Genomic DNA, 69,115 nt, shown 5'->3' with positions numbered 1-69,115 from the left:
CTAGAACGACCAAGTCTCCCTTTGCTATAAATTGGGTTTAATAAGAACAATCAGTGGGAGGGAATAAGCAGGGTTGACCCACAGGTCCTGCTGTCACTGTAAGAAGAAGGAATGGACCCCCTCACACTGGTGAGCCCAGTACCTGGCATTCCAACGCATGGGAAACAAAGGAACCATGAGCTCCTGTAGGTAGCATACAAGTGAAGTGTAAGTGAACTAGCCTTAATTATTGTATTATAAATAATTTTCTATTACTTGCTTTGCATTGTATTAATTGCTTTAGATTTTAAACCTTAGATACTGTATTTTAAATTGTATAGTAATTGTCAGTACCTTTTTTTGTTCTCCTGGTTTGTTTGTTTTTTGCTCCACCAGGTTTTTTTCCTGCCATGTTTGGGATTTTTGGTGAAAGCTTCTGGCAAGCCTAGACACTTGACTGCCTTTGCTACCACCACATGTTTTCACTGTGAGAGACTGCAGGACAGGTAAAATAAATTTTGTTAGGTGCCCCGAGGCATGTGCAGATGTGCACCACCAGTAGAAACACATGCTGCACTTGTGGGCAGCTGTGGATGCTCTGCTGTGCGCTTGGGCAGCCACCCAGGAGAGATTCAAATGCTACCCAGCTCTTTAGCAGATTGCCCGCAGTGCCCACAGCTGGCAGCATGTATTTCTATTGGTGGTGCACATCCGCACATGCCTAGGTGCACACAACAAAATTTATTCTGCACACAGCTGGAAGAAATTAGAGGGAACACTGCTGGTTTCCTTCTTGTTAGAGTGTTCCGGATTGAGAGCCCCAGTGACCAAAATCCTCCCTTTAGCGCCCATGAAAAGTTCTAGATTGAGAGGCCCAGAGAGCAAAAATTTCCCCTTTTGTGTCCATGAAAAGTTTTAGAGTCCCACCACCTTTCATTCCAGCACCTTGTATTCCCCCTCCCCACTGCCACCTACCATGCAGCAAAGCCGCTTTTTGGTGGAACTCTAAAGCAAAGCCAAAGTTCTCCAAGGTGTTGTGGGCTGCACCCAGGTTTTGCAGCACCACAGCTTCCTTGCGCCGGTCTGTCTGGTCAGCTTGGCAGAGCGGGAGGGCTTTTTCGAAGCTTTCGGCTGCCAGGGAAAAGATCTTGAGCTGGGCATAGCTGAGGCCGATATCGTTGTAGAGCTTGCCTGCGGGGAGAGAGAGAGAGAGAGAGAGAACTGGGTTGTGGTCTCGGGTTCCAGATGTACATTTGGAAGATATAAGAAAGAGGCACAAGCTACAACTTCAAATGCAGAACTCACAGAGCAGTATAAATCCAATGACCTTACATAATGGGGCTACTCCCTAAGACCAAAAAGGCCAATGAGAAGTCCTCCCGACAGGCTAGAGTGGCTGTGGAGGAACCAGCCAATCAGGAGCCAGGCAGGACTATATAAGAAGCTGCAGGACTAGCAGCTAGGCTTAGTTGCAGCCCAGCCCTGGAAGGGAGACAGTTAAGGGGGCGGGCAGGCAGGCAGGCAGGCAGGCAGGCAGAACTAGGGACTGCTCTAGTGGAGAACTGTGGAGAGACTCATGGGCTTGAAGGTAAAAGCTCTGAGGAAAGGACAAAGGAGGGGAAGCCCTGGAGGCACCACCCTTGTTCAGAGTGAGGCAATGTAGGAAGGGAACAGCATTGAATTGAGACACATTCTGCGGAGGGCACCAGGGAAGGGCCTCTGTTAGAGGAGCGTATCCCGGAAGGGGCTGTGATTTCACACAAGACTGTGTGACTCAGCTGGAGGGTTGAGTAGCCAAAAAGGCTGAAGACTGAGGGCAGTTCAGGCCCGCGTGCTTGGCCAAATGGGGGCACTCGCGGGAGATGTGTGCCACCCTGTTACACCTCATCTGAGAAGTTAGATTAAGGAACAATGGACTAGTCCATCCCCGTCCAGTGCCCACCAATGGACCTACTCTACCCACGGCCCACTGGGTCCTCTGCTGAAAGGAGACCACTAAGGTCAACTTTGTTGGGGGCTTGTGTGATGTGGTGAGTGGCCTATGGGGCACTCAGACCCACCAAACCCTGGTGTGTTAGAGGCCACCAAGCAGTTATTCTCTTCTGGTCCATATACTGCTGATTGGACTGAAGTGCTGTCCGCTCCTTACCAACCTGGTTACTCTTTCCATATGAAATGAACAAGCATGTACTTTTGGCCTAAACAACTCTGATTTTAAGCAAAGGAAAAAAGCAATCTAATCAGAAGTGAAGTCGAGAGAGAGAGAGTGTGTGTGCGCGCGCCTGCATGCGCACACAGATTCGTCCTTAAGATTTATGGGGCCTATGCAGTACTATTAAACTTGTATCCCTCTACCCAACAGCAGCTCAGGGTGGGAAAATGATTTTTTTTTTTAAGAGCTGTGATTTTATAAGTGTCAGCAACACACCAATGAAATATTTTAAAGCAAATTTTAAAACTCAGGAACTGTTGACTAACACAGTAAATTCAGAGACTGACAGTCTATCCCTGGGGTTGGCAAATGCCTCTGACATGGCTTCATTACCACTTTGAATGGCCCTCACTGGTTCACTGTGCTGCTAATCGCTCTGGCAGGATTTCCCACTGTTACGTTAACTACATCCCCTCTGGAGGAAGCAGAGTTACAGGAGAGGGATAGAAAGAGGGAGGTGGGTGGACATTAAGACCCAGTGTTGCCCTATATTTTCAGGTGCCTTACGTATGGTAAGGATGGCTTTGTGTGTGCAAGGCACAGTGTGTGTGTCTCCTTCTCAACAAACTGCCTCTGGACAGGACACAAAATGGCAGCAAAGGGCTTGTAGGAATTTACAGGTGCAGCACAAAGGAAACTGCATCCATGCCAGCTGCACACGTCTGGACTAGGTTTGATCTGTAGCCTGTGTTCTCTGAGGGAGAGCATTGTGTGTGTGCAAGGGACATAAAATGGCTGCCGCCTCCAGACAGGTTGTTAGGAATTTAAAAGCAAAGGGGAAGCACCATGTGTAATGCCAGCAGGCAGAATCAAACCCATGACCTCTGGAGCCTAATGCATGCACCTGCACTTCATGAGTTAAAAGGCAGCTGGCTCGTGGCTAAGCCTATAGAGTGGACTCATTAGTCTCTTTGTCTCATGGCCACTAGATGGGACTGTCCACCTCACCCAGGAGGTGTGTAGGTCACACATGCACGGCAGGCCTATATTGACAGCTTGCATAGGTCAGTAGCCTCACACCCCCACCCGGCCTGGCCTCTTACCCAACAAGGCTTTGTTTGGGATGTTCTCACATAGCAGCTGGCATTCATTCAGCACTTCGATGATCTCCCCTGCCCCGTACCACTGGCTCTGCAACATGTAGTTACTGGCCTCAGCCAGGGCCACCGCGGCACCGTCTAGCCTCTCAGCCTCGATGTAGGCCCGCCCAGCGTCCTGGAAACACTGAGCCGCTCGCGAAGGGTCCTGCATCCCCAAGTAGCAGTAGCCCATCTTCATGTAGGCCCCGGCCTGGTTGCCAGCCTGGGCCGGACAGTAGTGACCCAATGCCTTGCGGAAATGCTCTAGAGCCTTCGGGAAGTCCCCTAGTCCCTCGTGGGCCACCCCCACATTAAAATAAAGGTCCCCCAAGTGCTCTCCAGCCTCCCCCTCCTTGGGCTGGGACTTGAGTAGGAATTCCAGGCCCTTTTCCGGCTTCCCGGTCTCCACGTAGACCGCCCCCAGGTTGAAAGCACAGGCCTTCTGGACCTGCGTGCTGGGGGTTTCCAGTGACAGGAGAAAGGCCTTCTTGAAGCAGGCCAAGGCCTCCTGAGCCTCCCCGAGCAACAGGGCCTGGTGGCCTGCATTGGTGAGGCCTTTGATCTCAGCTTGGCTCTTCAGAGGCTCATCTCCTGCGTCCCTGGCTTCTCCTGGGGCTTTGGCTTTCTCCTTCCATTTCTTCTTCTTCTTCTTGGAGACCAGAGGCACAGCAGGATCCGGCGCCACAGGATGAGCTTCTGACCCAGTGGATTCTACCAAAGCCATTGACAGTTCTTCTGGTGCTGACGGGACATTGAGGGCCTACAAAAGACAAGAGGCGGGTGGGCGTCACACAAAAGGGTCCATAGAGGACTGAGCCACCATGAGCATCTTCTCACCATCACCAGCATTTCCTTGCACGCAATCGCTCCCACGAGCAGCGTGGGAGCAGGGAAAGGTCTCATGAAATCCATAAGGCCGGATGTTGAAATGAGACAATCACCTTAGAAAGCAGGTGTATATTTTTGACAGTGATTAGCCACTGGGACAAGTTACCAAAGGTCACAGCGGATTCCCCATTGCTGACCATTTTAAAATCAAGATGGGGTGTTTTTCTAAAAGATCAGCTCTAGCAATCATGTTGGGGAAGTTCTCTGCCCTGTGTAGTGCAGGAAGGCAGAAGCCGGTCACATTCCTTCTGGGCTTGAAATCTATAAATCTACATAGACAGGGAACAGATTTAACTAGGGATGTTAAACATCCTGTAATGGGTAGAGATGTTAAAGACTAGTCAACTATCCAATAAGCAAATGTTTATCGGATAGTCAGTCGACTAGTTGACTAGTCGACCCCTCTCACCCCACCGCTATTAGATAGAGGCAGCAAAAGGAGAGCAGAGGGGATACTTGAAAGCGTCAGCCCCGCACAGCTGAGCCCATAGAGGACTGAGCCAACATGAGCATCTTCCCACCATCACCAGCATTTCCTTGCAGGCAATCGCTCCCACAAGCAGTTCCCAACCCTGCCAGGCACCCTGCTGGGGCACACCCGGCTTCTCTAGGCCAGTGGTCTCCAACCTTTTTAATCATAAGATCACTTTTTGAATTTAAGTGCAATCCAGGATCTCTCTCAAACCCAAACCCCCTTGCCCCGCCTCCTTCCCATCCCTACTCTGAGGCCCCACCCTTGCTCACTGCATCTTCCCTCCCCCGTCTCACTCACTTTTTTCAGTCTGGGGGCAGGGATTTGGGGTACAGGGAGGGTTCAGGACTGGGGCAGAGGTTCAGAATGCGAGTTCCAGCTGGGCACCGCTTACCACAGGTGGCTTCTGGGTGGTGGTGCAGGGGGCTGAGGCAGGCTCACCCCTACCCTGGCCCTGCACAACTTCCAAAGCAGCCAGCAAACTCTCCATCCTTGCCCCCCTCTGCTCTGTGAAGATGGGGTACATGGTGGAGGGAGGGGCATCCTGACATCAGCACCCCCTCCTTTTCCTTCCTGTGCCCTGCACAGCAAACAGAAGGCTCCCAGGGATGAAGGGCACCTCCAAGGCAGAGGGTAGGAGCAGCACGGTAGTGCTGAGAGGGGCAGATGAAGTGCCAGTACTTGACAGCCCCCAGGCCAAACTTCTCAGGATCACCTGTCAAAGGTTCCAAAATCTACCAATAGATCTCGATCGACTGTTTGGTGACCACTGCTCTAGGCTCTTGGCCCTGCTCGCAGCTTTCTGCCAGCAGTCCACAGTCCTGCCAGCCCACAGGCACTAATGCTCCATTGGGATTCTCTGGTTTTGGAACATCGTGTTGCCGGACCAGATAGCCCCGGTTTACAAAGGTTCAACCTGTATACGTAGTTTGGCACTCTAGGGATCTGACTGGTGCCAAACCTGAGAATTTGCCAAACCACAGGAGGTCAATATTGTCTAGCAGCATGACCAACACTTCCACGGCATACTGGGCTCTTAGAAGACATTTTGGGGTCCATTAGAGCTAAATCACAGCACAGAACACTGAGAGCCAGGACTGGTGGCCATAAACAAACTTTATGGGACAGCAGGAAACTTGGCCACACCCATGATAAGTGGACATCTGACTAACTAAAACCATGTCTAACCACAGATGTAGCCAACCAGAGAGTGTTGGACTAGAGAGGTTCAACCTGTACTTTGGATTCTGTAATTTCCACTCTATCTCATCCGATAAAGAGGGTTTTACCCACAAAATTCATGACCTAATTTATTGCTTAGTTTCTAAGGGGGCACAGGACAGCTCCTTGTTTTTAAAGTTACTGATTACTCCTCTGAGATTAAATACCCCTAAGTTTGCATTACAGCCCCGTTGCTCTGCTCTGGCAGCTAGAAGAGGCTTTCTGTGCATGCAATCCTTTACATTGCCAAAGTGAAGCGATGTCAAGGGGCCTTAGTTTAAATGAGAGCCAGAGCCCTAATTATAGCGATTAGCGTTCTGAGTTTCTTGATCTTTCTGCTCCCTCCTCATAACTGCAGATTCATAACTTGAATCGGTATGGAGGGAGGGGCACTGCACAATAGTGAGGAAATATAGTCAGCTGGTTAGATTCCTGTCTCTGCCAGTGGCTTCCTAGATGCCATTGGGTGAGTCACTTAATGTCTCTGAGGTAGGCTTTCAATCACACACTTAGGGGCCTCACTCCCATTGGACTGAGTTGCCTACATGCTATAAAACAATCTCCTCTAGGCCTCAGTTGTCCCAGCTGCAAACCGGGAGTAATAAATTGCTTTACTTACCTAATGCTTCATCACTGTTCGCGGAGCGCATCGCGGTCTTAGATGGCGGAAGCAGATCATGGTTCTTATGCCCAAATGCCAACGGTCTCAAAGAAGCAAGCAGGAGTGGCTCCTAGGAATCGTCCTTAGACCAGGCTGCTCCCAGGCCCAAACTTGCAGCAGGACAGGAAATTGGAGAGGCCTGTCCTTATCATTCCAGCGCCCTGTGAATGTCACTCCAGTCTGCAACAGGCGGCTTGTGCCCCTGATTGTTAAGATAGTGCTACAGCAACGAGCGAAACCCAGGCAGGTTTTAGTGAGCTCTGGGGTTCTTCCTCTGCTGGATGTTTTCCCATGATGGCCCGTAAGGGTCCGGTTTCTTCTTACTGGCCTTCCGGTTGCTTGAGACAGGTTGGGCCGCGCACCATGGCAACAGGCTTCAACAATGCTGGGCCCTCCCTCATTCAGCCAGCCTGACGGATGGTTAAATCTGCCTCTCGCAGCTCTGGGTTGGAGTGGGGTGTTTGAGCCAGGCTGTTCGTTTAGGACTCAGCCTTTCTGGGAGGGGCCCTGTTAAATTCACCCTCTGTTATGGCCAATGTCACGGCCATAGGATTAGAAAATTGGTACATTTCATGTTTTCAGCCATTGCAACCTGAAATGGCCTGGTGGTGTAATCATGGGGTCCTGACCCAAAAGGAGAGTGGGGGGAGGAGGCAGTTCCACAAACCTCTTGTGGGGATTTCATGGGATTGCCACCTTCACTTCTGGAAGGTAGCCACCACAGAGTTTCCTGCAACGGGGAGCACCCCAGCGAGGGGCTCCTCACTACTAGTCCTGCCTGGCTGGGGAGTGACAAAACTTGCTCAGTTTGTCCCCTCTCCTCTTGCTCTGTCCCTACAGAGCTGCTGAAAGTGCTGCACAACTACCCGCTCAGCTGCAGGACTCTGAGGCTGTTGCCCAGTTCCTGACAGCATCCTGCAGCAGGGGGAGGCACCCGGAGGCGCGTCTGTCTGTTCCCCGCGCCCCCAGCAGCTATGCAGAAAATGGACAAGTCCTGTCCTGCCCAGTGGGAGCTAGGAAACACCCTTTGATGGGGTGCTCCTAAGAACAAGGAGATATGAGGTTTCAGTGGGATAGGTTTATTTCTTATGTTCCGGACGCATTTTATACGGCTGTGAAATTATTAAGGCCCATGTATGGGTTCTAAAGGAATAAAAATTGGGTGAATGGAGCACAGGTGGAAGTCCTGGAAACTGGACCCCTCTTCCACAGAATGGGGACAGCCCTGGTATTGCTTCCCCCACAGTTAGCGCTTCGTGACTCACTTTGTGTCTTGGAGCCTTGCGTAAAGCAGCTAACAAAGGAGCCTGTTAGTAATGATGAGGCGGCTGGTTTGGCAGCTGGCTGAGACCCATCAAACTCGCTGCACATAAAGAACCGATGCTGCCCCTCCCCTCCATTTTCACGGAGTGTTAGCCAAGCCCAGCAGCTCTTGTTTTGGTGCCACCAGAAGGGAGCTGGTAGCTCCTCTCCTGAGATACCCGCTGCTGCATATCACTGTCTCCTGCCCCCCGTCAAAAGGCACTAAGAGGTTCACACGACAGCTGAGCTCTGCAATCTATAACCTAAAGACTCTCACTGAAATCAGGGCCCCATCGGGCAAGGCGCAGTGCTGTGTGTAAATACAGTGAGAGACAGGTTCCTGACCCAAACAGCTTACATTCTACAGGACAAGACAAAGGGTTGTTGGGGAAACTGAGGCACAGGGCTGCATGATTTGGCCAAGGTCACCTGGCAGGTCTGTAGCAGAGTCAGGAACAGACCCCCAACTCTCCACTGGACCATACTGCCTGTCAGTCTAAGTATAGGGTTGTTCTCGTTTTCTTCCGTAGGTTTGGCACCCTGACTTCCAGCTCTGGATAGAGTGTCTGGGAGTTAGGGATACACCTCCAGCTCTGGCAGCTGTTGGGTAATTAGTGTGCAGGCCAACAGAGTTAGCATGGGTCATGTAAGCTGTGGCTTTTGCACAGTGCTTTGTAAAACAAAGGAGGCCAACTCCTTGCTCAAGCTCATTCAAATGGGGACATGATGCATGACAGATACTAAGGAAATGTCCTTTCCCAGCTAGCTGCAAAGAATCACAGGCCACATTTAGCCCTGGTGTAACTCACTGGGCTTCAGTGGAATTGACCCCAGGGATGGATCTGGCCCTGCATTCCTCATTGTTCCAGGTCAACCCAAAACAACCAGACAGAGCAGCACAAACACCTGCTTTTATTATTACAATATAATCAGCGCCCTTTAGGGTGCATTAAGAGAATGAGAATAACACCTTGCAGTTCTCACTTCAGCTCCTGACAATCATTCATGAATTAACCCTCACAACCTCTTGGGAGGTAAGTAAAGAATGCAAGGAATTGGCTAGTGTGTGCACACTCTGTTGCCCTCTAGTGGCTGGAATCAGAATGGCTCACGTGTGTGTCTCAGGCCCTACACTGCTAGCAGTGAATGAAGATTCTCTCACCATTCAAGAGGCAGGGTCTGTGCGCTTAGAGCAGTGGGGGAGCACGTGTTGGTATCATCCCTGCAAGTTTCTGAGTGGCCCCACGGGGCACAGCATTAGGGACAGATTTGAAATGTTAAGTTGGGTGTGGCTTTGATACCCTCCTCTCTGTCCCATGTCACAAATGGGGAAACTGAGGCAAAGAAAAGGGGAGGAGAACTGCCCAAAGTCACATGATGGAATCAGTCTCAGAACCCTGAAGAGCTGATTCTCAGCTCCTCTGCTCTAGCTCCTAGACCCGGGGTCACCAACCAGTAGCTCGCGATCTACCGGTAGATCTCGGAGGCTCTAAGAGTAGCTCTTGAGCCCTCTCTGAACTGTGCACCTGCGCAGTACATTTACATTCGATTTCCTCATTTGAGGAGCAGCTACTCACCGAGCAACAGCACAGGTGAGTAGCTGCGAGGAATGGTGGGAATTTTTTTTTTAAAGTAGCAGTATACGGATTGGGGATAGCAAGTGATGGAGAGGAGGAGAATAGAGAGGGCGGGGCTTCAAGGAAGGGGCGGGGCGGTAGAGCTTGGCTTGGTCTGTCTTTTAAAAAGTGATCTTGGGTGTAAAAAGGTTGGAGACCACTGCCCTAGACCCTGCTCTTCTCCCACAAGGGAACAAAACCCAGGAGTCCGCTGCCCATTCTTCCTGTGCTAGCCACTGGACCTTTTTCTTTTCTATGGGTTTATATTAGTGGTGCTGATGTCAGCGGCTGGGGGAAGAGAGAGAGGTCTGCATGTCCTACTCCCTGCTAATGTAAGGGCACTTTTGCAGGAGACTCCAGGGCATTATGCAAGCCTGCCCTGGAGAGAGAGCCCTCCCCGCCCCCTTCCTTGCACAAGGCTGCTAAGAGCAGAGGGTTACTTTGCCCCTTCCCTCTAGGCTAGGGCACCCTGGCTGCTGTGCATGGGGCAGGGAAGTTCAGAGGGGGGAGAGACAGTGTCTCTGTGCGTGTGTGTCCCGTGCACTGTCCAGGTGAACTCCCTGCCCCCCCCCCCCGTCCATAGAACCCCCCTAGGTTGTGCTGAGGGAAACCCCGTGTCCAGGGGATTCCCCTCCAGCTGGGCCCTGCCCTGAGGACTCCCCGCCCCCACCCGCGGACTACATTCCCCAGCCTGCCCCGCGGCGCCGCCACGTGTCCCGGAGCAGCTGGGGAGGAGGCGGCGGGAGATTCAAATCCCGACTCCCGAGCCGGGCGGAGCCGAGCGGGATGGAGCCGGCGGCGGGGTCCGGGCTTGCCCGGGCGGGCTGTGAGTGAGACCGGCCGGGGGCGTGGCTGGGGAGACAGGACGGACGGACAGACAGACAGACAGACAGACAGACAGACAGGAGTTATGGGGAGTTGCTGGGGGATGGACAGACCGGGCAGGGGCGTGGCTGGGGAGAGGACAGACAGACAGACAGACGGGGCAGGGGGACAGACAGACAAGGCAGGGGCATGGCTGGGGAGAGAGGACGGACAGACAGACGAACAGCCAGGGTTGTGGAAAGCTGCTGCTGTGGGGGATGGACAGACAGACAGACAGACAGTTGTGGGGGATGGACAGACAAGGCAGGGGCATGGCTGGGGAGAGAGGACGGACAGACAGACTGACGAACAGCCTGGGTTGTGGAAAGCTGCTGTGGTGGGGGACGGACAGACAGACAGACATTGGTGTGGGGCTGGGCAGGAGAAGGGACAAACTGATAGGAGTGGTGGAAGGGGACAGACAGAAGGAAGTGGCTGGCAGGCTGCAGACAGGTGGGGGACAGAGAAGGGGCTGGAGTTTGGGGTAGGTGTGTGATGGGAAGATGGAGATGTGGTCCCTGAGGTAGATGGGGGACAGATCTGGGTGTGCAGGAGGGCAGAGACATAGAGGGGTGTCGTGGCTGTAAGTGGGGCAGGAGATAGGGTGCTGCAGAGATTGGTGCCAGGAGTGGATAGACAGGCAGGCTGGGATCAGACAGAGATGGGTTTGGACCAGCCTGTGGTGTGTGGACAGGGCTTGAGGGGGCAGAGATGATAAACAACATCCAGGGTGGACAATCAGAAAGGGATGGGGTGGGAGAGTGCTGGCCCTGATGTGGACAGGTGGGCTGACTCTTTGCCAAATGAGGGTATAGTTTGTGGGTCTTGTTGGGTGATTCTTGTCTCACCTTCGAGTCCGGTGATGATCCAGTGGTCAGTCTAGAACTTGAGACACCTCGCTCCCCTGCTACAGCCCCCTCTTGCTCCCTGGTGTGATATTAAGCAAGTCACTTAGTTGCTCTGTGCCTCCGTTCTCCCAGCTATAAAATGGAGACAATAGCACTCCACAGGGATGTGTGAGAGAGGATGAGTATTGTGAGGTTGTTGGATACTATGGTAACAGGGCCAAAAAGTACCATACAGTCTAGAGGAGCAAAGGAGTAGGGATAACATTTTGTGGGTAGGAAGCCAATGAGGGCTGAGCCCTTTCAGCCCCTTTATGCAGCAGGAGATGGGAGGGAAGGATGGGTAAGATTTCTAGAGCATCTGGCAAAACTTTGCTACAAATCCTGTGTGTTTGTGTCTTATTTTGTCACTGGGAAGGGTTGAGTGCACAAGAGGTGTATATCTGAGTACAAAAAATACAAATCTAGCTGGAGGCATTTTAAATAGGATCTAGGGATTGAATACAATAGAGACTTGTTCACTCGGTGCTCTACCTCTGTTGGCTGGCCAAGCAGAGAGGGAGGGGGAAACCAGGCCTGTTTACAGCTAAAAAAGAAAGTAGGCAGCCAGAGCAGAAAAGCCGTTAGATGGAAAAGGGCTAGTAAGTCATGTGATAGTCCATCCCCTCTCTCTCAATGCACAGCTGGACTCTGCAACCTGAGCACAGCCTCACCCAGCCTGCGATTCATCACCCTTGATGAAGTCACTTCAGTTGGTGTTTTCCATGGTGGGGATAAAAGTTAGTTGCTTTTCATTTCAGCAAATGCTCAGCTACTCAGGACGTGACACATTCTGCCACTGTGGCTGTGGAAACGTAACGATGTTGTTGATGTTAAAAAAGTGATTTTTTTTTTTACATACAGAGCTCAATTAGGAGAATGTGGTTAGAAATACATATTTAAAAACTCTTGCAGCAGATCATTTTCCTTGTGGTTCGTTCAGTATAGTCAATGAGAAGAAAGAGACCGGGTAATGTCAGTTTCCCGTTTTTGTGCATTGGCCCAGGGATGCAACATTTGTGCTGCAGGAGGCTTTGGAGATCGAGGGAGTGTGTATAACTAGAAGATTTTTACTAAGTGTTACGAAATATTTACATTTTTTAAAAACAAACTGTAAACTCACATGCATCTGACGAAGTGGGTCTTTGCCCACGAAAGCTTATGCTCCTACACTTCAGTTAGTCTATAAGGTGCCACAGGACTCCTCGCCGCTTTTGTAAACTCTTGTCCATGCTTGACCTACCCTCATCTCTCTTAAATTGTCCCAGATGAGCGTCTCACGGCTGACGAGATGGATGAGCAGAGGAGACAAAACGTGGCCTATCAGTATCTTTGTCGCTTGGAGGAAGCCAAACGGTGAGAGAGGATTCCAGTGTGAAGGATGACTGATTTATTAGCGGAGCTCTGTGGGTAGAACCCTGCAAATCTGCGGCTGTCTGCTTTATATCCGTGGGTATCCACATCTGTGGCTGTGGATAACCGTGGCTCACTTATAGATGCGGATACACATTTTGCATCTAGAACCCTGCAAATGTGTGGATATCTGTGGGTATCCGTGACTCCTTTTTCATCTACCAATTGGGGTTATGTTGACCTATTTTAACTGTCTTCTGTAGGACAGGTTTTGCTTTTTAATCAAACAGCATGTGGGACTTCTAAAGTCACTCCTTGAGGAATCTGGATTTTACAACACCGCCGTCTACACTGGCGGCTTCTTGTGCAAGAACATCTTGCGCAAGGGTTCACACTGCCATATGCGAGCTGTGCTTTTGTGCAAGAGCGACCATGGCAGTGTGGATGCTCTCTTGTGCAAGAAAGCTCTGATGGCCATTTTAGCCATAGGGCTTTCTTGCACAAGAAATCCCTCCTGAGCGTCCACACTGCTCTCTTGCGCAAGAGCTCCTGCGCAAGAGGGCTTACACCTGTTAAAAAAGAATGTAGCTCTTGTGCAAGCCCTCCCTTACCACGCTGTACTGTAAATTTCCTTGCGCAAGAGCGGGCGGGCAGTGTGGATGCTCTGCGGATTCTTGTGCGAGAACGGCCATACTTGCACAAGAAGCCGCGAGTGATGTAGCCCCAGTGTTGGTCTGAATGGGCTGATCTGTTAGAACAGTGTTTCTTGACAAGTGGGTGGTGGCTTCTAGGGGAGGAGGAAGGATCACGCAAGGCAACAGGGAAGGGAGAGAAACTGAAAATGACTTACAATGCTTCCCAGGCAGCCTGACCCTTCAAGGTGGCCTTTGCTGTCGGTCTCTCCAAATGCACATGCCTCAACTAGATAGCTTTAGAGCAGGGGCAGGGAATCTTTTCTAGGTTGGGGGTCGCTGACCCTTAGAAAAATCAGTCAGGGGCTGCACACAAGTGAGAAGCAAAAAGGGGGGGAAAAACCCCACCAAACCCTCACTGATGTGGCCCCTGACTGAGAAGGAGAAAGACGCTCCCCTCATTCCCCTCACACACCAGAACCTAGGGGGCCCAGGGTAGTAGAACTTGTGTGCTCCAGCCCTGCAAAGTGATAGCATGCGGGGGAGAGGAGGACGACACGGAGGGTGCTAAAGTACCAGCATGGGCTCCACATTGCTGGAGGGGCCCTGAGCCTGGATGGCTGGATCCAGGCAAGCCTGGGGCTGCAGGCAAGCCTGGGGCTGCATCCAGCCTCCGGACCTTAGGTTCCCACCCCTGCTTCATCGTTATCAACAACGCCTTTTTCCTAGCTCTTACTTTTATGATAAATGCAAAGGGGAGGGGAGGGCACTTTTTCACTTTTTTCAGGTTTAAAAGAAAAAAAAGGGTGGCCACTGAAGGATGTTAAGAGGCGGGTAATTGACTAATCTGTAGTCGATACTATTTGCATTGGCTACGTACACAATTAGTCGAGAAGGGGAGGTGCTCTGTCCCGGCTTGCGCCCGTTCAGGCGCTATCCTCCCTGCAGCTCTGCAGTTTAAATGTAGTAGGAGCTGGGCGCGCAGGCAGCACTGAGCCAGCCTTATTTTGTCCTGGCTTGCCCCGGGTTCAGCAGCCCCTGTCCGTGGGGAGCCCAGGCCACAGGGAATAGGGGCTGCTGCTGGAGCACCCTCTGTGAGCCTGGGCCTGCCAGGGGCAGAGGCTGCTTTGCGGCAGTCTCCCCTACCCCCTCCGTTGTTGCCCCTAATAGAGACGGTGGCAGGGGAGGCAGCACTGTGCAGACAGTGCTTGGGAGAACCGGCTTTTAAGCTGGCTCTCCTCAGTACCGGCTCCTGTTCACCCCTCCCCCCTGCATTGCTGCCTCTGTATCAGAGGCAGCAAGGCGGGTGGGGGAAGCGAGCGCAGGTTGAACTTCTGAGGCCAAGCAACACAGATGTTGCTGGACCAGAGTGCCCCAGACACAGAGGTTGCCAGTGGCTGGGAACTCAGCTGGCAGGGAGCTTGGAGGGCCAGTGGCCTGGGGGTAGGGAGCCCTGCCAGGCGAGAGCAGCTCCCCTGCCAGCTGGGGGTGCGCAGCCACCGCTGGCTGGGGGCAGGGAAGCCCCAGTAGTTAAGAGTGCGGAGATGCTGCTGGACAGGGGAAGGGAGCCCCACTGGCGGAGGACAGGGAGCCTGACCAGCCAGAGCAGGGCGACAGCCAAGAGTGGAGCAGCTGGGAGCCATGCACTGGCTAGACTGGTGGTCAGGTGGGGACTGCTGGGAGAGCCCGAGGCCTGACCTCCTCTGGTCTGGCAGCCTCCTTTGGGCCCACTCAGGTCCCAAGGGTGCTGGACTAGGGTGGTCCAACCTGTACCAGCAAACAATAAGTGGAAGCAAAGGAATCTGTGCACAGGTGCCCTTTCCCCTTACCTCGGGCAGGCCATTTCACCCCCCTGTGCCTGGCCAATTCCTGAGTGAATGCAGAAACCCAGAGAGGAAAAGCACTGTACAAACAGATACGAAATGTTGCCTTCGTTCTACATCTGTGTAATCCGAGGCCCTGCCTTGTGGCTGTGCTGTGTCTGCAGTGCTGTATCTGCAATGCCCCGTCAGGTAAGTGGGAGACCCACACTGGGTGTGGTGACGGCATCTGGTCTTGTAAAAACAGATTTTTTTTTTTCCTTTTCTTGTGGTAGCTGGATGGAAGCTTGTTTGAACGAGGAGCTGGCCTCCCCTACGGAGCTGGAGGAGAGCTTACGGAACGGGGTCATCCTGGCCAAGCTGGCCCACTGTTTTGCACCAGACCTCGTCCCTCTGAAAAAGATCTATGACTGCGAGCAGGCACGCTACAAGGTAAAGGAGCCGGGGATTTGTTGGGTTAAAGGGAATGAGTTAGAGATGGGGACTTTGCAGACCTGGGGTCTAATCATGGCTCGTTGTGGGACTTTGGGTAAATGATTTCCAGTGCTGGCGCCCGCAGCTCCAGTCGGAGCTGCAGTTGCTTCACTTCTGTGCAAACCGGACTGCCCTCTGAAGGAAATGCTGGCAGTGAAACTGAGGGGAGGCATGAGTGAAACTGACCAGCCTTTTCTACTGAATAATCTGGATAAAAACCCTCTCCCGAAATGAAAGGAGGGTTTGTCCAGCTCTATAACGCACTGGATAGTGTGATCAGCCTATGGAGAAGGGATACAGCTCAGTCGAGAACCACTTCTCTACAGATCAAGAGATGTCTGGTTGAAATGTTGCCCTCAAAAAAAATTTTAGACCCTCAAATCCTAGGGAGAGGGGTGGCAGAATAAAATCTTTAGAGATCCGCGTTGGTTTTGGATGACTTTGTGTGGCGTCCTAGATCCGTGAAGGGCGGGCCCGCAGGTCGCATGCAACCCATTGGGGTTCTATGTGCTGCCTGCGAGACATTTTGTTTATTGTCCATGTGCTGGGTTCTCAGATTCTGCTGGTTTCCGTCCGTGTAGCTTTTTTCCCTACTGGTGTTAGTAAAATGACACACACAGAGCCAGGGCACGTGAAGGGAGGGGCGGGCTGATTGCACACGGCACTGACTGGGAATGCCAGTGTTGGCGAGTCATCTGGCAGCCTCCTGTTGGTTGTCTGACCTATTCATGATGACTCCAGCGCCCCCTTTCTCCGCCTCTTGGATCATGGTGTCAGAGTTGGCTTTGAGGCTGTGGATAGCGTTGAAAAGCAAAACCTTTAAAATGAAAACGAACTTAACCAACCCCTTATCACGTTAGTCTCTGATCCTATAATCCAGGGGTGAGGAACCTCCAGCTTGGGGACTGGATGCAGCCCCCAGCTTGCCTGGATCTGGCTCCTGAGGCTCACAGCCCTCCCCCCCCCCAGCATTGGGGAGCCTGTGCTGGTGCGCCAGCCCCCGCACTGACCTACCCTGGGGCGGGAGCACACACAATCTTCTGGTGTAGGCTCTGGTGTGCGAGGGGAATGTGGGGAGTGTCTTTCTCCTTCTCCATTGGGGAGCCATGTCAGTGAGGCTTTTTTTGGGGGGGGGTGTTTGCTTCTCACTTGTGTGCAGCCCCTGAATGATTTTTCTGTGGGTCAGTGGCCTGCACCCCTGCATAATGTAACCGGTCCATTGATTGCAATAGGCTATTTGCTGTGCTTAAAGTTAAGCTCTTTGGGGGTAAGGTCTGGCTATCTTTTTTGTTCTATGTTTGTACTGGGGATGTTGAAACGTGTTTTTGTGTAAATGTGTGTCCACTGAAATTTTCAGCGTTACATGTTTGCATGCTGTGCGCGAGCGGAGGAAGGAGCCAGTGCTCATAGGAAGCCGGTTTTAAAGCCAGCTCTCTCTGAGCACAATGGCTCCTGTTTCTCCCTCTTTCCTTCCTTCCCCTCCTCCCGCTGCCTCTGTATCAGAGGTATATGGTGGGGGCAGGCAGTTGACTTGGCAGGAGCTGGTATGTGCGGGGAGCCAGCTTGAAAGACGGCTTCCTGCACGTACTGGCTCCCACCTTGCTTCCTCTCTATCAGAGGCAGCAGCACAAAGTGGCGAGGAGAAGGCGACTTCCCCGCTCCCCCGAGCACCAACTTCACTTGCCCCTTTGGGAGGCAGTGGGGGAGAGGGTGTCTCTGAGGGAGACAGCATATATGGGGAGCCAGCTTAAAAGATGGCTTCCCATGGGCACTAGCTTCCCCTCCCCCTGCTGCCTCTGATCCAGAGGCAGCAAGGGGAATGTGTGTTTGTGCGTGCAGTTGTTGGGATTAACCGATAGGCCCAGGCTTACTGGTTAATCTTGTAAGCAATGACACATTAACATCCCTAGTTTGTACAGTGCCTAGCGTAAGGGGTCTCAAGCCCTGGACGGAAGCTCCTATGTGCTCCTTCAAAACATACAACCAACCAACAGTCTTTCTGGGATTGGGGCCTTCGATCGGTTATTGCCTTTTGGCACCAATTAAAACACCTTTGCGGTTCTAGGTGGTGAACATTGGTGGGTGCCGCATGATCTGTCTGATTCCCTCGGGCCTTTCAAACAGCTCACATGCCAAACCTTTGCCAGGCTTGGCATGGGGGTGAGCTGAGTGCCGCATGATACGGGCATTGCGTCAGCCTTCCCTGCCTCAGAGGCAGATGGTGGGTTTTTTGGTATCTGCTATATCTGGTACAGTTCACTCCAGACCCCTTCCCAGCAGGGATGACTGTCAGTCAGGCTCACCCCGTGTTGTTCCTGGCCTGTGCTGACTTAAACGGGTTTGGAAGAACTAGCCGGAGCTGGCACGTCCCGTCCAGTGCCCAGAACCAGCTGTGTCAGGCAGGCACAAGAAACCCTGTTGTGAGCAACAATGCAACACCCATGAGGGGAAGCTTCATTCTCCACCCTCCGTTTAATCTCTCCTCTGTTTCTCCAGGCAACTGGACTTCATTTTCGACACACGGATAACATCAACCATTGGCGCGACGCCATAACATGCTTGGGGCTTCCTTCGGTAATGTACTAGCGGCGGTGTGTCCGGGCCAAAAGCGGAGCCCGGAGAAGTAAAGTGCTTGGATTAAAAACTTTACTGAAGTCAGAGCCACTTGCGTGGCTGCACCCAGCCAGGTGTATCACAAACCCTTGTGGAGTCAAAGGCGGCTGGTCCGGCTAATACAATTGTCATCTGACACCCTGGGGGTATAAAGGAACCTTCCTTTGTCTCCTGTACGGGTGGGGCGTAGGGTTTTCTAGGGCACAGTCAGGTCTGAGTCTGCGTGAGAGCCCGTCTCCATCTAAAAATGGAAGTGACCCGTGAGTGAGGGTGGGGATATTAAGGGGGTTGCCACGTCAGCAGTAAAGCCTAGCCAGCTGTACAGATGCTTCCAGATGCTCAACAGAGCAGTCTTTTGAATTGCATTCTCCCCCTGGGGCCACGCTCCCAGCCTGGGCACTTAGCATCAGCAAAGATAATCCCTAATGTGTTTCGACTTCGTAGGGCTTTACAAAGAAGGTCTGTATCCCTGCCCCCATTTTACAGATAGGAAAACTGAGAGGCAGGTCAAGGTCATCCAGCAGGTCGGGGTAGAACTGGGAGTTGAACCCTGGTCTTGAGTTGCCTGCCCATGCCTCCGCCACTGTGCAGCTAAATAGCGAAAGCTTATCGGTTACCATTAGCGGTTACACGCAGGGTCCCACCCTGCTCTCAGGGATCCCTAATGCTGTGGGTGCATGTAACCATGTAACACGTGGTTACCTGGTTACCCAAGTACCCACTTTTTAACATCCCTACTGTTTGTCATTGACACACTGACGCTGTCTCCATTGTCAACAGATCTTTCACCCGGAGACAACGGACATCTACGACAAGAAGAACATGCCCCGGGTGGTCTATTGCATTCATGCTCTGAGGTAGGCAAGAAATCCAGGCTGTAAGGTGTAAAAGGGCCGGATGAGAATGGAGGAGGTTTTTAGAAATGATTCTTGCACCCTCTGGTGGTCGCTGTTTATCAAGGGCTGCCAATCGTTCTCCAATGTGGGTCCCTACCCCGTAAATTCCCATGCATGCGTTTAACTCCATGTCTGACTCCTATGCATGTCGAGCGCGTGTGGCTTTGCGAGATCACTGGACTGGATTTAGGAATCCATTCTATGCTTGGGTCCCCCTGGCTTTTTTCCTCTCTTCCCCAAAAGTGTTTGGCTGCCCTCCCATTGACTGGGGAGAGGATAAGGGGGCTCGGTGCCTCTGACAATCCAGCCATTTGCTCTAGGTGCCCAGCCGTACGCACCCACGTTTGGGAAAAATTGGGCCCGGGTTTTGAAATGCGCACAAAGAAGTTTTTTCCCCCCATACTCCAAATGCTGTGGCACAATATAATAAATACAATCAGTGCACCGGGGTGGGGGCTTCTGCTGATCCCATCGACTCCCATCCCCTGGAGGACCCTGTAAAAAATTTCTGTTGCTAAGTCCCCTTCTTCCCGTACAAATGCCCATAAAGAGGGACTTTGCTGTCTGCTATACAGACACTGGGTCTGGGCTGGCTCAGAGTCCTCCTCAAAGCCAAGGGGAAAACACCCCGACATCAGCTGCCTCCCTTTTGGGTTGAAGAGCTATGACTGGCAGAGGGAGGGAGAGACGGGGTTCTAGTTTATTTAGCCCTTCTGGGGTCAAAACAACCACCTCGATCACTCTGGAAGGCAACACACAGCCAGTCTGGATCATAGAGTGCTGGTGTTGAGCTTTATAAAGGGGTGTTCTCCCTGTTTTGCAGGTGAGGGAAACTGAGGCATAGGGAAGGGGTGTAACTTACCAGAAGTCTATAGTGTGCCAGTCCCAGAGCTGGCATTGTAGGACTCTGGTCTCCCTGTTCTGTGGTCTAATGACCAGACTATAGAGTTTGATGTCCTATACTGTAAGGATTAAAAACCCTTTAGTGTGTAGTATATGTCTTGAGGGAAGACTGTAAGAATTGAGCTTTTTTTAGTTTAGAAAAGAGAAAACAGAGAGGACATGGTAGTAGTTTTTAAGTATCTAAAAGGGTGTCACAAGGAGGAGGGAAAAAAATTGTTCTCCTTGGCCTCTGAGGATAGGACAAGAAGCAATGGGCTTAAATTGCAGCAAGGGAGGTTTAAGTTGGACATTAGGAAAAACTTCCTGTCAGGGTGGTTAAACACTGGAATAAATTGCCTAGGGAGATTGTGGAATCTCCATCCCTGGAGATATTTAAGAGCAGGTTGGATAGACCTCTATCCGGGATGATCTCAATCAGTGGTTCCCAAACTTTTTGACATCACCCCCCCCTTTTTGATTTTTTTTAAAAACCCTCAGGCTCCCTCTTTCTCCCCTCCCTCCCCCCCCCCCCCAACCCAATAGCAGCAAAACTTGTTGAGGAAAAAAGGAACTGAACAGGGCAGCAAAACTTGATGGGGGATGGGGGGAGGCTGGGTTGCCTCACGCCCACCCCTGGAATTTCTACACACACTCTCAGGGGGGCACGCCCCCCAGTTTGGGAATCCATGATCTAGATGGTGCTTGGTCCTTCCAGAAGGGCAGGGACTGGATTTGATGACCCCTCGAGGTCCCTTCTAGTTCTAGCATTCTATGATTCTACTGTGTGTCCGGAGAAAATTGAATTGTTAAACTCATCTTTGAAGTATGTGTGTTTTTTTTTGTTTTGTTTTTGTTTTGTTTTAAATCTTCAGTTTATACTTGTTTAAGCTGGGACTGGCTCCGCAGATCCAGGACTTATACGGGAAAGTGAACTTTACAGGTATGGGCTGGTAAAGGACAAATCTGGGCGTGTGTGTGTGTGTGTGTGTGTGTGTGTGTGTGTGTGTGTGTGTGTGTGTGAACCCTTGCAAAATCTGTATTTACAGTTTGTCTTTCTGGAATGGTTCTGTGCAGGGGATGCTTCAGCAAGGAAGGACGCTTCCTTTATTTCTAAGGAGCTTTGTTTATTCTGAGATGGAAAATTGACTTTTTGGTACCTCGGTTGCTAACACAGGACAACAGGCGTGGTGTGGACACTTGCTAAGAAAAAGTCCGTGCCCTGAACAGTCTAAATGGGCATGATGGACTAAGGGTGGGAGGGAAAAGTGGGAAGGGGAGGGGAAGTGACTTGCCCAAGGTCACAGGGCAGGTCAGTGGCAGAGATGGGATTAGAACCCAGGTGGTCTGATTCCAATCCTGCCCACTGGACCACGTGGTCTCACTGGAGACTGGTTTCCTCTGCGAGTCCCATTCAGCCCTGCTGACATTAGAGACAGAAACACGTACTGTGGCTTGCTCCCTTCGCGCCGGGAGCTTTTCCTTAAAGCTCTTAGGGACGCTGAATGACTCTTTACTGCAGGGCCCTGATTCTTCATCAGTGCACCCAGGCATGCCCTGCTCCAGTGAAGCCTGAGGCTTTGCACAGGGGGTCCTGGCACAGGTCCCATGGGCTGACATCCATTCACATTCCCTGCCATTTAGGGTACAGGTTGAACCTCTCTGGCATGCTCAGGACCTGACTGGTGCTGAATCGGAGAGTCTGCCGGACCATGGGTGGTCACTATTGTCTATCAACATTCCCAGCACTACTACTGCTTGCTGGGCTCTTGGAAGGCAGTCTGGGGTAAACTAGAGCTAAAGAACAGCACAAAACAGAGCTAGGACTGGTAGCTGTGAGCAAACTTGGCGGTACTGCGGATACCTGGCCGCACCCATAAGTGGAACAAAAATCATGCCAGGCCACGGCTGTTGCCAGACCAGGAAGTGCTGGACTAGAGAGATTCAATTTGTTGGCAGGGAGGGATACATCTATACAGTGCCTGGGATACCCGGGGCCTGTTCCTGTCTAGGGACTCTGGTTGCCATCCTCGTGGTAAATAGAACGGCGAGAAGGAAATTGGGTGCCATTGCTTGGGATGTTAGTGAGTAGTCAACTACTCGCTTGCCCCCCTGCTTGCTGCCTCTGTAGGAGAGGCAGCAGTGGAGAAACAGGAGTCGGTGCTGTGGGGGAAGCTGGTTTTCCCCCAGAACCATCTCCATGGTGCTGCCTCTCCCCACCCCCCACTGCTGCTGGGAGGCTGCTGCTAAGCCGCCTCTGCCTGCGGTGGGCCTAGGCTCCCTGTGGGCAGAGGCTGGCCACTGTGAACAGGGGCTGCTGGACTCTGTGAGCCGAGACCGAGCAGTCCCAGCTGGGGCGCTGCCCAGTGGCTCTTACTCCATTTAAAATGCAGAGCCGCAGCACGGGTGGCTCCCGGAGCTCCCCACAAGCCAGGATTGCTCAGTCCTGGCTCAAACCGGCACCAGGAGTTACCCCCGCTGCGGCTCTGCAGAGCGGCTCCTTATCGACTCATCGATACAAATTGTATCGACTACACGATGAGCCTCGTAACCGCAGTTCAACGTCCTTCGCCATCACGGGATCGAACGGGCGTGTGTGCGCTGACTCGGCTTGCTCTGTTCCAGAGGAGGAAATTAACAACATGAAGCGGGAGCTGGAGAAATACGGCCTCCAGATGCCAGCCTTCAGCAAGATCGGCGGGCTTCTCGCCACCGAGCTCTCAGTGGACGAAGCGGCAGGTGACTTCACTCCCTCGGATAAAGCGGGACCGTGGGTTTCCCCTCAGCGGCCTCCCTCACTGCAGTCTTCTGGCTTCATCCGGTTCTGTAGTCCCAGCATGTGTTTGGCTCCACTAGGGGCCAGTCCAGGTCCAGTTCGGCCGAGCCACAGGGCATCTGGTTAAAGGGAGAGTTAGGGGTGTGCTGCTGAGGGCCCAGATGCCAGGAGAGTGTGATCCACAGCCCTGTATCCAGCCCGGATCTGTCCCTGGGAGCGGCGTGGGATTCCCTGGCATCTCTATTAGGGATGTAAAAAAAAGTTTTTAAAAGTAACCATTAAAAATTCTGGCAGCTACACACGCTGCGGGCTCTGCAGAATAATACTAGGGACATGAATGGGTAACTGGTTACCAGGTAAGCATCACCCTTAATAGGTGGTGTTAATGGTTACCCAGTAAATCATTACTTGGGAGCAGTCCCCCACTTGCAGCTTGCTGCAGGCAGAGGGTTGCACCAGCTCTGCAGGGATGGTGGGTCGCCACCCAGGGTGGGCAGGGAACTGGCAGGCTTGCACGGGGGGGGGGGGGGGGGGCGGAAGTGGCTGTGGGCGGGGAGAGCTGCCAGCTCCCAACCTGTGGGCGCTGGGAGCCGGCAGTCCAGCGTGGGGTTAGAAGCAGCCCCTGGCCGTGGCATGGGAGCTGCTCTACTCTGTCCCCCTCACACCTGTTTAATCAGTCCCTGGTTAATGTTTAACCAGTTAACAAATTAAATGGGATTTTTCATCCCTAACTTACACTGCAGAGCCTGGAGCGGGGCCAGCAGCTAGTGCGTGCCAGGAGCCAGCTTATACTATAAACCAGCTCCTGGCGCACACCGGCTCCCGGCTCCGCTCCTGGGCAGCCGGCAGTGCAGGGTGGCAGCCAGGAGCCAGCATGCACCAGCAGAAGAGTTTAACTGAAACTGAGGCTACATCTCTATTCTACATTGGCTACCGTAGCATCTCCTTACGTACCGCACTGGCTTTTGTGGCTCCTGTTCCCTGGGGCCTATTTCTGCCCCTGAGTTGGCTGAGGAATGACCATGGGTTTGTGGATTCTGGTGACTTTTTTTCCCAAGCCCCTGGAAAGTAAGGATTTGAAAGGTTAATCAGTTAGCCCGTTAACCATCACCCTTAAGGAGTGATGCTTACCAGCTCCGATTAACTGTTAACCAATGGGGGCTGGAGCAGCTACCCATTGTCTGTGGGCTCTCCAGTTCTGCAGGGGTCCTGCCATGGACAGGGGCTGCTCTGGTCGTTCGGCGTAGCCCCTGTTTGTCGTAGGCCTGGGCCCACTGGTCTGGACCAGCCCCTGCCTGTGATGTGGGGAGCCGCTCCAGCCCAGCCTCGGTGGATGTGGGTTAACCAATGAAATGGGATTTTACATCCCTACCAGAAAATTCAGGGTTGCAATCATGTGTCGCTCTGTAGATCCGGGCCCTAGTTAAATGGAAAGACCCGCCTCCTGTCACTTCAGCGTCTTGCTCCCTCTCTGACCTCCCCGTGGTTTTATGTCTCTATGGCTGCTCTAGTCCACGCCGCCGTCCTTGCGATCAACGAAGCCGTGGAGAGGGGGGTGGTGGAGCGGACCATGGCGGCCCTGCGCAATCCCAGCGCCATGCTGCTCAACTTGCGCGAGAACCTGGCGGCTGTCTACCAAGAGCTGCTGTACCAGGTCAAACTGGAAAAAGCTGCTAATGCCAGGAACCGGGTAAGAATGCCAGGAACCGGGTAAGAATGCCAGGAACCCTCAGTGGAAGAAGACGCTCCCTTATTTGCCAGGAGCAGTAGGTTCTTATCCTGTATGTGGGTCACAGTGGTGCGATGTGCCTCATGGGGACTGCCCCTGGAATCACAGTGGACGAGAAGCTGGATATGAGTCAACAAGGTGCCCTTGTTGCCGAGAAGGCTAAGGGCGTATTGCGCTGCATTAGGAGGAGCAGTGCCAACAAGTCTAGGAGAGTGATTATTCCCCTCTCTTCGGCACTGGTGAGGCCACATCTGGAGATCTGGGGCCCCCATTACAGAAAGGATGTGGACACATTGGAGAGTCCAGCAGAGGGCAATGAAAAGGATGAGGGAGCTGGAGCTCATGACTTATGGGCAGTGGGTGAGGGATTTGGGTTTATTTAGTCTCCAGAAGAGAAGAGTGAGGGGATTTGACAGCAGCCTTCAACTTCCTGAAAGGGGGGGGGTCCAAAGAGGCTGGAGAGAGGCTGTCCTCAGTGGTGACAGATGACCGCACAATGGTCTCAAGTTGCAGTGGGGGAGGTCCAGGTTGGATACTAGGAAATCCATTTCCCTAGGAGGGGGGTGAAGCACTGGGATGGATTCTGTAGGGAGGTGGTGGAATCTCCATCCCTAGACGTTTTTAAGTCACGGCTTCACAGAGCCCTAGCTTGGATGATTGAGTTGGGTTGGCCCTGCTTGGAGCAGGGGGTTGGTCTTGATGACCTCCTGAGATCTCTCCCAACCTTAATTGTCTAAGATTTCTCTGATCTGGGGGATGCACCTTGTGCTCTGACATGTAGCGTTCAAGGCCTGCATCCTCTTTGAAATGGATGGAGGGAAACCACGGGGTGGATTTCTCTGCAGCAAGGAAAGGAACGGGACCAGCTCCTCCTGGAGAGCTGCCCCAAAGCTGGCTGCCCTGGCCAGAGGAGGAACGCAGCGTGGGTGGAGCAGATGGATAGGAAAGTGCAGCTGGAGAAAAGGGCCGTGCTGCTGTTCTCTCCTCTGGCAGCAGCCAATACTAGTTGTAGCGGCCGTTGGGGCTGAGTCCTGCGCCTCTTTCTGGCCTGCTCGGAGGTAACAGAAGGCATCTAGGCCAAGCTGTGCAGTGGGGGGGCGGGGCTGGCAGGGATGTAAATGAGTAACACAGAGTTAACATTTTTAAATGGGATTTTACATCTCTTGCGGGTGGCTTCTCTCTCTTCTCAGCACCTCCAGGAGATCCCAGGAAGCGAGGATATTTACGACCGGTGTCTGACGCAGGCCGAGATACAAGGGAATATCAACAAAGTCAACGGTGAGCAAAGCAACAGCCTTCCCGCTGCATCTCGCATCCCCGAAAGCTGCTGGGGTGGATATGCTGTGCGTGGGGCATCTCCCCGGTGCTAGCTCATTCTCCCAAAAAGCTTTGTCTCCTGTGAAACTCTGTGGAGTTCCTTAGTGGGGATTTGGCCTCTGCTCTAGTTGCTTTCAGCATCCTTGTCAGGAGCAATGGGGAGGGAATCTCTTCCCTCCCTCTTTTGGGGCAAAGGAGAGAGGCCTGAGTTTCTCCACGTGGCTCCAGTGCTGACTCTTCCCTGGCACAAAAAGAATCCCTGAAACAGGTAACCTAGGCAAACCCCTTGTTTACAAAAGGAATAGCTGATCCAGAGTGACTCCAGAAGTGGGGATGCTCCTGTTTCTGAGAGGGTGCCTGTATTGTGAATTAGTTTAGCTCTGTTTTTTGGAAGTGGATTCATCAGGAATTGCTAATCCACTTTAAATTTACAGCCTGCTTTACTCTGGATTAACATTCATGTGTAGACAAAAGCTTTGCATTGCAGCTGGGTGGGTGGCTGGCTGCAGGGAACAAATCCTAGAGACCACTGTATTGTAAAGCACAAGACTCTAATGTGTGAGTAGCTCTATTGGCCCAAACTGGAGCAGGCTAATGTTGACCCAGCTACCACTAGAGGTCAATAGAGCGCCACTTTGAGAGGGTGTAGCCTAGTGGTTCGTGCACTAGAATGGGACATATTAGGCCCAAGTTTGATTCTTTGCTCTGTCGCCACCCTGCTGGGGGACCTTCGACAAGTGACTTCCCCTTTCTGTGCCTCAGTTTCCCCATTTGTAAGAGACCCTGAGCCCCGTGGCAAAGAGCTTTGAGTTCTACTGATAAGAGTGATTTTTAACTGTCACTGAAGGTGTGTTAGAAAACCAAAGCTTGTGGGTCATGGGTTGGGGGCAGAGAGCAGCTCCCTCAACTGGCAGCAGTAGTAGGCTTTTCTCTGAGCAGTAAGAGGACAAGCTACGTGGAACAAGCAGCCCTTTCAAATCAGGCTCCCCTGGCAAACAGAAGACCTGACATTTCAAGCCAGCCAGCAGGGTAAAAGGAGTCCAGCCATGTATTCTGTCTGAGCCAGATTTCCATTTCTCCATCACCAAATGGATACCGCCTCCAGCGCTGCATGGTGCCAAGCAGCCTGGGTGACGGACTCTCCAGCTGCATCTCCCGGAGCGTGACTGTTGCCCTACTGCACGGCAGTGCTTAAAAACTGGCCTCTCTCCTAGTGCATGGAGTGCTGGAATACGTGGACGATGCTCTGGAGATGCAGGATCCCCTGGCCTTGTGCCGGGCCCTGCAGGATCCTGTCCTGGCCCTGCGCAGTGTGCAGCAGGAGAATGCAGCCTGGTACCTGGATCAGCTGAGTGCAGACCGGGAGCAGAAAGCGCTGGTGAGAGGCTGGAGAGGGGAGGAAGCTTGCAGCGATCAGACCGGGAGGGGTGCAGCTGGGTTATAACGACCCCTACTAGGGGAGAGAGCCTTGTGCCACTGATCCAAAGCTGAGCAATGCCCTTCTGGCCAACAGCTTGCTGGGCTGCGGGATTGGGCCTTAGGAGTCCAGACACCCTGCCCTGGGTTCCGGATCCCCTGGATTCAAGGAATATCTGATCCAGAGTGACTCCAGACACAGAGATGCTCCTGTTTCTGAGTGGGTGCCTGTATTGTGAATTAGTTTAGCTCTGTTTTTAGAAGTGGATTCATCAGGAATCGCTAATCCCCGTGAAATTCACAACCGGCTTTATTCTGGATTAACTTTCATGTGTAGACAAAAGCTTTAATGCATTGCAGCTGGGTGGGTGGCTGGCTGTAGGGAACAAATCCTACAGACCTCTGTATTGTAAAGCACAAGCCTCTAATGCGTGCATAGCTCTGTGCGCCCAAACTGGGGTAGGCTAATGTTGACCCAGCTGCCACTAGAGGTGGCATGCGGAAGCTCTGTAGTCCGTCCGCATGTGAGCAGTGGTGGGAGTAGGAAAGGAGCAGCCTAATGGGGCTGTTTCTTCTCTTCCCTCTCCCCCCCCCCCCCCGCCTCGTGTTTGACCCCCTGCCGCTTTGCTCCTTGCAGGAGCTGGGCTACATGGACCTGCTGGAGCGGGAGGAGGTGCAGGCGGGAGTCTACGCAGCCAACGAGAAGGGAGATCGGGAACAGGCCAGTAAGTTGTGCTGAGCCCCCTGTGCAGAAAAGGGGCCTGATATGGAGCCCGGGGGCAGATCCAGGCATCTCGGTCTCTGCCGGGTGCATCTGGGCCTTGGTTTGGTTCCTAGAAACTTACACTGCAGACCCACTGTAACTGGCAGGCTGCTTCGCCCAGGAAGCTGGGATCTCAATGGGTCACCTGTTATACGGTGAGCAAATCACATGCATTTAATATCCCTCGGGGAAAGGCTGTGAATATCAGTCTTGGCCTCTGGCTATGCTCAGCCAGCTGTTCGGTGGGTAATGCAAGCTGCCTGTGGTCCTGCTTGGGGGGGGAGGTACTTGGCAGAGGTGCCGCTCTTCCCCATCGACTCTCCTGCCCCTGCCCTGCAAGGCCATGCTGTTGCCAAGGCAGCAGAGAGCCAGGAGGGCCAGTTACGCCTGCCCTGAGCGGCTGACGTAGGGCAGAGACGAAGGGGCCTGTTGGCACCAGTCCTGGCATCTTTGAGATGCCGCGGCCACGTCCACCGAGCCGCTCAAAATGCATGTGGGACAGAAGAGTGACCCGCACATCGGCAGGGCGCACGTGACGCCTGGGTTGCTAGTAAGTGGAATTCAGGCAGCCTGGGCCAGGCCACCTCTCCAGATCTCTGCCAGCTGGTGGCCTTCCCATCTCAAATCCAACACCCACAGAAAGGAATGGGGAGGGGTGATCCCGCAGTAGCTCAGTGCTGGGTCCCTGTGACTTACCCTGTGGGATGGGGGCAGTGGTGCCCCGAACTCGGCTCCCGTCCGGACATGCAGCTCTGCGGTGTGAGTTCGGTGGGGCTGTGAACTCAAGCCAGCTGGCCAGTCGGGCTTGGCGGCGCTGGCACTGGCGGGAAGCAGCAGGATAGCTGGAGCGTTATTTTGCTGGGGTGGGCTCCCGCCGGCCCTGCTGCAAGACGAACCACACGTTCCACTTTCCCTGTTAATTTGCCCCTCTCTCCTCCATCCCGCGGGTGCGCAGTGAGCCGGGCCGTGAGCCGCATCAACGCTTCGATCCGCCGGGGGGCGGCGGTGGAGACGGCGCGAGAACTGAGGAGCCCCGAGGCCCAGCTGCCCGAGGTGTTTCCCTTTGCCGCCCCGCTGTACCAACGGGAGCTGTCCCTGCTACAGCAACGGCAGCCGCAGGTGAGGAGAGGCGGTGGTGGCTGACGGACGCTCAGGTCTTCACTGCTGTCCTGGGGGCCACGTTTCACAAGCGCGTGCTTCCCAGATGGCAGTTCTCGCTGGCTTGGAGGCAAGTCCACGGCTTGGAGGCAAGTCCACGGCTCCGCCCCCTTCTGCCCACGGCTCCGCCCCCTTCTGCCCACGGCTCCGCCCCTTCCACGCCCTCTGGAGAACTTGCCTGCCATTGTGGCCCCTGCCCTGGGCCTCCAGTCCTGCTGTGTTATGGCGACTGGCCTCTACCCAAGGCTTGCTCCTGCTTCTCCTCTCCCCCTCCTCCTCCCCAGCCACATGGCCCCAATTCCCACCCCCCTGCTCCCGGAGCACCAGGCAACTGCAGCCTCCTCTGGGATTCAGGAGCAGCTGGGCAGCCCCACCGCAGTCCCAGCTTTCCCGGCCGGCCGGGACATGGCAAAGCCACCACCCCGTCTCTTTGGAAAGGTAGCACCTGCCCTTGCCTTCATGACCTGCTGCTCATGTCGCTGGGGCATCCTGATGGCTTGTAGGACATCTGACCTCTTCATACGACTCTTGGCTTGGCAGGGTGGGCGATCGGCCTAGTGATTAAAACTCTGGACGGGCGATCTGGAGTCAATCTCTTCCTCTGTCGCAGAGGGCCTGGGGCAAGTCTCTCCGTGCCTCAGTTTCCCCCACTGTAAACCGATTCATGTCGGGTACTGTGGGGCTGGTGGCTGGGGACAGAGCAGGATCCTTGTTCTCCTGCTTCCTGCAGGGTGAGTTGATGCAGGAGGAGCTGTACGTTGCCGTGGAGATGCTGTCAGCCGTGGCGCTGATCAACCGGGCGCTGGAAGCTGGGGATGTCTATGGAGTCTGGAGTAGCCTGGTCAGCCCTGCCCTGGGCCTGTCCAGCCTTGAGGATGCAAATGCGCAGCGGTAATTGGAGGGAAAGGCGCCCCGTGTCTCGATTCAAGCTGAGGGACTTGGCCGTGATTGACTCAAAAGGTCTTGTGGCATTTTCAAAATGACAGATCCGGGGGGTTGAGCGGCGGGTGGAGCTGAGCAGGGTGATTTCAGAGGCCGTGAAACAAAACAAAGGACCTGCCGGCATCAAGAAGCTGAAGGGTTAAACTGTTGATAACCCAGTTCTGTTAGCGAGTGTCGTCTGGGGCTGGCTGTGTAGCCAGCCTCAGAGTCAATTGGACCCGGCTTTCCGAGAGATCTGTGGTTTCAGGAGAGAACCCACGTTGGCCTTCTGTTAAAGTTAGCGTTGAATTTGGGTGTGGCAGTCGGGACTCCTGGATTCCACCCGTAGCTCTTTTACTTTCCCTCTGCGTGGCTGTCACGGCTCTGTGCCTCAGTTTCCCCATTTGGCAAACAAGGCGACTGCAGCCCCTCGTAAGCAGGACCTTTCTGTCTCAGGCTAAGCAGCTGCTCTGTCTTTGACTTTCAGCTATTTTGAGGACTTGTTGAAACTGAAGCGCCAGGCTGGGGAATCAGGGGCTGAGTTCTTGAGCTGGAATGACCTCCAGGCCTGCGTGGACGCCACCAACGCGTTGGCGCAAGAAGAAAGCGACAGTAAGTGGCTCTTTACGCCTTGGCGCAGCGGGCTGCAGTGAGCGCGGACTCACGGCCTGTCTCTGCTCTCTCTCCATCTCCCCGGCACAGAGGTCCTCGCCATCAGATTGATCAACGAGGCGCTGGCGCAGAACGACCCTGAGAAAACGCTGACTGCTCTGCTACTGCCCTCTGCTGGGCTCTCGGCCGTGACACTCCCGGGAGCGAGGCGTTACCATGACGTGCTGAGCGCCGCGCTAAAGCAGAAAGCCCAGGTAGGACAGTCGCCTTTGTGCTATGGGTTGAACCTCTCTAGTCCGGCTCCGTTGGGATCGGACCGGTGCTGAACCAGAGAATTTGCCGGACCACGGGAGGTCAATATTGCCTAGCAGCATCACCAACCCTTCCAGGTTACTGGGCTCTGAGAAGACATTTAGGCATCAATTAGAGCTAAATAATAGCACACAATGCTGGGAGCCAGGGTTGGGATGCTATAAACAAACTTATGGGACTGTGGGCAACTTGGCTACACCCATGACAAATGGACAACCGGCTAACTAAAATCATGCCGGACCACAGATGTTGCCGGACCAGAGAGGTTCAATGTATATGGAGAGCAGCAGCCTGCCGGGCTGTGGGGTGCCTTAAGCGACAGCTTTTCCACATTAAAACCAGTGTGTGGCAGAAACCGATCCAGTCACTGATGTCTTTAATAGTCTCTGTATTGTGTCTCTTCACCCCCCCCATCTGTTCCAAGGTCAAGTTATGGATTTACAGGCTTAGCAGTGGCCTCTTGCACCGTGGCTTTGGGATTCTAACCCAGGGGCAACTCACTCCAGAAGGGCCCGCTGCACTTTCCAGAAAAGCCCTAGCAGCCTTTAAGCCCAATTTCTCGCACTCTGTTCTATGCTGCTTCTATCAGCTCCCCCTTCCCCAGAGGTGGCTGCATCTCTGCCTCGGTGCGGTTTGTGGCGCGAGTAGAGGTTCCACTGCTTATCCTCTTTGCCTCCTGTTCCGTAGGTGACCCGAGATGACGGAGCAGCTCTCTGGTGGGAGGAGATCCAGCAAGGGGTTTCCAAGGCTAATCGGGACACCGAGGCGGCTAGGAGAAGTAAGCGTTCGGAAGCTAACTGGGAGCAGGTCCAAGCTGAGGCTCAGCCCTCCTGCGTTTATTCCTCCATGCGCCAAGACACGCAGGACGGGGATGCTTGTCCGTCTCTGCTCCCACCTGTCTTGAGAGTTCCAGGGCTTGGGAAATTCTCATCGGAAGTCCCAAGGTGCTGGGATCAGGGAGGCCAGTGGGCTCCAGCCTCTCTAAGCACAGAATTCCTCTCTTTGAATTGAAATCAATTCAGCATCTACCTCAACCCAAATACCCTTGCCCCGCCCCTTCTCTGAGGCCCCGCCCCGCTCACTGTGGAGATGGGGTACAGGGGTGGAGGAAAGGGGATGCGTTGATATTAGCACCCTTCATCTGTCTTCCCCCCTCCCCCTTCCCAGCAAGCAGGAGACTGGGGGGAGGAGAGGGCAGTTCCAAGGCAGAGGGCAGGAGCAGCCCGCCAGTGCGCGGAAGGGCAGCTGAAGTGCTGGCACTTGTTAGCTTCCTGGCCACACCTGTCCAGCCCCCCTCTCCGAGTCAACTGGTACATTCAGATCTGTTGGTCGGTGACCACAGGGCTAGGCTTGGCACCTCTGGGATGCTGACTCCTGAGCCGCTGCAGTGAATGCACTGGTGATGTGTATGTGTGGGGTGCACACGGGGCCACAGGCACGCATGCATGCACACACCTGCCCAAGTCAGGAGGTGCCAGGCAGCAGGAAGGCTGACACCGGCTGTGGGAGGCTGTGCCGTGGCCCCCTCCCTCCACTTGCTGGCAGCAGATGCGGGGGAAGGTGCAGGCTGGGCGGCTCCAGCCCATGTAGAGCCAGTCCCCAGCTGTGCCGCTCTGGGCAGTGCTGGGAAGAGGCGTCGTAGGCGGGCGCAGGGGAGGGGTGGAGCAAGGGGCGAGGCGGAGCCCATGTCCCTTCCCCTGTCCCCAGTCGCCCCTGAGTGAAGGTGATTCAATGCTGTGCCGGCAGCGATCCTTCCCCTCCCCGGTCCTCCCATTGTCATCCGGCTTGGAGCAGCCTCCCCCTCCCAGCCCCCGATCTAGACCCCTGTATTTGTACTCTCTGGAACCCACGTTCTCCAGGGGTTCGGAGGGTTCATTTTCCTCTCCTAAACTTCCTGCAGCAGGTGGCTAACTACCCCTGGGAGTGGCTGTTGCAAACCGAACTGGGCTTCGGTGGCCGCAGGGGCTCCGCAAGGGCGTGTGGACAAACGCATCCTCTTCCCAAAGCTGCGTCCACGTTCCGGCCGCCGGGAAGGCTGGGGCAGTGGCGCGGCAGCCCTGCTCCCTGGCGGGGGCTAGGGCTGCAACACAGCAGCCCCGGCCCGCCACGTGGCCAGGAAGGATCAGGCTGGGGTGGGTGGGGCTTGGCTCCAGGGGCGGGGCCAGAACTCGCCTTCTCCAGCTGGGCCTTCACCCGCGGCTCATGCCCTCTTCCTTTCCCCGTAGTGGCTCTCGGCATCGCGGCCATCAACCAGGCCATAAAGGAAGGGAAGCCGGCTCAGACGGTGCGCGTGCTGCGGAACCCGGACGTCTCTCTGTGCGGCGTGGTGGTGGAATGCGCCGGGACGTACCAGGCCCAGCTGGCTGCTCTCCAGGCTGCCAGGAGGCAAGCAGGTAAGAGGCCCCTAATGCCTCTGACCTTGAGAACCGTGGTGGCAGGGGAGAGCCTCCAGCTGGAAGCGTCATGGGGGGAAGAACTCCCTGGTCCAGAGAGCAGTGGGTGCGTTCTGCGTCTGTACACCCAGAGCAAGAGCCTTCTCCTTTGCATCTGAGGCAGCTAATGCCCTTCCTATAGCAACTGTCTGTCAGCCCCTCACCGCGTTAGACAGACGTGGCCTAGTTCTCCAGGAGCGGCTTGCTACCAGCATCCCTCCATCCTCCGCGTCTCTATCCCGGCCGTGTGACTGCACCACCCAGTCCCTCCGCTGGCTCCCTCTGTGCCCCACACTCAGCTTGGCTGCCTACGGTGCCGTACAATGGTCTCTCCTCACGTCTGGAAACGCTACTTGATGTAGCCCTTCCGGCAGCCCCTGGGGGGTCCCAGTCGTGGATCTGGGGGGCTGGGGACAGGACTGTAGGAGCTGGCATAAATGGTTCATCAGCTGAGGGCTGGCTTCAAAGCTTCGGCGGAGGCCACTAAAATCCATTTTGCTGGCTGGTTTAATGCTGCGGATGCGTCTCTTCCTGCTGCGCGCGCACGCGCGTGCGTCTAGGGATGTATTCGAGCCTCCCTTCCCCTAACCCTGTCCCAACGGCCATGCGCAGGGAGCACCAAACACGGCTGGGTCCGACACCGCCTGGCAGACGGGAGCGAGTATTACTTCAGCCTGCAGAGCTTCGAAGGCAGCTGGGAGCGGCCCCGTGACTGTGTCCTTAACTCCACCCACCTCAGCCGGGAGGAAATCCAGGTGAGAGGGCAGCGGCTGTGCTGTATGCTGGCTGTGCCCAGGGTTCAGCCAGTTAGCCCACCGGGAGATGTCCCAGCACTTCAGATGTTAGTTAACGTTCATTCGTTCTCCAGTCCTCTCGTTCGACATGGAAGCTTGCAAGAGAGATCAGGTCCTACCACTGTAAGCCACCATCTCTGCTCTCAAACATCCGGTTCATGGGCGTTACCAGGCCAGATGAGACCCGGGGTCCATCTAGTTCAGTACCAGCCATGTCGGAGAGAGGTTCAATACTCCTATGGCTGGAGAATGTATAAAATAAAGTTGTTCAGCTTACAATTTAGAGGGGAGATTGGATGGCTTTCTCCTAAACTGGTAGCTGAAAACTTTTTGGTTTTTGTTTGTTTGTTTGGTGTGCTTTTAGAAAGATTGTCTTTTTAAAGAAGTTTTTTATATATATATTTGGTTTTTGGTCTCTCCTCCCCCCCCCCCCCCCCACACACACACACACACACAGTGTGATTGCTGGCTTCCCCCCCGCCCCAACACACACTCTGGGGCTGTTGCCCTCTTGGTTGTGGGGTTGCTGCCCCCCCGCCCAACTCTGGGGCTGTTGCCCCCCTCCCTGGTCTTGGGCTGGTGGGGGGAGGGGACTGGGAGCCGGAGCTGCCAGGGAGTGGTGGGGGGAGAGGATGGGCGCTGGAGCTGGTGGGGGTGGCCTGCTGTGTTGGCCACAGTGGGAGCCAGGTGGCAGAGCATGCCTGCAGGAGCTGGCGGGGGTGGCTGGCGAGGGCGCAGGAGAGGCAAGTTGAAAATCCCATGACAGACAGGCAAGAACGGTGATGGCTTAACAGAAAGCTTGTCTAATAAATAGACTGGGCTTTTGGAAGCACTAGAAACCCGCATGCTTCAGGGCATGGGACAATCTCTATCAGGGTCAGGAGGAAACCTCTCCCTGTTGTTGCAGGACAACCTGCTCTAAGGAGATGTTTCTTCCTGACCCTGATAGTGATTGTCCCATGCCCTGAAGCATGAGGATTGCTATTGCTTCCGAAAGCCCAGGTCTATTTTTATGCATTCTCCAGCTGCAGGAGCAGCATGTGTGCTTTTGGCTGTAACGCACTAGCAAAGTGTGGGCCTCCCTCTGTCTCTTGGCTGAACCATGTGGGACGTTTGAGTGCATCATGGACTCCGAGACAATGGAGCTGGTCCTTCCACTCAAAACAGCAGCAGATTGTGCTCTTAGGTCCAGGCGACTTGGGCTCGGTCCCAGCTGGAGGTGTTCCCTTCTCACTGGTGGATGGTGTACGTGGGTCTGGGGTGCCTATGAAGTCTTCTTGAACTCATCTGAGTGTCCTGTCTTTACAGTCGGCGATCACAGGAGTGACTGCGGCCCATGGCCGGGAGCGTCTCTGGGAATCCAACACTGGGCTCGTTGTGAGGCTGCAGGCCCGCATGAGAGGCTACCTTGTCCGCCAGGAATTCGAGTCCCGCAGACATCTGTGGCGGGAGCAATTACCGGCTGCCATCAAAATCCAGGTGACGAGCATTAGAAGGCTTATCCTTTCACTCTCCCGCTACTTTCTTCACGTGAGAAAGATTAGGGGCTAGCAGTGCCCGAAGTCATGAGATGTCAACAGTCGGATGTGTGTTGGGGTTCGCTTCGATCCAGCAGGAGGCCAGTTTCCTTTCCTTTTTCCCTTGGTTTTCCCTACTCACTCCCTGTTTGTCCCTCGCATCTATAGTAATTGTTTCAGGTATCCCTTAACCCAGGGGTGGGCAATAATTTTTGACTGGGGGCCACTTCAGACACTTTTTTTTTTAAAGTGACCTCAGGCTGCCCCTGAAGGGGTGGGGCCTCAGGTGGAAGGGGCGGGACCAGAACACTTCCATGCTTCGCCACCACAGACCCTGATTGGTCTGGGGATGGAGGAGCACACAAAGTCTTTGCGCCCCCCCCAGAGAGAACCGTCAGCTGTTCTGAACAGCTGTTTAGTATCCTCTAGGTACCTGTGCCCCTGGCAGTGGGAGGAGATTTTCCATGCTGCCCCCAGGTCAAGGAGGACTTTGTGGGCTGGATCCAGCCTGAGGAAGCCCTTTAGTCCACCCCTGCCTTAACGAATCCTTCTACAGAAATTTACCTAACCAATCCTAAGCTAATGTAATATGATTATCTAACCAAGTACGTCCCACCACCTGTATCAGTTTACACCCAGCAAAATGAATTCTACAGGAGATCAAAACCAGTGCTTTTTTTTTTTTTGTGACCGCATGCGCCGGACGGAAGCCCGCTTGGGACATCTGACAATTAAAAGGCTTTTTTTTTTTTTTTTTTTCCGCCTGACACATTTTCCCTGGTTGTGTACTGTCACTTTAAAAAAAAAAAAAAAAAAGCACTGACCGAAACAATCGACAAACCAGACAGATAATAGAAGGATGCGGAGTGAGTCCTTGCCAGGCAGAAAGTGATCAACCTAAGTTTCAATGATTGGCTTGGGATGTACCTTTCTTACTGGTACGGCTTTGCTATTGTATAGGCCTGTACACAAAGGGCGTTGTCTGACTGCAGAGCTGATGTGTACTGCATCCCTGTAGTGCTGGGCGTTCAGGATGTTGTACACCCCGTAGTACCCCTATATACAGCTAGAACACATTGATTATTAATCCTGCCTATTACAGCAGAGCCTGCAGACCAGGCAAGAACAGGGAGGCGTGTGCTAGGTGCTGTACCTGTAGTCACCCATCCCTGCCTCAAACAGCTTGCCATCCAAAAAGAAACCCGCAGGGAAGGTGGAATGCACAAGCAGAACGAATAATGCAATGGTGGCCGTTGAAGGCCTGTGTCTTTTCTGGGAAGCAGGGTCAGCACTGGTTTCGTAGGCTCTATTGAGGACTAAATGAGGCAGGATGAGCTGTCCAGTAGGGGGCAGCTTGGGAGAGGTGAGAATTTCCTCCCTCCCATGCTGTGAGCTGGTGCCTGTACACAGGAAGTGTCATGCTGTAGTTGATTGTGTGTGGCTTTTTTTTCCCCCCCTCTTTTGGTGTATCCAGTCATGCTGGAGAGGGTACAGACAGCGCAGAGTGTACCAGCAAAGACTGTGGTACTTGCAACAAAATACAGACGCGGTGATAAAGGTACTGGACCCTTGCCTGCTTCTCTAATCCCATCCCTCCACTAAGCCCTGCTCCTCTTTTTTTTTTTTTTTTTTTTTTTCCTCGTAGCAATAACGTTCAAGTTGCAGATATTTCTCCCATCTCGCTCGGGGAATCGCTGCCCTCCCTGTAGAGATGCAGCCTGCTCTGGGGTGGAACGTAGCTTCTGTGTCACAGCAACAATAGGATGGAAATGAATAATGTACAGGCCCTTGCCTCTCATTGCAGGAGGCAGAACGTACCTGGATGTTGACCCCAGTTGGGTGACATCCCAAACTCTGCTTGCAGAGAGTGCTCTCTGGGATTTTCATGATCACAAGTGGTTAAGAATCTTGGTCTTATCTGGAATCAGAAAAGACGCCCGTGGGAACCCTGAGCGTGGGGTAGATGGAATAAGTGAGCCTACGTGGAAATGGATCCAATAGGTGTCTGGAAACGTTGGCGGGTATTCTCCCAGTGCGTGGGTCAATTGGTCAAATCCATGTCTCTTCTTCTGGTCTCTCAGCTCCAGGCGTACACAAGGATGTGGCAAGCTCGGAAGAGGTACCAGGAACGGCTGCGCTACTTCAGGAAGCATGTGAGTGGCTGACCCGTGTGCGCGAGTGACCCTATAACCCCAGAGGCTTTGAAACAAGCCTCTTGCAAATGGATGGAGGGTACGTCCTGGCTTGAAGCAGGGTGGGGGTGGTCCCCCAGCTTACAGCATGAGCCAGCGTGCTTAAGAATAGACCAGGGTTTCCAAACCTATGGATCGGGACCCAAATATGGGTCACTATTACATTTCAAAAGGGTCGCCAGGTGGCTCTGCCCCCCCTCTTCCTACCTAATTTTTTTTTAATTGCCTGGGTCACCAAGTCTTCCTGAATTGTCAAAATGGGTCCCCATCTGGAAAAGGTTGGGAACCGCTGGGCAGGCTAGTCCTCCCGGGGACACTAGGTATGTACTCAGCATGGCTAGCCCATGCTGTTGTGGCTATGTCCTGTTTCTTGCGAGCAAGTGTCATGAGAGTTAGCGTGAGGTGTTACATCCCCAGCTCAAAGTGTAAATCTATCTCAAAAGGCCTTATCCCTTCTTCCTCTTCCATGGTGGGGAGACACTCAAACCCTCTAGTATCTTGTGCTAAAATCAAAAGGAGCCCTCGTAAAGTGAAACAGCAAAATAACTCTGTACTGTGTTTACGGCTGTTAGAAATCGTTTTAGTAACCGTGTAGCCGCAGCAATTGTTATCGGTTACTCGGCTACTAAAATGTTCCCCTGGAAGCAGGGCCAGCAGCCAGTGTGCTCCCAGCCCCGCTCCCGGGGAGCCCCTGCCACCCTGCACTGCTGCCTGCTGATACAGAGGCAGCAGTGTGGGTTGGCAGGCGGGAGCCAGCCCGTGAGGGGGAGCAGGCTTAAAGAGCAGACTGATACAGAGGCAGCAGCACAGTGTGGCAGGTGGCTCCCGAGTGTGCTCTTCATTTAAAACACAGACTGGCGGGCTGGGACTGAGCCAGTCTGAGTTTTAAATGCAGAGAACACAGAGCCTGGGGGCGGGTAACCAATAAGCAATCGCTATCAGTTAAATGGTCATCTGACTAGTCACGAACATCCTTAGTTGTGTCCCAGCATGGGACCTGGGTATGAAGGAAGAACCTTGCGTTCCTAGGTGAGGGACTAGAATCTGCCCCTGGGTTGCAAGGTTTCTATACAAGTATGCACCTGAAATGTACAAATCTGTAGGAAAGGGAGGTGGGGACATGTCCAAGTCCTAATTTTATCCATGTCTTGTGGTCTTTAAGGAGCTGGATTTTTCAGTCCAGACAGAGTGCTGTGTCTACACTGGGCCACTTATTCCAGAAAATCAGCCACTTTTCCGGAATAAGCTGCGAGCTGTCTACACTGGGCCCTTGAATTTCCGGAAAAGCACTGATGATCTAAGAAATCAGCTGCTTTTCCGGAAAAACTATGCTGCTCCTGCTTGGGCAAAAGTCCTTTTTCCGGAAAACTGTTCCGGAAAAGGGCCAGCGTAGACAGCACAGTAGTCTTTTCCACAAAAAAGCCCCAATCGCGAAAATGACGATCGGGACTTTTTTGCGGAAAAGTGCGTCTACATTGGCCACGGACGCTTTTCCGGAAAAAGGGCTTTTCCGGAAAAGCATCCTGCCAGTGTAGACACTCTTTTTCCGGAAATACTTATAATGGAAAACTACCGTTTTAATTGTTTCTGGAAATTCATGCCAGTGTAGACGTAGCCAGTGTGTTGCATTGGGGATTGTGTGGGAATTGCAAGCAGCATGTTTGCATTTGGTTGTGGGGTTTCTTTATTCCTAGCCCTGCTTGCCAGCTAGGGGGTTGTTGAGTGAGTGTTTGATCAGAGGAGCTTGCAAAGGTCCAGTTTAAAGCAAGGTGAAGTGAATGGAGCTTCTCCGCTTCAGTGAGCAGCCTGTGTTCTCATTCTCTCTCTCTCTCTCTCTCTCTCTCTCTCTCTCTCTCTCTCTCTCTCTCTCTCTCTCTCTCTCTCTCTCTCTCTCTCTCTCTCTCTCTCTTTGGATTCTTGTGTGTTTATCGCTCTGAATTCTAAGAAACAAAGTGGTAATGTTGCATCCTTCTAGCAAGTTTAGGTTTTTAAATGTGTGCATGTGCTGTGAACGCTACAGCAAGCACCCTGGCTCTGTAAATCAGTCCCCTTTAAAATCTCTGAAGTGTCCCACACAAGGTCACCAATTCCTTTTTAAAGTTTGGGGGCCCAGGATAGGGAAGCTTGTTAGAATCATAGGACTGGAAGGGACCTCAAGAGGTCATCGAGTCCAGCCCCCCGCCCTCAAGGCAGGACCAAGCTCCATCTACACCATCCCTGACAGATGTCTATCTAACCTGTTCTTAAATATCTCCAGAGAGGGAGATTCCACCACCTCCCTTGGCAATTTATTCCAATATAAACAGTGACCAGCTGAGCATCAAGTTCATTCAGCATGTTGCCAAATGGAGCTGTTCCTGAAGTAAGCCACTCCCAATAAGATCCAGGGTAAAAATCTTCAAAGACATCGAAGTGACGGTGGCTCCTAAGTCCTGTTGGCTTAGATGCTTTTGGAAGTTTTACCCGCTGCACTCTGCAAACCGATAAACCTTCACGCATGCCCTGTGACCTGAAAGAGAGTAAATCCATTTTACAGATAAGGGGAAACTGAGGCAGAAAAGGTCAATGGCTTGCCTGATGGCACACAGCCCCCCATCGAGGATTAAAACCCAACAACCCTGACTCCCTGTCCCATGCTCAGACCACTTCCTCAGGCCTCTGGCTAGGGGCTAGGAGTTGACTCTCTAGTAGGGTCCCTCTGCCTGATGTCTCAGCTAATCAGCTTGTTAGTTGCATGGCTGGTGCGTGTGTACTCTTCACACTTGCTGCCTGCCATAGGGATGCTTTAGGAACACTTCCCTCTTCTCTTTTGTTTGTCTTGGCAGATTAATGCTGTAATTAAAATCCAGGCTTTTGTGAGAGCTAACAAGGCCCGTGGGAATTACAGGATGTTGGGTAAGTGCTTCTCTGTGTGGTTGGTTATTTTTTCTCATACAGATGTGGCACTAATTAATTGCAAGGGTGTTGCCTCCTCGTTACCGTTAGTACGCTTGGGGCATGGACTTGAAGCTGCCTTTGCAGCCCCCTGGTGTAAGATAGAGCAGCCTCAGGGCTGCTCTACCAACTCAGGCTTTGCATCCTGGGAATAAGCAGTTAGCCAGCACGCTCTGGCTTCACCCCCTATTCACGCCCATGCTGGGAGCAAGTGCCCTTACTCTAGCTCCATGCCAGCCGGGGAGGCCCTGGTGCAGTGGTGATTCTTAGGGCCTGTTCCCTCTCACTTTATGCTGGCCCTGAGCAGGACTGAGAAGCAAGCCCTCTAGTAGTTTGTTAACCTCCTTCAAGAGAGATTTCCCTTTGTTCCTCTGCCAGTCCACGCCAAGGACCCGCCGCTGAGCATCGTCCGGCGCTTCGCCCACCTGCTGGAGCAGAGCCAGCACGATTTCTGGGAGGAGTCGGAGCTGCTGAAGCTGCGGGAGGAGGTGGTGAAGAGGATCCGCTCCAACCAGCAGCTGGAGAGCGACCTCAACCTTATGGACATCAAGATCGGGCTTCTGGTGAAGAACAGGATCACACTGCAGGTCAGGGGTCAGGACTGGGGGTGGGGGGGGTGATAGGGGTTCGCTCAGCTGTCCCAGGGCTTCCCCTCCCCCACTAATGTGGCTTTCCTGTTTGGGGACTAGGCTCTGTTCTGTTACACCAGCATGATTCTGGAGTTGTTCAACTAGAATGGACTGTCTGGGGTTCCTAAATTCCCTAGGCTCCTCTTAATGTGCCCATCTGTAGAGCCCTGCACAGATACAAAGCTGGTATCTGCAACCATGAAAATGATCCATGGATGTGGATACCCATGGATATCCAGAGTGTCAGGGTTCTCGAGGCAAAATGTGTTGCCACAAAAATGAGCCGTAGCTACCCACAACCAAAACTGTGGCTACAAAGCAGAGATCTGTGGATTTGCAGGGCTCTACCCATCTGTGCCTCTGGAAAACCTCCTCCGACAATTCGGGGGTCAAATCCAGCCCTGGTGTAGGCATGGAGCTGCACCCGCTTACGCCAGAGCTGAGTTTAGCCCCTAGAGCCGTGGTGTCCAACCCAGTTCCGAAGCAGTAGCCACTATAGCAGCCACCACTTCAGTGAACTAGCCACACTCAACCGGCCCAATAGCCACACGTGGCTAGGGGCTAGCGTGTGGGACACCACTGCCTTAGAATTTCTTAGTTCAGGGCAATATTCCCCCCTCTGATCTACCAAGGGCACCTAGCTCCCCAGCCATCACCTCTTGGGCAGAGCTCTCTCCCTCCTAAAGCTGTTAAGAGTAGCTCAGCCAGCCGAACACTAAGCAGGCCTGTTCTGCTTTGTCACAGAGGCTCTAAACAGCCTAGCTACCCAAATGTGTAAGTGACCCCCCCCCCCCCCCCCCCGGCCCTTCCTAAGCAAGGACGTTTGTTCTTCAGGTAGAAACGTGACTGAGAAAACGGATTAACAACAATGAAACCTACATGCATGCTAATAAGCTGACCAGAGAGCTCCAGAAAGAGCTCTGGCTGGTGGCCAGTCCTCCTAACCCAGTGGTGGGCAACCTGTGGCCCACGGGCACCGTGCGGTTCATTGGGGTTCTACGTGTGGCCCTCGGAAGCATTTATTTCCTGCCGCCTGTGCACAGAGGTGGCAGATACTGCTGGTTTCCATGTGCGTAGGGTTGTTGTTGTGGTGGTGGTTTTTTTTTTTTTTTTTTTTTTTTTTTTTTCCTCCCTACCCGTATTAAAGTGACAAGCACGTGAAGCCAGGGCAGGTGAAGGGAGGGGTGGGTGGATTGCATGCAACACTGAGTGAGTGCCGGGGACGCCCTCTGCAGCCAATCCCAGCGCGGCTATGGTTCCATCGGCACCACCCACACATTCTAGGTACCCAAGCATAGTGAGCAAAACCGCCCTATCCCGGGAGACCGTCGTGGTTCCGACAGTCTTGCGGCCCCACTCACTCGCCTCGGTTGCCTGTTGCTGCTCTCTCTCTGCCCAGGGGTTTTCTGGGGTCACAGGGTAATAACTGCTCTTAGAACCTGAGGGAGTTTGCTTTGTCGCCCACTCCTTGGAGCTTCTGCGGGGCTGTGGTTTTCCCTCGCCCCCCCCCCCCCCCCGCCAAAACCATGGATTTGCCTGCCCTATGATGATGACCAAATTTGTCCATGTTCTTGCCACAAATTTCAATCTTTCCCCTGATTTCACGGGGCTTTAGATCTGGCCCCTGATGAGCTGGGCCTGCCTTATAAGAGCTGCGTATTTTATTTTTATTTTGTGGCACTTTTTATCCATGCATCTGAAAGGGGTCGGCCTCGCCATCCTTATCTTTACCAGTGGGGAAACTGAGGCACGGGGTGGGGCAGCGACTTGCCCAGCAGACCAGAGCTGGGAATAGACCCAGATGTCCTGACTCCTGGTCGGGCGCTATGCACTAAGTCATGCTGCCCCGTATGTCCCTAAAGTGATATGTCCCGTATCTCCCCCCCGCCCCCATCTGCCTGCGGAGCTAAATTGGCTCAGCCATGCACATGAAGCAGGTGGGGGGGGGGGGGGGAGGCAGGCGGGAGAGGTCTTGAGATATGAAATTCCCCTTGGCGTGTAAATAGCAAAGCTGTGTGAATCCCCAGGCCGAAAGGGGAGGGGCTTTCCCAGAGGATTTAGGAACACCATCTCCCCTCCAATGAGACGTGGCTCCCAAGTCACTCAATCTCAGCTACTTCATTGGGGCCGGAGCGCTTAAATTACCTCAGCGCCCCAGCTGACTGCACCCCGGCCTGCCCCGCGACAGGAGGTGGTTTCCCACTGCAAGAAGCTGACGAAGAAGAACAAGGAGCAGTTGTCCAGCCTGATGGCCCTCGACACCCAGCAGGGGATCAGGTCGCTCAGCAAAGAGAAGCGCCAGCAGCTGGAGGCCTATCAACACCTCTTCTACCTGCTGCAGGTGAGCTGGCGGCTGGCTTTGGGGAGGCCGCTGGTTGCTGGGGGTAACGGCCTGCGGCCTCTACCCCAGGAGGGTCGTCCCTACACGGCTCGTAGGCCTCAATGGCCCTGGCCGCCTCGGCTGGTTCCTCTCCGGCCCTTCCTGTCCATGGCAGGGCTTCTTCCTGCGCCCTCCCCACGTGCTCCTCTTGGCCAGCGGCAGCCAGCTAGCGAGGGCTCCCTGCCCCCAGTCCCTGCAGCTCTGCTTCAGCCCCACAGAAGCCCCAGAACCCAGATAAAAGCTGCATGGGGTGGTAGGAAGAAAGCCCGGAGCCCCAGGCTGCCAGTGGAAGCTGTAAGGGGGTGCTCAGTTGTGTAGGCCCCCATCATGTATAAGAATGGTTCTGCACCCACCCATCTGCTCATGTGCCTGCTGCCTTGGTTTTCCCTACTCCGCTCCCTGCGCGTGAGCTCAGAGTCTGAACACAGCCCTACCCACAGATCAATGTCGGATCCCAGGCCTCTTCCCTCAACCTGGCTCTACTGCCTCGGCCTTTCCTATGGTCTCGCCCAGCTGTGGTGTGCAGCTGCAGGAGTCTTCCTGCTGACGTGAGGTGTGGTTCCCTGTGGAAACCCTCTGGGAATCTCTCACTGAATCAACTCCCTGTTGGGATGTCGACGTGTAGCTGTTTACATGATTAACCGATAAGGCTTACCGGTTAATCCTAACTACATGGACCTCTCCCCTTGCTGCCTCTGTATTTGAGGCAGCAAGGGGGAGGAGGCAGGAGCCAGTGCCTGAGGGGTGCCAGTTTCCACTGAGCTGCCTCCCTGCCCCACTTTCTGATAGAGAGGCAGCATCGCGGGAGATGATGGGGGCAGGTGGGAGCCAGTGCCCACATGTAAACATAGCAAGTCTTTGTCCCAAAGTTTCAGAGGCATAACTGTGTTGGTCTGTAATAGAAAAAACTTAAACAACAAATAGTCTGGCAGCACGTTGGAGTACGTCTAGACTACAGGCTGTTGTTGACAGAGGTTTTGTCGACCGATTCTATCGACAAAGAGCGTCTAGACTACATCCAGTTCTGTCGACAAAGCAAGCCGCTTTGTCGACATGAGAGTGTAGACACCAAGGACAGTGTAGATGCAATAACGCCTTCTGGCGACAGAACTCTGTCGACAAAAGGCGTTATTCCTCATAGAATGAGGTTTACTGCCGTCGACAAAGCTGTAGATGGTATCCTAAGCTTTTGTGGGCACAACCTGCTTCTTCAGATGAATGGAATTAGAGGTCCAAGATCCAAAAAAGTCCCAAAGATCTTCATCTAATCAAACACCAAAAAAATAGCAGGGTGCAGAGAGGGGCGAGTGACTCACCCAAGGTAGATCAGTGGCAGAGCCATGAATACAACCCAGACCTCCTGACTCCTTGTCCAGGGTTGTATCCGCCAGACAGCGCTGACTCTTCATGCCCCAGGATCACTCTCCTCCTTAATCCTCCTCCTCTCTCCGCAGACCCATCCTGTGTATCTGGCGAAGCTGATTTTCCAGATGCCCCAGAACAAGTCGACCAAGTTCATGGAATCGGTGGTCTTCGCGCTCTACAACTACGCGTCCAACCCCAGGGAGGCCTACCTGCTCCTTCAGCTCTTCCAAACCGCCCTGCGGGAGGAGATCAGGTAAGAGCTGCCCCCACGGACCATTGGCCAAGGCCGGAGCTGTGCCAATCCCTGGGCGGTGTGAAGGAGCCGGCAGTCTGTCTCCAATGAAGTGGTCTCAGCCGGATGCCTCTAGTATTCCTAGACCCCTGAGACCCGTGGCTGCCTCGGAGGTAACAGACCTGCTGTCAGGCAAGGATGTAGGGCGAGGTCCTGTCCAGACTCCTAGTGGCCAGGATTTGACCCTTTTCTCAGGGCATGGGCAGGCGAGGATGTGGCCCACAGGCCAGGTATGGCCCACCATGCCTTTGAATCCCCACCAGGACCCTCAGGCAGGGAGCAGCCCCATGCCCCTCAAAGCAGCTGGCTGCTTAATGTGTCTCTGTGTGCTGCCCCCGCCCCCAGTGCAATCACTCAGCTCCCATTGGCCGGCTCCCAGGGATTACCTCCTCAGGCTGCCATGGCAACCTTAACCCCGCCCTGCCCTGTGCTGCACAAAGGCACATGAAGGGAGCAGCCAGCTGTTTGTGGCAGGCAGGGAGTGTACCAGAGGTCTCCACCCCATCCTTCCCCAGGACCCCACTCCCTCCCATACTGCACCCTGCCCCCCCATCCACTCCCCCGAGTCAGAACCCTCTCCTGCACCCATACCCCTCCCCGACCCTGCACCCCAGTCCTCTGCCCCAGGTCACACCTTCCTCCTTCACCCACACTCCCTCTCAGACCTCCCGCCCTCTCCTGCACCCCAGTCCCCTACTCCGGGCTCCCTTCTGTGCCCAGCTTCCATCCCAAACCCCACATCCCCTTCATAGAACAGTGCAGCCCTTAACCACTTGCTAAAATCTTGGGGTGGGCCACCAAAAATGATTGCCCAATGCGGTCAGGCATGCGGACTAGGGCCAGGCTGCTGTCGCTTCGCTGCGCTTGGTGCCCGAGTAAGCTGGGTCTGCCCCTGCTGCAGACACACCTCCAGTTCTAGAGCAGCTAGGCCCTTAGTTCCTGCCCCCGATGTCTAGGAGGGGCATGGAGATCCGGAGCCATCAGCAGCCCCTTGGCCTGGTATGGGCTGTCCCTAAGGGAATGTGGCACCTGGAGCAATGCCCCCCTCCCGTCCCACTCCTTGCCGCGGGCTCCACTCCCTTGCCAAAGCCCCTGCCTCGAAACCGTGCAAGCCAGGGGATTACTGGGAGGCCTGGGGCAGGGTGGCAGCAGGGGTCACCTTCCCTCCCACACTCACCACAGTGGCAAGAGCCGGCGTGACCAGGCTGCCTGCTCCGCTGCACCCCACAGCACCCTGCTTTTCTGCAGCGATGGAAAGCGACGCGCCATGGGACCAGAGAAGCAGTCCGGTGAAGTCTGGGCTGGGAGGGGGCATTAGGAAGGGGCAGGAGCAGGCTGCTTTGTGTGTGTCTGGGGGGGGCCTGGTTCTTGCTGCTGCTTCATGCCAGGCTCCCAGGTAATCCCCCCCCCCCCCCCCCCCCGGCTGCCGTGGCAACCATCCATATGCTGGTTGAGGTAGATGCCATGTGGTCCCCCCATAGTCGGTGGGCGAAGACAGGGTTGAGGGAGGCAAGCCCCCCCCCCCCCAAAGGAAGCCAAGCTGTCCCCCCTCCAGCACCATAGGGTAGGCATTCCGGGGGTGGAGTGTGGGGCAGGGCCAGGCTGGCGGTATGGGAAGGTGTGATGTAGTGGGGATTTTGTCCACTCTTGTAGTCCTGTGTTCACTCCATTTTGCATTCCCTGGTTGCTTTGTTGTGCTGTACGCGATTCCTACTGTCCTGTGCTGCTCTGAAGTGTGTGTGTGTGTGTGTGTGTGTGTGTCCCAGCGGGGGATGGGATATCTGGGGGAGAACTCCTGAGGAGAGGCGTGTAGGGAATGGCCCAGTTTGGCCTGACACCGGAGCTAGGTGCAGGATTCAGTCAGCTGACACTTTGCCAGGGAATCTGAGCAGAGGAAGAGGTGGCGCAGTTGCTAGGTGTGCGAGTTACTTTTTCAGCTGCCTTAAGGAGAAGGGAGTATCAGTATAGCTGGCCGGGGGGGCCAGGGCCCAGAGCTTGGGCTCTGGGCCCCCCAAACCCCAAAGCAGATTGTACTGAGGGTTCTGGTTCCTGTAACAAGAAGTCTGAACTGCGCTGTCCCTCTGAACCAATAAACCTTCTGTTCTACCTGTGACTGTGGATGGGGGGTGCAGGGCCCGGTGACTCCCCCAAACTCCGTGACACAAGGCAATGCCTTCCCTCGCCTAATCTATGCCACCATGGCCCCCCAAGGCGTGGGGTCTAGGGTAGGGGTAGGCAATGGTGTGAGGAGGCAGGTTGATTCCACGGCTCGGCAGATCCGTCCAGTGCAACTGTGCTGTTTGCCCAGCATGGCTATATACATGCGCGGGCTGCAAATCCACCCAGGAGTGTCCATCTTCAGGCCAAGGTCAGAATTTTGTCCTTTCTTCCTTTTCCCCTCCTCCCCCCTCCCTCCCCCCCCAGGTCCAAAGTGGACCAGCCCCGCGATATCCTAACGGGGAACCCCACGGTGATCAGGCTGGTGGTGAGTTTTTACCGTAATGCCCGTGGGCAGAACGCCTTGCGCCAGATCCTGGGCAAGCCCGTGCAAGAAGTCCTGCAGGACAAAACCCTCAGTATCCGCACCAACCCTCTGGACATCTACAAGGCCTGGATCAACCAGCTCGAGTCACAGAGCGGACAGAAAAGGTCAGGTCTGCGCTCCTGCCCTTGCCCCATCCCCGCCCCTAGTCTTGCCACAGAGGCCACGTTACTTTGCCTTTTTGCTGATGCCAAAGGGTGTCTATCTTCTGTCCACAGCAAGCTCCCATATGACGTCAGTCCGGAGCAGGCCCTGAGCCACCCCGAAGTTCAGCAGCGGCTGGACATCTCCATCCGTAACCTCCTGGTGGTGACAGACAAGTTCCTCTCTGCCATAATTTCTTCCGTGGACCAAATTCCGTAGGTAGCTCTGGGCTAGCCCGTTATGATCAGTGAGGCAGCATGGCCTAGTGGAAAGGGGACCAGGTTGGGAGCGGCATGACCTGGTTTTTACTCCCAGTCCTTTGACTTGCGGTATGATCTGGAGCGAGGCATGGCCAAGCCCTGTGCCTCAGTTTCCCCATGTGTAAAGCAGGGATGACAGAAGTCAGAAAGGGTCCAGACAAGGCAACTTGGGTGAGCTGAATTAAGACCAAAAGTGCTTTCAAGGAAGAACGCATCTAGCGAGCCTTGTGGGGTGGTGGCTGTGTTCACGCGCTTGCCTTTTCAGTGATGCGAATTCCACTGTGCCATTCTGATCCCAATAATGGTGGGAGAGCCTTTCCTCCAGGGAGGAAGCGGGACCTCGCGGTGAAAATACAGGACTGGGAGTTGAGAGAACTGGGCTTCCTCCCTGCCTGAGCATGGGCAAGCTGTACCTCCGTGTCCCCCAATTTTTAATACAGGGATAAAACGTTGACTAATACTCCGCACCTCCATACGCTGGAGAGCAGAGTCCGAGAGATTACCTAAGAGGGCTTTGGCAGCTCCCGGAGAGGCTGCAGCGTCGGCTAGAGCAGGGCTACTCCTCTTTGGAAGCCCCGGGGGCCACAATGATACTCACAGCACATGCCGAGGGCCGCAACTTAAGTGTGGTTGCACAGACATGCAAATATATGCAAATAGCTCCTTTCACACTAATGGGCACGAATACAAAGATTAAGGCAAGACTACACAACACACAGGCCCCATTTAAGTCAGTGTTGCTGATATTAATAAAATGCCTTATTGACCCGATTTCCAGCCATATGACAGCACTTTTAATGAGCAATGACAATCCAAGAATGTAACTACTAAAACGCACATCAACCGAAGACCATTATATTGATTAGTTTTTTGTTTTGTTTTGTTTTGTTTTGGCTTCACAACCGTCCACGAATTTAATTACTAAAATGCACATCAACCCAAACCACACCGTGAACCCACATTGCACCACGGGTTGTGTGTTGAGTAGCCCTGGTCTAGAATATGATGGATGGGAAGACTACCCCCCCACACACACGCACCCCAAAAAACTTGTACACTGTTCTGGCCAAGGGAGCATTGAGTCTGGCTGTTGCATTGTCAGCTGTGGAGGTGTCACTTGTACCATGTTGCTGTTTTCGCTGCAGCGCCTGGGCGCCCCAGTTGCGGCCCGGGATCCCCACCGTGCGAGGTGCTGTACAAACACAGACCAAAAGACCACCACTAGCTTGCAATAAATGAGCAGATTTGTAATGGGGAGAGGTCATTTGCCATTAGAACCACTAGTGGTGGATTCCCCCAGCACACAAGCCTGGATGTCTTTCCCATAGTTCTGCGCTAGCTCAGCGGTTTTCAAAAACACTTTTTTTTTTTTTTTTTTTTCTCTCACGGCCCTGTTGAAGAAAATCGCTGATGCCGCCACCCAACAGAATGTGACTGGAGTGTGTGTTCCAGGGTGGGGGTCAACCTTTGAGTTGTAGGGGTGGGGTGGGGGGTTTCTGGCTTTTGGTGGGGGGGGGGGCAGGGCTGGGGCAGGAGGGGCTTCCCTTGAGTGACTCCCGGTCAGTGGTGCAGCGGGGAGGAAGGGCCTAAGGCAGCTTCCTGCCTCTCCTGGCACCGCAGACTATGCTTCCCCCAGAAACAGCCAGCAGCAGGTTCCCAGCCACTGGGAGTGCGGAGCTAGTGCTCAGGACGGGCAGAACACGGAGCCCTGTGCACTCTTCCTGCCCCGCCCCTTAGGAGCCGGGCCTGCTGCCGATTGCTTGTGGGCTGCTCCCTTGATCCTGCAGCAACAAGACCCAGTGCCCAACATTCCAACACCCAGTCCTGGGGTACGGCTCCTTGTTGGAAAACTACTGGTCTAGCTCTAAGGTCATGGGCTGGACATAGGAACCATTGGGAGAGGCCATGTGGGAGGTAGGTCTAGATGATCGTTAACCCTCTCTGGTCTTAACATTTTGTGAGTCTGAGCCAGCCGGCTGACCTCAGCCCTGGGAAGAAACCTCTCCTCTGACTTCTTCTAGCTACGGCATGCGCTACATGGCCAAAGTCCTAAAGACGTCCCTAGCTGAGAAATTCCCAGATGCCAGCGAGGAGGAGATTTGCAAGGTGTGTAGAGGACGCGGATCGCTGGGCAAGGCCTCTGTAGTTGGCTGCAACTAAATGTCCAGGCCCTCCCATGGCATCCCATCGGAGGAGCCGTGTGGCCTATTGGCACATGCCCAGCAATTTGAATTCCGGGTGCAGTTATAGCGTATGGCCCGGGGAAAGTCCCGTGCCTGCTCTGTGCTTTCGTTTCCCCATTTGTGTAAGAGGGATAAGTCTAGTGTAATGAGCTGGCTAGTGTATGTGCACTGCTGCCTCCTGTGGGATGGAAACAGAACTCCTAAACTGTGTGTCATGGGCCCTGCATTGTATAGCCACATAAGAACAAGGCATTAGTAGTAGTAATATTTCTCTGTCGCTGCTCCTCCCTGCACCCTAGATTGTTGGGAATCTGCTCTATTACCGGTTCATGAACCCGGCCGTGGTGGCGCCGGACGGCTTCGATATCGTCGATGTCTCTGCTGGGGTGGCCCTGCATCCCGAGCACCGGCGCAACCTGGGCTCCGTCGCCAAGATCCTGCAGCACGCAGCTGCCAATAAGATGTTCGAAGGGGAGAATGGCCATCTGCGGGTGGTGAACCAGTACCTGGAAGAAACCCACTCTAAGTTCAGGTTGGTGTCATGTGGTGGTGGTTGGACTCAAGGTCCTGTTGTACTAGGCACTGTATGTACATGTAGTGAGACTGCTCCTAGCCTCCAAAAAGTTTCACAGAAACAAACAAGGCAAACCCTCGGTGGTATTCATCGCTCTTTCACAAATGGGGAAACTGAGGCCCAGAAAGACTCGGCATCTTTCTGAGTCTCCTGCAGGGGGTCAGTGGCAGCACCACCCAGGTCTCTTAATTTCTAGGTGAAGGTCTCAGCCACAAGGCCAAGCTTCCTTTGCTGCTGCAAAGGAGATAGTTTTACAGCAAAGTTAAACTACGTTTTGATGGCAGCTGCTTGCTTTTTTTTTTTTTTTTTTTTAAGCAAGTGACCTGGGCAGAAAGGAGGATCTGAGCTTAAAAACTGACCAGGATGGTCCTTTTTTGTACAGCACCTAGTACTGTAGGGGTCGTGGTCCATGACTCAGGCTCCAAAGTACTATGACAATACGAGTAATTAATAATGACTAGTAGATCTATGTCTATTCGGAGAGTGGTTTATTTTTTTTCTTTCTCCCTCCATGTACACTACAATGGAAAGTGAACTTAAGCTACACAACTCCAGTTATGTGAAATTCTCCTGTCGCCTTCCCTTACTTTACCCCAGATGGGAAGAGTAACTGGAAGGAAGGGAGAACGATCTGCAGTTGATTTGATGGGTCTTAACTAGACCTGCTAAATCAGCCGCCGATAGATTGATCTGAGAGTGCAGATCCGGGCTGTAGGGTAGTAGAAGTAGCCTGATATAGCTATACCTTAGTGTGGACCAACGTTCCCTCCAACTTTTGGCTCAAGGGACAATCCAGGGACCAGGTTTGTTGTAGCCCAAGGTTGGTAACTATAACAGGTGTTCTCCCGAGGCTGCATCGTGCTGTAGGCACACGGAGACGAACTGGAACTCGCTCTCCGAATAGCGGCCGGTTGGTGACCCCAGCGGACTCCTACCGCTGCTGTTGTATCTACCCGGACTGCTGTTGCCCCTTTGTTGGTAATTGGAGACCGCCCCTAAATGAGCCCTCAGTCAAACGGTCCATACGGCACGAGCCTGCAGCCAGGAATGCAGCTCTCCCAGCCTGGCACCTAGCACCATGGGCAGTGCAAGCTGGGCCATGGGAAGAGACAAAAAGCCGGGTCTTTGGAGCCGGTTATCCCAGATTCTCAGCATTTGGTGCCTCCCGTCATTGGCTCAGTGGGGCAAAGCTGGAAGATTCCTGCTGTGTCCCTCTTGCTTTGCTCCCTGCCTTCTCCTGGAGGGTGCAGATGAGAGGACCGGGCTGTGGTGGTGGTAGAGAGAGTCCCCCTACTCAGGCTGCTGGATACCGGCCCTGAGGTTCCCTCCCTCTGCAGCTCCCCAGCCTGTTTCCTATGTGCCCTAAATCAGGGGTCTCAAATTCCTGGCCCGTTGTGCAATATAGCCCAGGACTACCAGTGGGCGGGGATGAGGGGCATGACTGTCCGTTACCAGATTCCCAGTCCCGCCCCTTCCTGACATTGCCCCGCCCTCTCCCCCCCCCAAAGATAACCCGTTTCTCAGGATGCAGCTTCGGGATCCTCAGGGACCTGGCCTGGAGGAGCCTTGGGGAAAGTGGAACGCTCTTCTTCCCCGCAGTTCCTGCCGCTGTGGGGCGGGGGCGCAATTGCTGTCACCGTGTGGGTCCCTCAATGATCCCTGAAGCTGCGTCCTTGGGGATGGGATGCCATGAGAGGGTGGGGCAATGGCATGAAGGGGCAGGACTTGGGGGCTAGTAACGGACAGCTCCTCCCTCTCACCTAGCCTGGGCCAGATTGCATGCTCGCTCCAGGGGGAATGGGCTAGGAGCCAGGAGTTTGAGACCCCTGCTGTAAATTCTGGACTGGATTCAGCAGTCACGGAAGGGATGTCTTTTTCCTTCTCCCATCCCTCCCTGCTGTTGCTCCTTAGGAAGTTCATCCAGGCTGCCTGTTCCGTCCCCGAGCCGGAAGAGAGGTTTCAGGTGGACGAGTACTCGGAGATGGTGGCTGTGGCCAAGCCAGTCATCTACATCACAGTGGCGGAGCTTCTCGACACCCACCAGGTCTGGGGCGATGGGCTGGAAAGAGGGGGGGGTGTCTGCCTCACGGCTGGGATGGGGAGGAGGGCTCATGCTGGCGCCCAACTGCATTAAGGGCTCACACCTTGGACCCTCAGATCAACAGTCTGATGTAGAGCCTGGCACCCAAGCTGATCAGCTTCTGCTGCAAGTGCTGGGGTTGGGTCAGAACATCCCTCCCCCCCCTCATCCCCACCCCACTCCACAGGCCAGGTTGGATCCTCCTCCTGCCTGTGGGTCACGGGGTGTCCGGCGCATACAAGGTAGGCCAGATGGTACCATCGGTTGGAACAGTGGGGCGCTAGTCGTCTGGAATGCGGCTTGTAATCCCGATCCTTTTGTGCTCTCTGCCTTGCTCCCGTTCTCCCGCTGGCTACGCAGCTGTTACTGGAGCACCAGGAGTGCATCGCTCCTGACCACAAGGACCCCCTGCACGAGCTGTTGGAAGCTCTGGATGAGCTGCCTACTGCCCAGTCTCTAATAGGTATGTACAGACCCCTTGTCAGTTTCAAGGAAACACCTGCCCTTCTCCTCCGGTGTCCCCTTTCCAATGAACAGATGATGCTTGTTCTCCCCTCTGCGAGCAGCCTAGCAGAATACCATGCCCCTGGGCCAAGGCGTTGACTTTCTTGGGTGAGTAACTAGTGTGGCCACCTGTTTTCCTTTAATGCCGCCACTCCGGAAGTCAATGCAACTGATAGAACTTCAGCTCCCATTAAGTTTTTAGCCCTTACGGTTGCTGGGAAAAGCTTGAAAACGTGTCCTGTGTGCATTAAGATCGGAGGTGGGAGGGAAGACCGAGAACTCTGTTAGGTCTCCTGATTTTTTTTAAAGCTCACTTTGTGGGGTTTTGTCAGTACGGTCGCATCTGTTTTGTTTCCCATCCTTCTGATCTTCACACATCCCACAGTCAACCTGCGGAACTCCTTGCCAGGGGATGTTGTGAAGGCCAGGATTTTAACAGGCTCAAAAAAGAACTAGATAAATTCATGGGGGATAGGTTCCTCAATGGCTATTTGTCAGGATGGGCAGGGAAGCTGTCCCTAGCCTCTGTTCTTCTTTTATTGGGTGGGTTTCATTACTTATTTTTATGATGTTCAGGCTTATTCTTTCTTCTCCGTCGTCTTTGCGCGGGGAGGCGTAGTTATTAGCAGGAAATAGAAGAACATAAGACCGACCGGTCTGGGTCAGACCAAAGGTCCATCTAGCCCAGTATCCTGTCTTCTGACACTGGCTAATGCCAGGTGCCCCAAAGGCAATGAACAGAACAGGGAATCAAGTGATCCATTCCTTGTCACCCATTTCCCAGCCCTGACAAAAAGAGGCTAAGGACAGCTTCCTTTCCCATCCTGGCTAATAGCCATTGATGGACCTATCCCCCATGAATTTATCTAATTCTTTCTTGAGCCTGTTAAAATCCTGGCCTTCACAACATCTGGGAAGGAGTTCCACAGGTTGATTGTGAGACGTATGAAGAAATACTTCCTTTTGGTTTAATGGCCCCAGGCACCACTGAGGGGATGCCTTATTGGTCAAAGCCCCAGGTTTGTAAGCAGGAGCCCAGAGGGGCTCTAAGCAACCTACCCCACACTCAGACGTCCATCCTGGTGACAGGGCACCTTGTAGAACGCAAGTCTCTCCTCTCTGGCTCTGATCACCCCTCTCCTCCTCCGACTGAGGAAGTAGCTCCTTCTGACTCTCTCTTTGGCCTGGCAGGTGAGAGTGCACTAAATCCCAGCGAGATGGAGATCTCGCTCACCCTCACCAACAAGTTCGATGTGATCGAGGCCAGCAGCGAGGAGGCAGATACCAAGAGATTGCTGCTGAGGTGAGCACAGCAGCCTACGTGTGGAGCTCCAGCGAGGCCAGGGCACGTCTCCCTTTGAAAGGGGCCCTGTGGCCTAAGGAATTCAGTGACGCTTTTCTGATCCTGAGAAGCCAAGCGAGTGAAGGGTCATGTTGGCTTGGTTGGGCTCCTTGATTTGCTCTGATACGTCAAATGCCCCAGTAGTGGCATTGCAAGGAAATCTTCTTCCGCTGTTGGCTCATTGCCGTGCACCTAATGCGCTTGACCTTCTCCCCTGCAGCCAGTAAAATGGGTAACTCGTGCTCTTCTGTTTTAGCACCAAACAGATGCTAGTGGATGTGATCCAGTCCCAGCCAGGGGATTCCCTCTTGGAGATCTTACGGACAGCTGTATCAGAGGATCAGGTAGGGGAAGAGAAGAGGTGTTGGGCTGGGCAAATCACAGTCTGCCTTCAACAGGAGATGTTTGTTAAAACTGCTGCAAAAAACAAACAGGTTTCCACCCAGTTCAAGTCCCAGTTTTGCTTCCATTGTTTACCAGGGGCCAACATGCTTCCTGGAACTCTGTAGCACACGGTTCCATCTACTGGCTGATTTATTTATAAACTGCAAACACATGATTGCAAAGGAGAGGAACTTATCTAGAGCAGTGTCTCTCAACCAGTGGTACGAGTACCCTTAGGCTTAGGGGTACTTGAGAGACAGTCTGGTGGGGTTACATCAACACAACTGAAATTTGGAGAAACCTTAATTTTTGTGTTCAGTCTCACAGTGCTTTATTATTTTTGAAACAAAAAACAGGACTATGTAGAACTTTAAAGACTAACAAGATGGTTTATTAGGTGATGAGCTTTCATGGGCCAGACCCACTCCCTCAGATCAAATAGTGGAAGAAAATTTTGGATCTGGCCCACAAAAGCTCATCACCTAATAAACCATCTTGTTAGTCTTTAAAGTGCTGCATAGTCCTGTTTTTTGTTTCAGCTACACCAGACTAACCCAGCTACATTTCTATTATTATTTTTGTACTTTTTACACCCAAAAATGTCATCGCCCGCCCAGCTACGATTAAGTTGTTTAAACAAATGTGTTTCAATGGGAGAAAAAAAATGTGTGCATCTGAAAATGGTTGGTACTGGGGGTACTTACAATTTTTGTTTGGAAAAAAAGGGATACTTAATTAAAAAAAAAAAAAGTTGAGAGACACTGATCTAGACTGAGCACATGTCATGGGTGTGGCTCCCCCATCGTGCTCCTTTCTAGCTGTGTGTAAAGGTCCTGCAGGCACTCCCTGCCTGTAGTTCCTCCTCCAAAGTGGGCCCCTGGCCCAGTCCTCTTCAGCCCGTGTCCTGGGCTCAGTTCCAAGTCCTTTCTGGCCTCCCCTATTTGCTCCAGGACAGAGCCTGGATCCTTTGCTTCTTCCACACCCTATTTCAGGGCCTCCTCCAGTCAGAGTCCCTCTGCCCTTTCCTGAGGCTCAGGTGTTTTATCAGCTAGTCCCACCTTCAGCCGGAAGGCTGTTTTATTACGGCACAGGGCCAACCACCGGACAAGACTGACTGGTGGCCTCCTGGTCTTCTAAAGAGGCAGGCCAGCCTGTTACAACTGCCCCTGGCTGGTGAGCAGTGTGGATTCCTTATGCCCAGCCGCGCCCCACCCAGTGTGAGAAGACACAGTCCCCTCTGCTCAGCTCCGGCTTGTGAAGAGAGGTGGGGGGGAGGGCACTGTCTGCCTTCCTAAGCTCTCCCCATGGCTGCCGAGACACAAAACCCACTTCCAGGGTTGCAGGTTCCCTGTTGATGGACAAAACGTTTCTCTCCCCCTGCCCCTCCCTCACTGCAGGAAGCCTTCCATCACCACCGGATGCATGAACGGGCCCTGTGCGAGGCCCAGACCCCCGACAGGCTGAAACGCAACCGCTCCCTGGCTGGCAACAGCCAGCTCTCCCTAGAAGAGAAGAAGCGGAAGGTGCTGCGGAACCTGCGGCGCCTGGAGAGCCTGGGGGTGGTGCAGGTGGCCAATCAGTATCAGGAGATCGTCAATGAGATGGCCAAGGTACTGCAGCCTGCCCCGGTGTAGAGAACCCAGGGCTAGAAACGGGAGTCAGTACCCGGCGAAGCCAGAGGGGTTTGGATGCCTAGGAGCCTACCCATGCCTGAAAGGCTCAGCAAAGTTGGGGGCCAAATGAAGTATTCAGGCAGACACACAGGCAGTGTGCTTGAGTCCCTACTTTGTCACAGATGCCCCATGTGACCAGGGGTGAGGATCAGCGCACCGATTTGTGCAGTGCTCAGACGTGACTGTGAGGGGCGGCCACGTGCTATAAAGGTTCATATGTCCGAGCTGGTATCGGAGGGTCAGCCTGTTTAATTCTCCTGCTGCCATCTCTTTCTAAAACTCTCCTGCCCCAGGACCAGCTTTGTGGCCGGATTGGTATTACCTCCCATCCTGTAGTCCCGCCGACTGGGGCTGGGCTCTGAGCTTTTTCAGCTGAACCCCCAGACTCCTACTGTCAACTGGAGTCTCGACAGCTGTCTGTTTACCTTGCTACTTAGTTTTCACTCCCTTCCTGAGTGGTTCAGCAGTTAACGGGCTTCATGCTCCCAATAAGTTTGTGCAGTAAGGCAGCAATATTGGCTAGGGAGGTTAAAATGCATTGATTTGTGGTAAATGTGTAACTGCTGAAACTTTCAGTGGTTACACGTGTACAGGCTTAAAAAGCAGGTTCTCCGTGAACACTGGCTCCCGCCTGCCCCCTCCACCCTCACACTGCTCTGTATCCGAGGCAGCAACGCGGGAGGAGGGGTCTTGTGTATAGCCACCGAGATTAACCAATGAACCCAGGCTCATCAGATAACCGTTTACACTATCCCAGCCCTAATATTCGCTCCATTTTACAGGTGTGGAAACTGAGGCATGGGGATTGAGTTGACTTCCAAAAGCGCTCACAGACCAGTTTCGTAGACTGGGGCCAGGCAGAGCCATTAGGATCATGAGTGATCGCCTGTGTAACACGAGCTCAAGAATATTTACTCCCTTCCTTCCCTCCCCCCACAATCATTTCTTCATCAAGCCCCTTCTGTTTTGAGTATAGTGTCTCTTGTTAGAAAGAGACCCCGTCTGGATTTCAAGAACTCAAGTGACAGAGAATCCACCCCAGCCCCTAGGAAAGTCCTATTGACTCTCTTCAGATCTGAACCTCGACCGGCTCATGCCCAGAGCAAACACCCCCTTTGATCAAAAAACCTGCTGCAGTTGGGATCTAGATTTTTCCTGCTCGGGCAAAGCACCAGGCTGAACTCTCTTGATGATGGGGCCGCTTCCTGAGATGTCTAAACAGAAGCTCGGTGTCCACAAATTCTGATGCTGTGAACTTCCCAAAGTCTCACGAGCCGGGGATTGTATCCTGCTGCCCCACGTCCCAACCTGGTGCCTTAAACGCTCAGTTAGCCTCGCTGTCCCTAGCGTTGTCTGATGGGGAGAGCCCAGAACTAGCTGCGGGGAAGGAGGCGGGGAGCTGGGTCCTGATCAGTTGTGATGCCTTCCAAATGGGGGTCTTCCTTTCCAATGCCGCGGGCTAGATCTAGTTTGGGGGCACCTCGGTGAGCCTGTATGGAAACACTCGTTCTGGAAACCGGCATCCGCCTGCGTGGCAGGTCGTGCCACGTGGAGAGGACCATTTCTTAGAGCTGGTCTCAGGCGTGTGCAGGATTTCGCTGCCATGCCGTACGACTGCCTCCCATTCCAAGCAGGTACCGCTGATGGGAGCGGAGGCATTCGGGGGCCGGATGGAATTAGAGATGTAAAATCCCGTTTAAATCGTTAACCTAAGGGTGGGCAAGATGCGGCCCGTGGGCTGAATCCAGCCCACCGAGCCATTTAATATGGCCCGCAGCCGCCCTGCTGTCACCCGTCTCCAGGCCATTTGGGACCGGGGAGCATGGGAGTGCATGAAGTCACTTGCTGTTCAACGTGGCTGGTGGTTCCTTCCCCCCCTGCCAGCGCCGCATGGTGCCTAGAGGGAGTCACCAGCTGTTTTGAAAATGACTTTGCACATTCCTCCACCTGCAGGTCTCAATTGGCCTGGGAATGGGGGAGCGCACAAAATCTCCTCCCCCTTGCCAGGGGTGTGCAGTGCCTAAAGGGAACCACCCCTTTTGCCAGAGGCCCCGCCCTTTCTGGGGGTAGAGCCAGCCTGCCACCACTACCCCACAATTAATGAAGAGGCCCCCTCCCTGCAAAAATTATTGCCCACGCCTGAGTTAACTGGTTACACATTACACAGTCCCTGTCTTACGACCAGGTGTTCGGAATGTAACCCGTTCGTAAGTCGGAAATGCCCTTAAACGCGCTGCCCGAGTTGTTCGAAAAACTTGACGTACGTGGTTCTCAACTCGAAAATATTCTAATGGGGTTAAAGGGAGGTTGGTCGTAAGTATGGATGGTCATAAGTCGGGGAGTGGCTGTACATTTAACTAGTTAACTGCTTAATCAGCATCCCGCAGGGCTGTCAGTTAACTGGTAACCGGTTAGCATTACCTGGAAAGAGCAATTCTTACCTGTTAACCAGTTACGTCCCTAGATGTAATTGTCCCATGGGCCAGCCCCAGCCCGTAGGAGGCTACTCAGAACATTTTTGTAATTGCCCAAAAACGAATCGGCTGCTTTTAAGCCCTGAATCCAATTGCATTTCTGCTTGCTAGTGACCACGTGTGAATCCCTGTGTCTACTTGAATGAACTGGCTCTGGGCACGGGGTTTTCCAGTTCTTTATTTGTGTTGATTCCTGTACACGTTCCAGGATATTCGCCATCAGAGGCGCTACCGGCAGCACCGCAAGGGGGAGCTGGTAAAATTGAGGCAGACCCTCAGCAGCCTCAACGGCAAGACCTTGTTTTATGAGGAGCAAATCGATTATTACAATCAGTACATCCGGACGTGTCTGGACAACCTGGCAGCCAACAGCAAGTAGGTTGGGCTATGCATGGGTTGGTAAAGAGTAGAGCTCTCCAAATCCACAGATACCCGCAGAGCTAAAGTGGGTATCCGCATCTGTGGATATCCATGGCTCATTTTTGTGGATACAGATAATTTTGTATCCATGCCAGGCTCTAGAAAAGAGCTCAAAGCAATAACCATCAACACTTATGCAGAGTAAGCCAGAGGGTAACTGAATATCGTGCTTCAGGGCATGAATTGGTCAGCAGCCAGGGGTCAGAAAGGAATTAGTCTCAACTCTGTATATAGCATTACATTCTTTTTTAGTTAACGTTATCATAGAACACTAGAACTGGAAGGGCCCTCGAAGTCTTCAAGTCCAGTCCTCTGCCCTCACGGTAGGACCAAGCATCATCTTCTAGACCATCCCTGATAGGTACCTATCTTGCTCTTACATATTTCCAGTGATGGAGATTCCACAACCTCCTTGGGCAATTTATTCCAGTACTTAATCACCCTGACCGTTAGAAAGTTTTTTCTAATCTCCAGCCTAAACCTCCTTTGCTGCAATTTAAACTCATTGCTGCTTGTCCTGTCCTCAGGACAAAGAACAATTTTTTCCGTTCCTCCTTGTAACACCCTTTTTGATACTTGAAAACTGCTGCCATGTCCCCCCTCAGTCTTCTCTTTTCTAAACTAAACAAGCCCAATTCTTTCAGTCTTTCTCCATTGGTCATGTCTTCTAGACTTTTAATCATTTTTGTTGCTCTTCTCTGGACCCTCTTCAATTTCTCCATATCTTTCCTGAAATGTGGTGCCCAGAACTGGACACAGTTCTCCAAATGAGGCCTAATCAGCACGGAATGGAGCGGAAGAATGACTTCTCATGTCTTGCACTCACACTCCTGTTTATGCAACCCAGAATCATGTTTGTGGGTGTTGTGTGGTTTGTGTTTGTTGCCAAAAAAAAGTGTCACCCTGCATATTTAGCTTTATGGGCCTTCTTGCTAGCTTGCTTTTTTCCTCTTGGGTCAAGACCTTCTCTCCTGCATCCCTTTTAATCTGGAAATTCCTCTGCATGTCTCACAAGTTCACTGATTTATTTTTATTTTTTTTAATTCCCGGCCCATGGTCCTACTAGAGAGCTGCCTGAGGTCCAAACTCTTGACTTGGATGAGTGGGTGTAGAGCCATGCTCTGTGTTTTATCACCTACCCGGCAGGCGGCTGAGTGGCTGGGATTCAGCCCCCTGCCTTCTCTGCTTTGAACTTACCCCAATTCTGTTTCTTTTGAGGCTCAACGGAAAAAGCAGGAAGCAGCACTCGCTGCATTACACGGCGGCACGGCTCTTTGAGAAGGGCGTCTTGCTGGAGATAGAAGACTTGCCCGTCAGCCAGTAAGTAGCCTCCCGGCCGTCGGTGCTGCTCCAAGCTGAAACCGCCCCAGTCCAGCTCAGCTGCCCGTGTGGTGAGACCTGGTCATCGCGGGCTGGCTGTCATTGCTCCTGCTTTGCTGACTGTCTCCACCTAGAGGCCATATAGCAGCGGCAGGCAAAATCGGCCCACTAAGCATTTCTCTCTGACACGCTCAGCCAATGAGCAGAGCATGCATACTGACAGCTGGCAGCCTGTATTTGGCTGTCCCTCCCCACCTTGCTCCCTCCTGCAGCTGAGCTGCTCCCAGGACCCTCCTGCAAGCTTTGCAATGGGGTGATGAGGGGGGGAATGCTGAAGTCAGGGTGTCCCCCTGTCCCTGTACCCCACCTCTGCGGCGCAGAGGTCAGGGAGAGGGAGACACACAGCGGAACGGCTCCAGTCTGAAGAACTCTGGTGACTCAGAGGAGTGCCTGGCTTTAAAGGCAGCGCACAGTTTCTAAGATTTTAGTGCTTTCTCTCTTCTCTTTGCTCCAATATCCCACCTTTGCAGAGCGGGGGAGGGGGAGACAACAGACCAGGACAACTTTCCCTGTCTTAAAGAGACAGCGCGTGGCTTCTCTCAAACTTACCCAGCAGCGGCCAGCACACACACTGTGTCACTGTCACATGCACCCTCTCTGTCCCACACACATGGTCACTGTCACACAAACTCTGCCACAACACTCTCCTGTCTCAGTGCCACACACACTCAGTCTGTGTCAGTCTGTCTCTCTCACACAGTGTCTCTTTCACACTTTTTTTTTCTTTCCCTGTCTGTAGCCCCCAAGACCCTCCGCTTCTGGGGTGGGGGGAGGAGCCGGCCTGTGACCACGTACCAAATTTCATGATGCAGCCCCCCTGAAAATTATTGCCCATCCCTCCTGTATAGGCGTTTAGGACTCAGAGGAGATTAGAGGGGCTTTGGGCAGGGCAGCGTCAAAGGGAAGATTACGCAAACTGGCTACAAATTTGAGACGATCCCATGTGCTCTCCTCCTTCAAGTCTGGTTGTTACAAAATATTCCCACTCACATGAGTGAGTGTCTTAGCAGCAGTGTCCTGAGTCCCATTCCTGCCTGCTCTAACCATTAAGAAACACTCCCCTGCCAGCAGGGGATAGAACCCCTGTCACAGCCTTTCTGTTGCCCCTAGTTTAACTCTATCCCCTGCCAGGTTCCGGAACGTGATTTTCGATATCGTTCCGTGTGAGGAAGCCGGCAAGTTCCAGGTGACAGCCAGATTTATGGGGATCGACATGGAGAAGTTCCAGCTTCACTATCAGGTAGGGAGCCCGGGCACCTTCACCCATGGGGCTGAGCCTACAGCAGCATAGAGCGGAGGTGCCGTCAATGCACCAATCCGCCAAGAAGTATGCTTTGGGGCGCATTAGGAGGAGCGTTGCCAGCAGATCTAGGGGAGTGATGAGTCTCCTTTATTCAGCACTGGTGAGGCCACAGCTGGAGTACTGCATGCAATTCTGGGCCCCCTGTTACAGAAAGGATGTGGATCTGTTTGGAGAGACTCCAGCGGAGGGCAACAAAAATGACTAGGGGGCTGGAGCATGTGACTTATAAGGAGAGGCTGAGAGATTTGGGCTTGTTTCTTCTACAGAAGAGTAGAGTGAAGGGAGATTTGATAGCAGCCTTTAGCTACCTGAAGGAGGGTTCCAAAGAGGCTGGAGAGAGGCTGTTCTTGGTGGCGATAGATGACAGAACAAAGAGCCATGGTCTCAAATTGCAGTGGGGGAGGTCTAGGTTGGATATTAGGAAAAGCTATTTCCCTAGGAGGGTGGGGAAGCACTGGGATGGGTTCCCTAGGGAGGGGGTGGGGAATCCAGCCCTAGAGGTTTTTAAGTCCCAACTTAACAAAGCCCTGGCTGGGTTGATTTAGTGGGGTTGGTCCTGCTTTGGGCAGGGGGTTGGACTCTGACTCCTGAGGTCTCTTCCCACCCTAGGATTTGAAAGGTTAACGGGACTGGATAGAACCCAGGAATCTTGTCTTTGGCCATGTGCTCTACCCACTAGGGTACACTCCCTTCCCAAACTGGGAACAAAGCTAGGATTCGGCTCCTACTAGGGCATGTAATCTGATGAGTGGAACAGGAGACCTGTCATCTCCCTAGGTTCTAGGCTTGACCCCACAACCAATGTGCTCCATAGTCTGTGTGAGGTTCCCCCCCCCCCCCCCCAGTTGGATCTCCATATCCCCAGGAATGCAAACCCAGTAGTCGATCAGTTTTGACCTCCCCAGGGGGAGCTCTGGATGGTGAAGCTGATAAGGGTTCTAGGTAGATGCCTTTATAGCACAGTAAACCCCACCAGGGAGGAAAAGGGCTTTGGAGCCAGGAACTAGCTGATCCAATTCCTGGGTTCTCCACTCTTTCTGTAAGGAAGCATTACCTAGCAGTTAGAGCCAGGGAGTCCAGGAATACCAGGACTCCTGGTTCTGTATTCCTAGTTTTGTCACTGACACATTGGGTATGTTGCTTCCTGTCTGCCTCAGTTTTCCCCATCTGTAAAACGGGCTCATGCTAGTTGTTGGCAGCACGGAGGTGATGGGAGGCTGAACATTCACCCACTGCTCAGAGAACTGGGAATGCAGCTGGATGTAGCCTCCCACCATCATATGCCCAAAGCAGCTCCTTAGCCGAAGCTAAGGGCAAGATTCAGCACCCCCAAGTAGGAGGGAAAATCTGTCAGCTCGGGCTCTACCAAAGCCCTATTGCCCATGTGGGACTCTCTCTCCCTCTCAGGACCTGCTGCAGCTGCAGTACGAAGGCGTGGCCGTCATGAAGATGTTCAACAAGGCCAAAATCAACGTCAACCTCCTCCTCTTCCTCCTCAACAAGAAGTTCTTCAGGAAGTAGCAGGCGATGGGGAGAGAGGATCTAGGATGGATTTGGGGGAAGGGGAGGCAGCTGATGCCAAAGAGATTTCAGGGACAGAATCCAGCTTCTGTACGGTACCTTGCTAAGGAGAAAACCCTGCAGCCACCGAACCCTCGCGGTTCACCCTCCAGCCCAGAACAGGCCCCCTTCAGCTCTTCTACTTCAAGCTACATCTTGTTGGCTTGTGGGTTAACACTAGGTCCTGGCACGCACGCAGGGGTGGGGAGAAGCTTGCGCTTCCCCTCTTGCGGGGTTGGCACGCTTGGTAGAACACCCCTTCTGGTTGCCCTTTAGTTGCAACAGCTCTTGGTAGTGCCCTAGAAAGACAGGGGTGCAGGTCTCCTCTTGTATCGCTCCCTCTGCAGCTGGGGGTGTGGCTTGGGGGCTTACAACTCATCTACAGCCCCTCTGTGCTAAACAAGGGTCTGATTCCTCATGTTGCTGCTTTGACTAGATAGGAAACACTATTACTCTGAGGTGCCGCCCACTTCCTGGGAGCAAGGTGACGATTTATTCTGCTATTTTAACGAGGCAGCATGTTGCTGAGCTCTGGCTTATCCCTTCATGGCTCCACGGGTACCTTCTTGGACATTTTTTTTGACCCCTGACGTGGATGGAATGGGGGGAGAGCTATCGGTCTGCACCAAGGCCTGTGGACGATCGGTGCTTGAACGGGCCGGGAGCTGCTGGCATAGGTCCACCTTTGTCACAATGCGTGGGACCTGTGGGTAGCTGGCAGGAGGGGGAAGTTAGTCGTTGGTGGGGCTTTTTAAATGTATATTTAACCCTTTTTTAAAAAATACCCAAGTATTTTTAGATGTTGAAGCTATGTGTTGCGTTCACGCAGGTCCCTGTGGCTGTTCAGGTCACAGGGTTGGAGGCTGCGTAATTATTTTCCCTACCCTAGCAACACACCCAGCTACCTCTGTTTCCTCAGTCAGAAATAGACTGTCCTTAGAACAAGAAAAGTCCCATGAACAAACCTACAGTAAATGCACTAGGGTTGACCACCCCCCAATAATAAATACAGTACTTGGGGGTCACCCTATTCTCAATAAACCAGGGGGTGGGCTGCTTGGGCCCAGTGGGCCACCCTACAATAAATAAACCAGTGTGCAATAGATGGATGGCTGCAACCTCATTGAGGCAACTACCTTTTATTTGAAAGCTTCCACTGTGTTCCCTGGGAGAAAAATGGATAGCCTGGCTCCCTACCAGCAATCAGAAATAAAGCCCCCAGGAAAGGTGCATGGTCATGTCTAAAACCAGGGAAGAGCTCAAGAGTGGGATCTTATCTTTTTAATCTTCATGGTGGTCTCTACCGCCCCCTCCCCCAAGCAACATGGAGGAACCACTCTCCCTCTTTGAGAGGTGACCATCTCCCAGAAGTGACTAAATGAATAATCCCAGGGGAAGGGAAGTATAATCCAGGACCTGAGCTTTGCAGCAGGCTTATGCGGGTGTGTGTGCATGAGTGACGCTATTGATTTGACTGGAGGGAATGCCTACTCACCTCAGTTGTGGCCTGGGACCCTGTGGTGCTAAGCCCTGTACAAAACCAGCACACAGACAGCCCCTGCCCCGTGAGTTTTCAATCAAAAGTGCCACAGGTGTTACTTGGTGCTTGAAGCGGAGCATCTGTTTGTGGGAATAGGGGGTGAGGATTGCTGCTGCAGGTACTAAAAAGCACGTGCTAGTTCTTAAGGCCTTATTTATTCTGAATTTTTCAGGGGGGCCCTGGGCTAGTAGATTTTGTGTTCCAGCCTCGCAGTGGGGGGAGCCCTGAGCCTTGAGGGTCGGGTCCAGGCAAGCTGGGGGCTGCATCTGGGCCTTAGGTTCCCCACTCCTGGTTTAGAACCTATTACAACACTAAAGCAACCTGCCACCCTAGCACCAGTCGCATGGCACTGCCCATTCTGGAGCAAGCACCGAGAACACATCCAAGTGCCTGGTATAGTCAGGCAACAGAACAAGTCACTGAGTGCTTAAGAGAACTTGGTGTTTTATAATATGGTGTCAGGTGAGCAGAACTTGAGTTGTGCCCCAACTCAAATTCTGTGTCCGTGTACACTCTCTCTCTCTCTCTCTCTCTCTCTAAATCAAGTTGGCTGATTAATCAACATCAGCTTGCATTAGCAGAACTCCAGCTACCCCAATTGTCTTATGCTGCTAAAATGTGACTTCACGTCAAGCAGCCAGGCTGGAGTGAGGCTCTCTAGAGTGGTGTAAGTAACTTCTCTAGACTTAGGTCTGCTGTGAAGATGTAACTAAGGCAGTGTGATTCAGTGACCTGAGAGGCTGGGGTTCTAGCCCCAGCTCTGCCATTGGGTGAGCTGGTATGTGCCTCAGTTTCCCTTTGTAGAAAAGAGGGCTAATACAGTAATAACGAGCTCGTTACATTTCCATTCATCATCCACTCTCTCTAAAGCAATTTGAGATCTCTGGATGAAAAGCTCCATATTAATGCTAAGAATTAAAACATAAGTAATAGATTCTTAATTCATTGGATGCCAGCATTTTCCAGACTGCTCGGCAAGGCTTGCTGTCAGCCACATCTGTAGAGCCCAGCATGAATACAAAATTTGTATCTGCATCTGTATCTGTAAAAATGAGCTGTGGCTATCCACATCCATGGATGCAGATACCTGTGGATAGCTGCACTTTTGCAAGAGCAATACTACCTGGCTACGTCTACACTGGCAGCTTCTTGCGCAAGCATTGTTTTGCGGAAGAGTTCTTACGCAAAAAGTCTTCCATAAGAGCGTGTCTACACTCCCATGTGCTTTTGCGCAAGACCATCCATGGCAGTGTGGACGCTCTTGCGCAAGAAAGCTCTGATGGTCATTTTAACCATAGGGGCTTCTTGTGCAAGAAATTCATGTTGCCTGTCTACACTGCCCTCTTGTGGAAGAGCTCTTGTGCAAGAGGGCTTATTCCTCATGGGGAGAGGAATAACTCTTCTGGAAGAAGCCCTGTTTTACAACGCTATACTGTAAATTTACTTGCGCAAGAATGCGCGTGCAGTCTAGACAGCAGGTAAGTTTTGCGCAAGAACAATTGTTCTTGCGCCAAGAAGCTGCCCGTGTAGACATAACCTGAGTTTGGTGTTTGTGGTAACAAAGGACAATTGCTTTAGCCACTGCCAAACATTTAGCTAAAAATCAAGCTACAACTCCATTTGGAATTCTCTCCTTTGCTGCCACAGTGACACCTTGTGGCCAAAGATAGTGTTGCCAGCTAAATACATTTCAACTGCAACCTTTTTGAATGAATATGAATCTGATTAGAGGGTTGACATTAGTTTTTATACCAATAATCTTTTTTTTTCCCATTGGCAAAGGTGAGGTATTTTGTGTGTGTGTGCAGAAGTTGGTTAGTAAGGTGGTGGTAAATCAGATACAGCTGTAAAGGGAATATGAACCAAGCAGGTAATGGTGGAGTTGCATTCTAAGGTAATATTTCCTGTGTGATAACAGGAGTGTTGTATACAACACCCAGAACATAGCTGTCCCATTCTACTCAGCACTAGGAAGGTGCTGGTTAGAGTACTGTGGGAAAGATGGGAAGAAATTGGAGAGCCCGGTGGAGAGAGACAACATTGACTGAAGGTTTTAGAAAACTCGACCTATGAGGAAAGGCCAAAAAAAGGGGGGGGGAGCATATTTAAGTCTCTAAAAAAGAAGACCAGGGGGAGACCAGATCAGTCTTCAGATATGCTAAGGGAGTGCTAAGGAGGACAGTGCTCAATTGTTCTCTATGACCGCTGAAGGTAGGACAAGAAGTAATGGGCTTATCGTCCAGTAAAGGCGATTTAGCTTAAGAACATAAGAACAGCCACACTGGGTCAGACCAAAGGCCAATGCCAGGTGCCCCAGACAGAAAGAACAGAACAGGTAATCACTAAGTGATCCACCCCGTCACCCATTCCCAGCTTCTGCCAAACAGAGGCTAGGGACACTATTCTTGCCCATCCTGGCTAATAGCCATTGATGGACCTAACCTCCATGAATTAATCCTGCTCTTTTCTATCCTGTTATAGTCTTGGACTGCACCACATCCTCTGGCAAGGAGTTCCACAGGTTGACTGTGTGAAGAAAAACTTCCTTTTGTTTGTTTTAAACCTGCTACCTATTAATTTCATTTGGTGGCCCCTGGTTCTTGTGTTCTGGGAACAAGTAAATAACTTTTCCTTATTTACTTTCTCCACACCAGTCATGATTTTACAGATCTCTATCATATCCACACACACCCCCTTAGTCTCCTCTTTTCTAAGCTGGAAAGTCTCAGATTTATTAGATATTAGGGAAAAAGTTGCAGGTGCACTTATCCATGCATATCTCAATTCACTGTCTCATAACCACCACAGCTATTAGATTTATACTATACTCCAAGTGAGGACAGCGCCAGCTCTAAACTTACGCGTCTTAAGCTTTGGTGGTAGACGCACCAACAGAGATGAGGCCCTTTGTGCCGGGAGCAGTATGATGATGCTTGGTCCTGCAGTGAGGGCGGGGGGCTAGACTTGATGACCTCTCGAGGTTCCTTCCAGTTCTAGGATTCTATACACATGATCCGAAACGATCCCCGTCCCATAGTGTTTTGGCCTAGTCTGCACTGGGATCGGGCTGCGTCTGTATGCTATAGTGTCAAAATGCTCCTAGCGTGGGCACAGTTTATACAAGCAGACATGCATAGTTAACAACGTAGCTTATTCCACCTCGCCGCTGAGCAAAACATGCTCTGCCACTCAAAGCATGGTTTTGCCAGTAGGGATTTCTGCTGGCACAGCCTTATTGATCAGAAATCACGCCTCTGTGCCCTGGAGCAGCATTGCTGCGCCAGCAGAAGACTGACTAGTGCAGACAGGGCCTCAGTCTAAATAGACAAGATGGACAAAAGCTGGGAGAAAGGGGTGGTGTGCCTCCA

The 69,115-nt window shown here is 53.1% G+C and overlaps 2 protein-coding genes across 3 annotated transcripts in view; one reads left to right on the top strand and one right to left on the bottom strand.

The window, feature by feature from the left end:
- TTC24 (tetratricopeptide repeat domain 24) overlaps positions 1–7,016 on the bottom strand; it is a 19,223-nt gene extending 12,207 nt beyond the window's left edge. Inside the window, exons 1-3 of one of the 2 annotated variants that reach the window (XM_014568948.4) lie at positions 6,471–7,016; positions 3,235–4,030; positions 955–1,170 (exon numbers count right to left, since the gene is read on the bottom strand). In XM_014568948.4, the coding sequence (XP_014424434.3) occupies positions 955–1,170; positions 3,235–3,994 (976 nt within the window). In that variant the 5' untranslated portion in view covers positions 3,995–4,030; positions 6,471–7,016. The remainder of the gene's footprint in view (positions 1–954; positions 1,171–3,234; positions 4,031–6,470) is intronic. The other variant, XM_006113896.5, reaches the window with a different exon arrangement.
- Positions 7,017–10,144: 3,128 nt separating this feature from the next.
- IQGAP3 (IQ motif containing GTPase activating protein 3) lies at positions 10,145–66,364 on the top strand. The gene is made up of 38 exons (XM_089772263.1): positions 10,145–10,256; positions 12,447–12,534; positions 15,259–15,415; positions 17,954–18,031; positions 18,851–18,927; positions 20,721–20,788; positions 22,471–22,584; positions 24,133–24,311; positions 25,541–25,628; positions 26,882–27,045; positions 27,721–27,808; positions 28,802–28,965; positions 29,735–29,895; positions 30,413–30,537; positions 30,628–30,791; positions 31,537–31,627; positions 33,075–33,242; positions 33,894–34,036; positions 35,384–35,554; positions 37,067–37,150; positions 37,674–37,745; positions 40,610–40,679; positions 41,097–41,305; positions 43,536–43,688; positions 45,182–45,345; positions 47,809–48,033; positions 48,145–48,285; positions 50,352–50,436; positions 50,813–51,045; positions 52,999–53,131; positions 53,528–53,630; positions 54,863–54,974; positions 55,270–55,357; positions 56,795–57,007; positions 59,753–59,919; positions 61,183–61,284; positions 62,476–62,584; positions 64,055–66,364. Exons 1-38 carry the CDS (start codon positions 10,217–10,219, stop codon positions 64,166–64,168), a joined length of 4,905 nt encoding a protein of 1,634 aa, XP_089628389.1. The 5' UTR covers positions 10,145–10,216; the 3' UTR covers positions 64,169–66,364.
- Positions 66,365–69,115: the final 2,751 nt, after the last annotated feature.

This window comes from Pelodiscus sinensis, chromosome 22 (genome assembly GCF_052426305.1).
Source record: "Pelodiscus sinensis isolate ZL-2025 chromosome 22, ASM5242630v1, whole genome shotgun sequence".
NCBI classification, from domain to species: domain Eukaryota; kingdom Metazoa; phylum Chordata; order Testudines; family Trionychidae; genus Pelodiscus; species Pelodiscus sinensis.
The sequence above is the reverse complement of the archived record's forward strand: the minus strand, read 5'-3'. Positions and strand labels throughout refer to the sequence as shown.

Excerpts from the sequence above, each read along its gene's own strand:
- IQGAP3 (XM_089772263.1), top strand. The coding sequence starts at position 10,217 with ATGGAGCCGGCGGCGGGGTCCGGGCTTGCCCGGGCGGGCT. Across the intron at positions 37,151-37,673 it reads ATACAGACGCGGTGATAAAG|CTCCAGGCGTACACAAGGAT; the intron begins GTACTGGACCCT and ends CTGGTCTCTCAG. Across the intron at positions 45,346-47,808 it reads GCCCTGCGGGAGGAGATCAG|GTCCAAAGTGGACCAGCCCC; the intron begins GTAAGAGCTGCC and ends CTCCCCCCCCAG.